Source organism: Macaca fascicularis, chromosome 3 (assembly GCF_037993035.2).
Source record: "Macaca fascicularis isolate 582-1 chromosome 3, T2T-MFA8v1.1".
Lineage (NCBI taxonomy): Eukaryota > Metazoa > Chordata > Mammalia > Primates > Cercopithecidae > Macaca > Macaca fascicularis.
The window spans coordinates 155,325,265-155,397,353 of NC_088377.1; the positions used below are offsets into that span (position 1 = coordinate 155,325,265).

A 72,089-nucleotide genomic window follows, 5' to 3' on the forward strand; every position below is an offset into this window, starting at 1 on the left:
CAAAAACAAGCAATGGGAAAAGGATTCCCTATTTAATGAATGGTGTTGGGAAAACTGGCTAAACATATGCAGGAAACTGAAACTGGATCTCTTTCTTATACCTTACACAAAATTTAACTCAAAATGGATTAAATACTTAAATGTAAGACCTACAACCATAAAAACCCTAGAAGAAAACCTAGGCAATACCCTTCAGGACATAGGTATGGGCAAAGACTTCAAGACTAAAACACCAAAAGTAATGTCAACAAAAGCCAAAGTTGACAAATGGGATCTAATTAAACTAAAGAGCTTCTGCACAGCAAAAGAAAATATCATCAGAGTGAACAGGCAACCTACAGAATAGGAGAAAATTTCTGCAATCTATCCATCTGACAAAGGGCTAATATCCAGAATCTACAAAGAACTTAAAGAAATTTACAAAAAGAAAACAACCCCATCAAAAAGTGGGCAAAGGATATGAACAGACACTTCTCAAAAGAAGACATTTATGTGGCCAACAAATATATGAAAAAAAGCTTGTTATCACTGATCATTAGAGAAATGCAAATCAAAACCACAATGAGCTACCATCTCATGTCAGAGTGGTGATCATTAAAAAGTCAGGAAACAACAGATGCTGGAGAGAATGTGGAGAAATAAGAATGCTTTTACACTGTTGGTGGGAGTGTAAATAAGTTCAACCATTGTAGAAGACAGTGTGGGGATTCCTCAAGGATCTAGAACCAGAAATACCGTTTGACCTAGCAATCCCATTACTGGGTATATACCCAAAGGGTTATAAATCATTCTGCTATAAAGACACATGCACATATAGGTATATCGCGACACTATTCACAATAGCAAAGACTTGGAATCAACCCAAATGGCCATCAATGATAGATTGGATAAAGAAAATGTGGCAAATATATACCATGGAATACTATGCAGCCATAAAAAAGGATGAGTTCATGTCCTTTGCAGGGACATGGGTGAAGCTGGAAACCATCATTCTCAGCAAACTGTCACAAGGACAGAAAAGTAAACACCACATGTTCTCACTCATAAGTGAGAGCTGAACAATGAGAACACATGGACACAGGAAGGGGAACATCACACACTAGGACCTGTCAGAGAGTGTGGGACTAGGGGAGGGATACCATTAGGAGAAATACCTAATGTAGATGATGGGTTGATGGGTGCAGCAAACCACCATGGCACATGTATACCTATGTAACAAACTGGCATATTCTCCACATGTATCCCAGAACTTGAAGTATTATTTAAAACATTTAAAAAAGGAATTAGGAAATAGAAGTTAAAAATGTAAAGATACATTTTACGTGTGTGTGTGTATGCTTTTGAGACATAATTCTCTCAAAACCAATCCAATGCAACTAAAATGTCAAGTATATTTTGTAGCGTTATGTGGACTTTTTTTTAAAAGAGAAAAGATTAAAAATAACTGAGCTATACATTCAGCTCAAGAAAGCAAGGAAAATAAAACAGAAATAAATGGATTAGAAACAAAACAAACTAGCACAATTGCAAGATTTTGGCAGGTTGCATAAAAGAACATATAAAAGTCAATAGCATTCTTACCCTATTGGCATAATTATCAAAATAAAGAACTAATAGCTACTGGATCTAATAAAAGAGTTCAACAAAATAGTTAAGTGACACATAAATCAATGACTTTCTGTCAAAAATTTCTCAAATGAAGATATAATAGGAAAAATTATTTATTTATAATAGCAACAAAATCCATAAGGTACTTTGGAATAAATCTAATAGTAAATGTTTAATGTATTCATTGATAAAGTTGTAAATCATGATTGAATAAAAGACATTAATAAATTAAATATGCTATTCTCATGGATGAAGACAATATTTTAAAAATATTATTTCTCCTCAAATTGATGTTTCTATTCAGCAAAATTTCAACTTGAGTTTTCAATCACATTTTTCATGAAACTTGATAAGCTATTCCTATAATTCATATGGAAGAGCAAATAGCCATAAGTTAGAGAATTTTAAAGAACAAGTTAGAGCAACGACCCCTATCTGATATCAAGATCCAATATCTAAACTTGGAGTTTCTCTGTTCTGGAAGTTTAGAACTCAGACCCGGAAAATTCTAACCAGTAAGCTTTTGGATGTATATAATTAGGATGCAAAGTCACTGTTGGGAAATTCTATTTTAAGGACCATATATCTTAAAGAGTAAGTGGAGGGAGAAAATCCACTAACAAAAACAGAAAAATGAAGGGGACACAGAAAACAGGAAAAAAAAAGATGAGAGAACATGAAAGTCCAAAAGAGAGTACATTTCTGGTGGCTTTTTATTTCCTTGTTGCTGTTCCTAGTGATCCCTATTTTCACCTCTAACCCAGAAGTTGCCTTATTTGTGATACCTTCCATTTTTTGCTTAAAGCTACCTTCAAGGGTCTTATTTTCAACCAACAAGCAAGTTTGATTGTTATCAAATTACACTTGGCCTTAGAAATTAAAATGATGTCCAGCTTTATAAAATACCATAGGCTCTATGCCTTCATCTACCTGAAAGGAAGAAGCAGAGGCAAAATTAATATAAGTAATTTATTTGGGCCAAGCTTACAGGTTGCAACCTAGGAGTGTAGATTGATTTAACATGCCCTGAATAGACACTCCAATTAGCAACATCAGTAGGTTTTTCAAAGAAAAGGATCAGGCAGTCCCTAAGTTGTTTATAAATAATTTACATTAAATTAGCATAAGTTATACACTGTTCTTTGTATTGAAAATTCCAGGAACATGAAGATAATGGATGAGGCAGCTAGTCAGGAACAAAATTCCTTTATACCAGTGGTCCACAACTTTTTGGCACCAAGGACTGGTTTCGTGGAAGACAATTTTACCACAGACCTGGGTAGTGGGGGTCTGTAGGGGTGGCTGATTTGGAGATGAAACTGTTCCACCTCAGATCATCAGGAAGTAGTTAGATTCTCATACGGAGAAGTCATCCTAGATCCCTCACATATGTAGTTCACAGTAGGGTTTGTGCTCCTATGAGAATCTAATGCCACCACTGATCTGACAGGAGATAGATCTTAGGTCATTATGGGAGTCATGGGGAGCAGCTGTAAATCCAGATGAAGCTTCACTTGCTCACCCACCTCTTACCACCTGCTGTGCAGCCCGGTTCCTAACAGACTACAGACCAGACTACAGTACTGATCCACGAAATCCCATCCTCGTGTCTCTTTGGGCTTGCATAACTCACAGAGCTCAAGCTACTCTAAGCTATTTTTCTTTTCTGACCCTCAGTGATAGAACAGCTTTATAGATGCAGCCAATTGACCCATTAATTTTTTTTAATTGAGCAAAGAGACGATATAAAAAGAGCAGTTTTCAAGAACCATTCCTCTGTGTCTTATGTGGGTAAGGTTATGCTGCTAGAAGAAGCATAGCTAAAAGCTTTTGAAGCAACTATGCCAGTCTTTTGCTAGCATATCAGTATGAACTTATTCCGTGGTCTTACATAATGATAGTACTTCTTTGGATATGTTTCCAATACACACATTCCTTAAGCAGAGTGAAGGAAAAGAGATCCACTGCTATTCAGTCTCAGCATAGCATCACCTGCATGAACTATGGCCAAAAGTTAAAGTTACTGCAAAGGCCAAAATTAAACAAAGTGACATTGGTTCTGCCTTAAAATATCTTTGACTCTTATTGGATATCTTGGGTCATTTGTTTGCATTTTCATTTATTTTTGCTGTTTTAATAGTGTTGTTTTACCCTATGGTTGTTAAATCCTGGTAACAGGATACAGTACTTCCCCCAAAATTTTTGTTCCTCTTACTGATGAGGAGCAGAATGCATATTCATAATACAGCTTCTAGCACCATAAACCATTATAGTTTTGAGTATCACACAGTGGCCTCCACAACTTTTGCAAAAGTTTCTTCCATCTTGTGCCATGCTGGCTATCTTGGATGATGGAATTATCATGTCCCAAACCGTCTGAGTAGGCCTACAGTATCTGGTTTCACAATGGTATAATTACCTTATGTCAGTAATGTAAATGATTTCTTTCTAATGGATTTTGGCTACCACATTCTTTTTAACATGTCCCTACCATTTTTTTTCCTTTTTTTTTTTTTTTTTTTTTTTTGGACGTTGTCCTCAGCATTACTGAATATGTAAAAATATTATTCTACTTTACCTAAGCTGATGAGAGGCTGTTATACATGAATTGCAATCTATGATCCCAAGGACAAGAATTCTGTCTTTAGGTAATAGAAGGCTGTTGCATTGAAAGCTGCCCCTTTTATTCATGTGACACAGAGTACTTCACACCTATTGGCTAGGTTATTTTCATAGATTTATTAGGCTGACCTTACAATTTATCATCCAAACCATGTTACTTATGAAAGTTAAAGGGGTGCTACTATTAATTACACCAGAACATTAGGCGTAAGTAAGCACTACAACAATTACATCAAGATGTATCCTCATCCCAGTTATTATGTTAAGTAAAAGTTAGATATAATAATGCGTTTGGAGGGTATTTTGTGTGTATGATTTCCTTGATCCCTAAAATTACAGTGTTAAAAAGATGGCACATCTCTGAAATGTGTAAAGCAAAGTGCTTATAGAACCAAACAATCCTTACTTTGTGCCACTTCTGCTCTTAAATCTTATCTGTATTACTGAACTGGTGACAGATATTGCCATTATTGGTTTATGTCTCTACCTCCATTGCTGTGCTCAAGTCAGGTAAGAGGTAGGACTAATATATTTTTTGTGGCCTAGAAGGAGCCCAATGAGTATTTTTTGAATTGAACCCATTTGAATAAAAATGAATGGAAAAGAATAGAATGATTTAGGAAGTTTCCATTTTCAGGAGCATTAATAAAGAAAGAATTATCTGTGCAAAAGATACAGTGTGTTATGTGTAGTGTACTTGTAGTAAATACAGTACCACAGAGCACACTGACATAAAAGTGTGCAATTAAAAGAATAGCTCAGTGTATCTGAATTGAAGGTACAACATGGTGAAATAGTTAAGAGGATCAACTCTGGAGAAAAACTACTGAGGATCTGAACCTAGACTTTACTGCTGACTACTATGTAACTTTGCAAAAATTAATCTATGCATCTGTTTCTACCTATAAAATGAGAAAATTTTCTCATGCAATTGTGAAAAATAAAATGTGTTATCTTCCATAAGGAACTTTAAATACTACCCAATTTATTAAAAATACTCAATAATTGGCTATAAATTTGTTATTGTTGATATTATTAAAGATGGAAACCTCACATGCACAGATCAGTAGGATATATATGTAGAAGTTATACTCAAAGATTCAGAGTACAACCTGATACGTCGTTTATTCATATAATAAACATCAACTGTTGTATTTAAATTAAATAACAATTTAAAGATGCGAATAGGACTAAATAGGCCAAAGAATTCACATGGGAAGAGCCAATCTGACTTAAATTATAATTTACAGGCTTACCCAACATGCTAAAGGCTATACCCTCTTCTTCAATTTTCTGGAAGAGTTTCAGAAGAATTGGTATTCATTTTTCTTTAAATGTTTAATAGAATTCAGCAGAGAAGCTATCAGGTCCTGGGCTTTTCTTTGAGAGGAGATTTTTTATTACTGATTTAATCTTATTACTTATAATTAGTCTGTTCAAGTTTTCTATTTATTTTTGTCTTAGTAGATTGTATGTGTCTAGGAATTTATTTATTTTTCCTAATTTTCCAATTTGTTGACTTACAGTTGTATATAATAGTCTCTAATGATCCGTTTTATTTCTGTGTTATCAGTGGTAATGTCCCCTTTCCATTTTTATTTTATTTACTCTGTTGTGTTTTTCTTTTTCTCCTTGTTAGTCTAGTCAGTTGTTCATTAGTTCTCAAAATTTTATAGAAAATTGGGCCAGGTACAGTGGCTCATGTCTTTAATCCCAGTCCTTTAACAGGCCGAGTCAGGAGGATTACTTGAGCCCCATAGTTTGAAAGCAACCTGGGCAACATAGCAAGACCTTGTCTCTAATAAAAATAAAAATAAATTAGCCAGGCATGCCTGGCATGTACCTGTAGTCCTAGCTACCCAGGAGACTGAAGCAGAATAGCTTGAGGCCAGGAGTTTGAGATGGCAGTGAGCTATGAACATGCCATTGCACTCCAGCCTGGGCAATGCAGTGAGACAGCCATAGAGAAGAGAAGAGAGAAGAGAGGAAAGAGGAGAGAGAAGAGTGAGTGAGAAAGGGAGAAGGGGAGAAGAAAGGGAGAGAGGGAGAGAAAGAGAAAAAGAGAGGGAGAGAAAGAAAGAGAAAGGGAAGAAGGAAGGAAAGAAGGAAGGAAGGAAAGAACGAAGGAAAGAAAGGAAAGGAAAGGAAAGGAAAGGAAAGGAAAGGAAAGGAAAGGAAAGGAAAGGAAAGGAAAGGAAAGGAAAGGAAAGGAAAGGAAAGGAAAGGAAAGGAAAGGAAAGGAAAGGAAAGGGAAGGGAAGGAAAGGAAAGGGGAAGGAAAGGGAAGGGAAGGGAAGGGAAGGGAAGGGAAGGGAAGGAAAGGGAAGGAAAGGGAAGGGAAGGGAAGGGAGAAATTTTAAGAAAGTAATTCTTACAAATTCATTCTAATGAGGCTAGTGTTACCCTATACCAAAACCAGACAAGGATACACACACAAAAATAGAAACCTACAGGCAAATATGCTTGATAAATATAGATTTTTAAAAATCCTCAACAAAATTCTAGCAAACTAAATGCAGTAACACACTAAAAAATATCATTAACCATGATGAGGTAGAATTTATCCCAAGGATGTATGGATGTTTCAGCATACAAAAATCAATAAATATTATATTTTATATTAATATAATAAACAACAAAATAATATAATTATCCCAATATATACAGAAAAAGCATCTGATAAAATTTAATGTCCCTTCATAAATAAGACTCTCAATGAACTAGGTATAGAAGGAACATACCTCAACATAATAAAGGCCATATATGACAAACCCACAGCTAACATCATACTTAACAGGAAAAAGTTATAAGCTTTTCCTCTAAGAATTGGAATAAGACAGCAATGTCTACTTTCACCACTCTTATTCAACGTAGTACTGAAAGTCTTGGCTAGAACAATCAAGCAAGAGAAAATAATAAATGGCATCCAAACTGGAAAGGAGGAAGTCAATTTGTTCCTGTTCGAAGATGATATGATCTTATATATATATATTTTAAACCCTAAAAACTGTACCAAAAAACCCTTAGAACTGATAAACATATTGGGTAAAAATACAGGCTACAAAATCTACATACAAAAATGAATAGCATTTCTCTACACCAACAACTAGCAAAAAAAAGAAATTAAGAAAACAATTATATTCATAATATCCACAAAATATACCTACGAATTGATTTAACCAAAGAGGTGAAAGATCCCTATAAGAAAAACTATAAAACACTGATGAAAAAAATTGAAAAAAAAAACACAAATGGAAAGACATCGTATGTTCATGGATTCAAATAATTAATATTGTGAAAATAACCATACTGACAAAAGCATTCTATAGATTCAGTTCAATCTCTGTCACAATTCTAATGAAATTCTTTATAAAAATAGAAAAAAGCAACCCTAAAATTCATAGGAAACCACAAAAGACCCCTAAATAGCCAAAGCAATACTCAGGAAAAAGAACAAAACTGGAGGCATCACACTACCTGAATTTAAAGTATACTACGTTGTACCAAAATAGCTTGGTAGTGGCATAAAAACTGACACATAGACCAATGGAACAAAATAGAGAAACTAGAAACAGCCACTGATCTTTGACAGAGGCAACAAAAACATTCTTTGGGAAATACAGTCTCTTTAATAAATAGTGGTGGGAAAACTGAATTTCCATATGCAAAAGAATAAAACTAGACCTCTCTCATCATATTAAAAAATCAACTCAAAATGAATTAAAAACATAAATGGTTTAAGACCCCAAATTTTGAAACTACTAGAGGACAACAGAGGGGAAATATTTCAGGACATTCATCTAGGCAAAGATTTTTATGGAGAAGGCCTTAATAGCTCAGGCAACAAAAGCAAAAACAGACAAATGAGATTATATCAAACTAAACAGCTTTTATACAGCAAAGTAAACAATGAACAGAGTAAACAATCAGTAGAAAAATATTTTCAAGTATTAATCCAACAAGGAATTAATAGCCAGAATATACAAGAAACTGAAACAACTCAGTCAATAAACAAGTACCTTGATTAAAAATCAGCGAATGAGCTGAATAAACATTTCTCAAAAGAAGAATATAAATGGCCAATAGGTATATTTTTAAAAAGTGCTCACCATCACTTATCATCAGGGAAATACAAATCAAAACCACAATAAAATATCACCTCATTCCAATTAGCATGGCTATCAACAAAAAGACAAAATACAACAAATGTTGGCAAGAATGTGGAGAAAGAAGGACCCTGATACACTCTGGTGGGAATGTAAATTAGTAAAGCCATTTTGGAAAGCTATATGGAGTTTCATCAAAAACTACAAGCAGAACTACCATATGATCCAGCACTCCCAGTACTGGCTATTTATGAAAAATAAAGGAAATCAGTATGTCAAAAAGATCTCTGAACTGAACCATGAACTGAAGCATGTTTATTGCAGTACTATTCACAATAGTCCTAGATATGAATCAAGTTAAAATTTCATCAATAAATGAATGGAAAAATGTGGTATATATATACAATGGAATACTAAGCCATAAAAAAGAATGAAATCCTGTTATTTGTAGTGTTATGGATGAGTTTGGAGAAAATGATGTTAAGTGAAATAATCCAGACACAGAAAGACAAATATCATATAGTCTCACTCATATGTGGAAGTTTAAAAAGTTGAGTTTATAGAAGTAGAGGGTACTAGAATAGTGGTTACTAGGAGTTTGAACAGATGGGATAGATAGAAATTGTCAGAGACTGGCTAATGGGACACAAAATTACATCTAGATAGGAGGAATAAATTCTATCATTCTATAGTACTTAGGGGGAGTAGAACAGAATTTACTACAATTTATTGTTTATTTTCAAATAGAAGAGTGGATTTGGAATATTCTCAACACAAAGGAACGATAAATGTTTAAGGTGATGAATATGCTAATTGCCCTGATTTTATCATTACACACTGTAAAAATGTATAAAAATATCACTGTAATCATAAATATGTACAATTATGTCAATTAAAAATAATAAAAGAAAAAGATTATGAAAATATGAAAAACATAATCTATCTTTACTTTCTATTTTCTTTTCCAACTTTCAAGGAGTAGAAATGTATTTAAAATATTTTCACATATTTATGAAGATAGGAAATAATCTTTTTATTCCCTTCTTTAGGTAGGACTCCACCATTTCACTTAAAAACAAAGAAATTGTATTTGCATCATGAAAAGAGGACAATTGGATTTTCCAAATATTTATTAATTGGGAATCAATTTAATATGTAGAAAAATATAATCTTTTTAGTGTGTATGTATAAAATGATTTAAATGTATATTTCTATAAACACTTTATGCTAAAAATGTTTACAAATTCTAACATAAAAGCTTCCTACATAAAATTACTAAAAGTAGGTTATGGGTTAAGTGTTTACAAAGAGAATTTCTAAACTCAATGATTTTTAAGCACCATCTCTCTGCTGTTTGATATTAATTTTATAGAGTTTGTCTTTAAGGAAATTTTAAGTCTGCTTCCACTCAGAACCAAGTCAATCATATACAGGATTATTGAATTCTACCATATAATAGACATTTTTCTGACTTTTGTTTGAACCTTCAGATACGAGTTGCCAATAGTCTTAAGCTGTTACATGACATGCTACCACATTTCTAGGCTACGTTTCTTTCCTTTGAACTCTGCCTCAAAATTAGGCATGTCTTTGTATTAACATTTTAATTTCATATCTGAGTCTGATACTGTGAATCGCATCAAAAATGAACCACCACACATTACATGCATCACTACACGAAGTATTAGTAGATTGTGTTCACTGCCATTTGTGTGTATGCTGGTGGGTGGGTGCTCATATATTAATCAAGAAAATGCTTTCTTTTTTAAAAAACTCCACTGATTATTTTTTCTGGCTGTTCTGTTTACCCTAAAAGTTGACATGCAGAACAGGTGCAAAACTGTAACATCAGCCATTTTCAAAGGGCATGGCAGCAGTTAAGAAGATTGAGTTTCTTACACTTTATGTCTTGTGATGTTTGTTGGTTTTTAAGCTACTGAGCTACTTTATCTGAAAACATGTCTTGTTCTATTTTCACCTTAGCCAGTGAATTCAAGTTTGCGTTATTGTTCCTTTAACATATAATTGGTATTTTATTCTCCATGAAATAAAGGGAATGATTCGTGTGCTAGAAAAAAATTATAAATATAATAAATCAACTTAATTCTTAACAGAAATGGAGAGAGAACGATGTTTCTTTCCTCCCTACCTCCCAAATCCATTGTACCATTCTGTCCTTTTTTACTCCATGTCTCTGCCTTTTTCAGCCTTGTGTTTGGTAGTTTACTAAAGCATTCTAGTTTTGATTTGGTTAAATTTATTCCTTTGTAATCAGACCTCGGAGTATCCTGTCCGCATTTCAATAAAGACCTCACAGCAATTCAATTCTATACACAAGTATTGACTGAATATTCCTACAAACTAGACCTTGCAGTATGATAGAAAACCTTGTCCCTGTCTTGAATAAGCAGACAGTCCAGTTAGAATAATGAGTCAAATCCCTAGTGCATGCAAGAAAGTTAGTCAGAGATATGAAAATGGAGAGATCCTACTGACTCAAATTGCAGGATACTTCTAAAAGGCAGGGTGTTGAATTTCCATAGCAAAGTGTGCAGAACTGGATAGGAAGAGAGAAGTAGAGATAGCTGAAAGCGTCCTTTAGGCAGGGAGGCATACAAGAGCAGTCATGGAGGAACAGATTCCTGTGGCGTGTTCTGGGGATGATGTCACTGACTAAGGTAGAGACAGGGAGCAGTGGGAAATAAGGTTGAATGGTTTCCGTAGGGGTGTGAGTAGGAAGATGCATCAATTCTAACCAAGACCAGTAGTTTAATTAGGCATTGAAATCTGCTGCAAATCATATGTTGGAGGCATCATAGCTAAATTAAGGTAATTTTTCTATAATCTATTGTTTTACCCATGCCTCTTTTTATTATCATTAACACAAAGAACTGAGTATGTTAGGAAAAAGGGAGTTCATCACATTTTCACATTTGTTTCATATTTGAAAAATGAAAGTAATATGAATGCATTTAACAAATATAGAAGTGACACAAAAAAGTTATGCTTTTTAAAGAGTTGTTTGTTTAATAAGGTTTTAACAGCTAAAATAAAGACATTTCTTATAAAACATGATCATTCAAACCTAGTGAAAATTTAATTTGTTGTTTTAAATAGGTTTTGGTAAAGTGATGGAAACATGTTGGATTAATGGCAAAATCTATATTTAAAAGATGAAAAGTGAATTATGTTGCCATGATTTTTATCATAATTTCCAAAAACAGAAAAAAAAATAAGCAAATGAATTTAACCAAATAAATACCAGTAATTTTTTACTGTTCTCTTCATATAAGAGTACAGAGATAGAGGTGCTTGAAGAGTTTGGCTTCTCATTTCAGATCTTGCTGTGGAATCAGAGTCAATCCTATTTCTCAGTTCTACAGGAACTGACTGAGACACATTCAAATAACTGAATAAGATCTTATTGCATAATTCAATTTCTATATTCTCAGTAAAAATTTGAAAGTGAGAGATCACAAGAACAGAAATCAGTAGATAAATCTTCTTGTATCTATTCTAGTTCTTCTGCTAGTTTATTGTTTTGCATTGCTTTTTTGGTTCATTTATATACAAAGAATGAGTCTAATGAAGATAAAGAGCTGGTGTTACAAAATAATACTCATGACTAGAGAAAAACATTAAGTATTATAAATGCTATTTGGGAAAAATATTTTCCGAAATTTGGCATGGATATTTTTATTTTCCATTTAACCAGCAGACTGGTTTGAGATAACACGTTAAAGATGGGCCTGCTTAATAAAATTATATATATTATTTGAAATAATTCACTATCGAAATACTGGAGCTCAGCAGGATACCATGGCTGCATTAACCCAATGTTCTTTTATGTTGAAGGGTGACTGTCATCTCATGGGCTTATTTTCTTTTACCTTGAGAAATCTGTTGTGATATTGATGGCCTATACCGATGTGATTTTTTAAAAAGATAATTGTTTTTGCTACCCATACTTACTTGACTTGCAAATATTCAGAATTTTGTTTCTAAAAGTCAGGAGCCCAGCAAAATGAAAGATGAGGTGATGTTTCTTACCCAACATATGAAGCAGATGTGTGATGCACCTCTCTAAATCTCCTGCCATGCCCTCATTTGGGCCTTAACTGGTACTTGGAGAGACACAGTGCAGGCAGCTATGCTTATAAAGATTACTCTTGCCATATGTTTCACAGGCAGATCTCCATTAACCAGGGGCTGCTAGTACTCCGAGATCCACTTTTCTTGCTCGGCATAGTGATGTGACCAAAACAGGTTGCAATAATCCATCTCTTCAGATATCAATAGTTTCATAGATTCTTATTTTATTTCAAGGTCATAAGTAATGTTTGGAGATGCAGTTGAATCATGAATTATTTCTTCATTGAATTCAGAGAAATACACAATTAAGTATTTCGAATCTTTTAAAATTTGTTTTGTCATATTAAAAATGTATAGGAGATTTGGTAAGTTAATATTACCAAAAGTTAAATAAAAGACATAAAAGAAGTTATGTTGTCTTTTAAGATAATAATTCTAGTTAAGACACCTGTGTTCATAATATAGTGTTCTCTGCAAAAATGAGATATGGCATGTTGACTAAAACCCTTAAAGGTAGAATTCAAAAACTGAGCCATTAAGAACTAAGGAAATCCTAACCTTAACTTCATTGCAAATTAGACCTGTCAACAAAATTATCAGGATAGCAATTTTAGAGATTATTTCTAGGTACTGATTACAGTACTTCTCTTGTAGTGAATGAAATTCTGCCCTCTCAATCAAATATTTGCCCTAAGTTCTACTTCAGGATGTTTGTATTTGGTCAACTAAAAAGATGAAGTCAAGCATTCATTTTCAATGGGACTTGAGAGTAGTATGCAATTAGAGGATTTGGAAATAGTTATGTACCTAATAAAAATTAAGGAAATCATTTACTACCAGATGAAAGACAGTATAAATGTTTCATTCTTATTTTGTCTTCCCATAAATGCATATGTCTTAGCTCTATGGGATGACATATGCAAGTTTTACTCATTGACTTTCCCCTTTCAGGTAAATAAACAGATTGCTTTTTCTATCTGAAAATCAGTGTTACATGTGTTATGAAAGAAGTTCCTATGAAAAAAGAACCAACCAAAGAGGCCTCCTCTGGGTGATTTTCTTCCATAATTTCAGTAACGACAAAAGTGTCACACTACATACCTATGCCTAGAACTAGCTATGCAGCATATCAAAGAAGTGCTATGCCACAGAACAGAGCACAGAATTTTGCATATAGTAGTCATTCCATAAATAGTTAAAATAAACTATGCAAATCTTTGCATTGCCTCTACTTGACTAAAATGAGTTTCATTATCATACAGACTTAACCATAGGTAATAACAGCAAAGTCACTGCTATACTGGATATTCATTTCTTCTTCAATAGATTTCCACTTTACCTATTTGCCTATTTAAAATTTTGAGTTATCTAACAACCTGATAATCATATAATAAATATCACCAAAGATTGTTTTCTAAATGCACTTTGGGGGATAATTCATTGTCTTATAATGAGAAAATATCAAAACTTTGTTTGAAGACAAAAATACTACCATGTGGAACAAATAGTCCACTTGGAATTTTTATTGTCATTTAATGCCTTATGCTTTATAGGTGCAAATTCATTCTGAAGCAATGCTTGTGGAACTTTTAATATACAGTTTCAATTCTGAATAGTTGACATTGAAATAGTTCAGCTGTATTACAGTCTTCCCTCACAGGAGAAAAGCATTGCTTAAAGACAGGCCACCCACAAAATTTTGCAGAATTGAAAGATAATCTCCCAATTGTTTCAGTCTTATCAGATTTTGCTTATGAACGCCCTAACTTTGTAGCTATAAAGAAGGTATAAGATACATATGTGTGTGTGTGTACATGCACATCCAGTGTCACACTCAAGTGAACAGAATATGTTTAAGTTTACATTTCAATGTATATGGGTGTTTTCTTAAAAATATGAAAGGTTGAAATACTGGATCAATGAATCCTGATAAATGATACAGTGTGAAATACAAATTTCATGTTCAAAACTAAAAGATCAAAAAAGTCTTCTGCCATTGTCCATGTTTTATCTGTTTTTTAAACCGTAGGGGAAACTATATACTCTCAGGGAAAAAAATGAAGCTTTATTGCGAGAGAAATGAATGTAAGAAATAGCACTTTAAGTAGCGAAGAGATGTGAAGCATTGCAACTTCATAGCCTGCTAAGGAGCAACAGCTGTACCTAATTTCAACTTGACTTGCTTCAGATCTCATATTCATATAGGTATTTAATGATCCAAACATAATGGTCCTATATAGAATAATTACTTATATGAAGGAGCAAACGTATTCGCGTTCCTTTTTAAATGATCCTTCAAGAGAAAAACTGCACTGGATCTTTGAACAATGAATAGTCCCATTCACCAGTCCAAATGTTTGGGGTTAAATAGCTTATCTTTTGAGAGAGAATAGTAGTGCTGGGGTTACTTCTTCTTGACAGACTCTTTTTGTCTACCCTCTTCCCAGGACAGCCAGGACAATGACAAAAGGTAGAATGCCAAGCCAATCATTAAGTCATAGTGGTAGATAGTTACAAGAAATATCAGAAACAAAAGGAAATAAGGTATTTTAGACTTGGTATATTTTGAAAACAAAGATTCGTTGCTTTGAGCTTGACTTTCCTCAGCAGGAAGACTAGTAGAAGCAGAGCTCTCAGATTCTTTTTCACTTGAAGAGCATAGTGATTGCCCGGAGCTTACTAATCCTTTATTTTCATGCCTTGCTTCTTCCATATTCTCAAGAGGTTCGCTGATTAAAATCATTGGCCCTAGAGATTTTTCCACACTACACTCTTCTGATTGGAAAGTCTGGCCTATGCATCTTTCTTTTCTACTACCTGACGTCACTATTCCTGAACTTTTGGAAACCTCTTCAGGTTTAGACTCAGGATAAGGGTGCTTCTCAATATCCTGGATTTCTCTTGTTGAATTACAAATACTTTCTGATTTCGTAGAAATAGGTTGGCTAGCCATGGTAGTAATTGCATTCTCTATAGCAATTGCCTGCTCATTAGTTGACACCAAAATTTCAGTATGTTTGGAAAAAGGAGAGCTATTCCAAGGAGCTCTATTGGTGTCTGAGTTAAAAGCAGAATGCACAGTGGCATCCAAGTCTGTTTTCTTTGATAATTCTTGAACTTGCCTATGATCTCTGTTTTCTGAAAATATCATTTTGTCTGTTGGTAACATTCCCAACTGTAAATCCAGTTTTGAAGTTGCTTTTTGATATTCTGTAATGACCCGTGAGGATTCTTCCACGGATGTTATATTTTCAGTGCCACATTTCTCCTTGTCATGTGTCTTTCTAGGATTGTACGTAGACATGGTTTCTTCCTTCTCCATTTCATCTACATGTACATTACAAATACCTAAATGTGATTCCTTTTCAAAATCATTGTCATAGATTACACCTACTGTATCTCGTTGACAAAGGGTATAATGTGAATAATCATTTCTCCCTTCATGTGGATCAAATGCTGTTTCCTTTACCTCGATGGGCCTGTCACTTCGTGCTGTCTCTTGAGGTAGCTTAGCAATTACTGCTTTTTCTCTAGCAGACATGCTTTCTGGAGTACTTTCTGATGTTGTCTTAATTATATAGGCTGTACCTGCTTCTGCTTTCTCAGTAATACCATGATCAGCTAGAGAAGACAGTTCACAGCACATTGTTTCTTGGCAGGTAAACAATTCTTCCGTAGTAGCTTTCAAACTCCTCGTATTATCTCTTTTTTCGCACGTGTCTTCACAATCTGTTTGTTCTTTGATATGCTCTGTTAGATCTTTGATATGCTCTGTTATGTTTGTCTTATTCTCTCTTGCTTTTCCCTGACTTTCCAGAACATTCCAACTTTGTTTATGCCGTGTACTATTATCCTTATCTTCAGAATCAATCCCACCTGATTTTTCTTCAACTTGAAACAGATAATCATTCTTCAAAACATTTCCAGTTCTTGGTGAACAAACTTGACCAGTTATCCCTTCTGAAGCACTGCCTTCATTGGTCAAATGATGATGCTCTGGGGTTAACACAGCTTCTTCCCAACTTGCATTTGTCCTTGGTGAATGAGACATGTCTGCTGTGATTGCCCAGGTGGGGATTGTGGTATCTTCGCTCAGCAGAGCAGTCAGGTCTCTGTTACTAGCTCCAATCCCTTCCACACTTATTTTAGGGTTGTCCATCTTCCTTTCTTGGTCATGTAAGATTGTTTGGAAATTTTTTCTTTGTTTTTCATTAACACCTAAATATATGCTTTGTTCTTCATCATCCTTACCTTTGCCATAATCTTCCTTAGAAGATCCTTCTTCTGTTGATTTGTCGAGATGTGCAGATATATCTGAATGGAAATCTCTTCTTAAACACCCCCAATCTTTTGTTTCAATTTTTTTAGCTCCTCCTTCATGCTTTTTATTAAGGTTTCCTGTCATTAGTTGATCTGAAGAGGGGCAAGGTATTTGCATTGTGCCATTGCCACGGGCTGGATTAGCATTATCATCCAGGACTTCTTTGCTGCCAGTGTGTAATTGCACTAGTTCATCACTACTAGTATCTCCCAATGATGGCCTGATTTCTCCCATATTTGAAGTAATTTCCTCTAAAGGTTGATGTGTACAGTCATTTCCTGAGGAATATTTTTCATTGCAGTAAAAATCTCCCTTTATGGAGCTTTCTGCCGATGAACTTGGAGACAGAGACCTTTGGAACAAGTCAGTGCACATTTCACCATGGATTTGCTTCTTCTCTAAACCCTCTGCTTTATTTGGAAAATTGACTGGATCTGTTGAAAATGTATTCCTTTCATCTCTGGAAGCAGTACTTCTGTTTCTTATTAAGTGTTGATTTATCTTATGGGATAAAAACAACAAAGAAATAATGACCATAAGATCATTTTGAATATGCAGTGAATTAGATAGGTTTTATTAACTCGGCTTGTAATTATCTGGTAGATTTCTTTGACTGATTTCATTTGTGGATTTCATATAAACTCTGGAAGCCAGATGTTTTGGGGAGATCCTTGTAGGCTATGACTGGGGAATGAGATTAGTAAGAAAGGGGGCCCAAATTAGTCATTCTCCTTCCCAGCTTCCAAATATCACATTGTATTATTCAACTATTCTTGCTTGTCATTGCACTTTCTCCTCACTTAGGCTATACACATTGATAGCTCCATGCTAATCAATTAGAGAGCAGCTTCCTGGGTGCCCCTTGCTGCATTTACACTTGCTGTAGGTGCCCCCATTACAGTTTCTCTTATTAATATGTTTTCTGCAAAGCCTCTGCAAACTATTAATAGCAAAACGTCACTCAAAGAAAAGTGAGGGAGTTAATGTCTCTGCAAATTCTGTTTTAATGACCCTCTGCCAACTGGTACTCAAATGTATTTGAGCTCTTCAGTGATGCCAACTGTCAGGATTTAACAGTGAGATGCCTGTTTTTTTTTTCTCCTCCTCATAACTGACATTTGCATGATCTCAATAATTATATGCAAATCTTACGTTTTCCCCTTCTTCTCACATAAGGCTCATGTTACTTGTCAACTGCACAGCTGTCTTGTAAGCCAATGCCTGTGGGTTCCGCAGATTTGGTTGTATTTCCATCTATTATAGAGCTTCATTGTTTTATGCATTAACGTCAGCATGGAGCAAATTAGCATCTAAATTACAGCTCCCTGTTCATTTATTGGATGTACAATCTCAGTAACTTCTAAACAAACTTTTATATTTGAGCCTGCTCATTGTAATGAGATGTATTGGTGAAGTATGTGATTTTTCAGGACCCTTTCATTATATTCTGTGGTTTGAAAAAAATGGCGATGTTAACTTTCAGCTGGTGAGAATTCTCACAATGGGTGACAACTTTGTAGTTTCTTAAAGTTGGAGCAAAGTAAATTGCATACTTTAGTGATGCAGCTCCCATATCACTATAGAAAAGGTGGAATATGTGGGGAAATAGATGAGCTCTATTTCTTTCCTGTTTCAGCACTGACACTTGAAGAGGCAAATGTCATTTTAATCTTAGGTGATTATGAATCCATGTATTCCAATGATATGAGGTCCATCCAAATACAGTAAAGGGTAAATTGCATTATGTGACTCATTTACTCCTATTTCTTCCTTTGTGATAAAAGTGCTATCTAAACCATCCCCCTAAAAAATTCCAAATAGATTGAATGCTCACCAAGTATGAAATTTATAACAAATTTAATACTAAATTGTATAGTACTGAATTTGTTTCCTGTTTTAAAATTATGGCACAGGCTATTTTCTTTTTACTTGGTAATTTAATACTCTACAATGATATAGAACTTGGAGATTCTCACAAGGATGGAATTTTTAAAAATGCTGTTACATGTGAGAATCATAGACTTATAGAGTTGGACAGGACACTAACAGTCCTCTAGTCCAGCCCTCTCATTTTATAGACGAATTTGTGCTAAGTATACACTTGTCACAAAGATTAGAAATGCACATCAGGATAGTGCTACCTCTCCTGTAATTCCTACAAACTATTACTCAGAGCCGCTGGTAAATAGATAAGAAATGAATGTCATTAATTTACCACTGCAGAGACCAGAAGCAACATACAGAAATCAAAGTGCCTTGTTGATCAAACTAGAGATGCAAGGACAGAATAGGCTGTGCTTTCACATTTGCAAATTATATTAGTTGAAGCTATTGAAAGACAGGCATTGCAGCATCTTTGAAGCAGAAATGGATTCATCTTCTCTAATACCGTGGCAACCAGAACACTTACCATCAACTCTAATTCTTTTTCATTATGTTCATCATGTTCCCTGTTTACATCTTTTACATTTTGATTACTGGCTTCCAAATCTTCCTTGTCCTCATGAGAACAAACGATTGCCGGGATAGAGGTATCTGAAAAGTTAATATAATTGTGCCTATGTAAGATTGTTTTAATTGTAGACTTTAACAAAAGGGACAAATTTGGTTTTAAAATTAATGAAGAATATTACCTGTATTCTTTGGATTCTCAAAGTTATTTTCTTCTGATGTTACTGATGATTCTTCTTTACTGTTAAATTTAAAAGAAAATGTTATATGTTTTTCTGGGACTGCATCTTCTAAGTATTTTTATTCAGGGGGAAATTCAATCAGTAACAAGCCAAATAAACATTATATAACTTTCTTATTTTCCTATATTACTTGGCATTTTTTTTTTAATAAAAATGATCTTTTTGGAATGACGTAATACTAAGTATTGGTTGTAGAAAAATTTAAAAATAATTCAAACATGCCATATTTCTAAACAGAGTATGTTTCTCATATTAAAACTTATATAACCAAAGTAAAAATACATGTAAATGTAGATTATTCTATCTTCAATGGATTTCATCTTTTCAAATGAGAATGTTTTTCTCATGGCTTAATGATAACATTTTATGAACTGAAAGTCCATTTGTGGTCACAGAAATTGCTAACATTTCAATTAATTTTTTGTGTTCCAGTTTACTCAAAATTCTTCCAGTTGGACTAACATTAACTCTCTGTCCAGAAAAGCAAAAAAGAAAAAAAAAAAAAAAAAAAACCCACCAAAAGTAAAAGTAAGAAAGAAACAAGTGAAAAAAACTGAAAGGCAGCTAAACTTATACTCAGTTAAAAGACTTTATATATGTACTGCCACAGGCCAATTTTATAAGCAAGACTTTGGATCATTTATATGCAAGCATACACTTTCCTTCTTTAAAATGATTTGGGTTACATTTCCTTTTCTAGCACACCCTGCATACTGATTATAAAAGACAAAACCTTTTTCTTTCAAATGTAATCTATTTGTAGTTGTATTTGTGGAGTCATTAGAATTTAGATTTGTCCATGAAACTCAGTAGGAAAAATGTTGGTAAAAAAAAGCCCACTTTGTGTATAGTTGTCACAAGTCAATTTATAAGAAATATTTGGCCCAGTATACACATTTTCTTGTACTGTCTCAACTGAATTTCCTTATGGTGACTGTTCTCAACCACTTTTCTGTAACAAAAGAAATCTGGAAAGTTGGCAATGGCTGATGAATTTGTGTAATAAGAGTCTAGCCTTCATTGCATGAGCAGTTCTGATCCAAATCCCAGGAAGGCCAATTTTATATTCACAAATCATGAGAAATTGAAAATTCTTCCATCCTGACCATGCAAGAAGATAATTCAGTTTTATATATTTTTATGATTCATAATTTTACTTTACTAAAAACATTCAGTATCTTTAGTGGGCCCACTTATAGAACATAATGCTTCCATATAAATATAATCTTATTAGAAAAATATACTGTTTGCATAATTGATACTGACTTAATTTATAAACCCATATTGCTTAATGAGGTCAAAAACTATGCCAAAGTTTATTTTTATGAAATCCAACAGCAGGCTGACACATCTTTCCTTCTCCATGTATATAATGTTTATGTGCTTAAAAATATATAAACCATTAAATAGCATTTATTTATTCCTTCTTCATCTCTCTTCCCATAAAAATACTGAAAGTATTATTTGTAGAAGAAAAATAGTCAAGGATTGTTGGTTTTACCTAATCAAAATGCTATCTATCACTTCTCTAATTCAATTCTCTAAAACAGTTTAATTCTTAAAAAAATGATCGAGTCAAAAGGACAGGAGCCTGCTTTAACTTATTTGGTGATAAAATAAGTATTCAAGTATGTATTCTTATGTTAGTGTCTTAAAATGCAAATATAGAAATACAGGAGAAAAACTTCAAATTCAGGGACAAGTACAAAGAAAAGTAGAAATAAATGCAATTTAAATATCATATCGAATATTTATAAACAAAAACAGAAAATGTGTAACATTTCTATGGGGAAAGTAATACAATTATATCAAAGAGTGTTAAAGAAGATCCTCAAAAATTTGATCAACATACCATGTTCATAGATAGAAAATATTATGAAGATGTCAATTCTCTCACAAATTGATCTACAAATTTTATACTAATCAAAACATCAAAACATTTTTTATAGAATTTGAAAATATTATTCTAAAAAGAAAAATAAAGGGCAAGTGATAGCTAAAATGTTTCTGAGAAATAGCAGGGAGGAGGAATTTTATCAGATTAAGTATTTTTAATGAAGATTTATTTATTAAGGTAGTGTTATATTGGTAGAGTAAGACAAACTAATAAGACAACATTGAGAGCTTAGAACCTTGGTATATGACAAATGGTATATCCAGAACCTTGGTAAATGACAAACATACTATGTCAGACAATAGGAAATATGGTACTTTTCAGTAAGTTGAGACAGAGAAAATGGCTACCAGTTGGATTTAGATCTTAAATGTCAAAAACCTTGAAATTCTTAGTTGAAAATATATGTGAATATCTTCTGGACCTAACAGTAGGAAATATTTTCTTAAGAAAGAAGAAAAAAAAAAGATTTAAAAAATTGGTCAGTTTAACTGTAGTAAAATTTAAAATGTTTATTAAGAGACTATGCAGTAAAAATTAAGTTACAAAGTTGGAGAAGATGCTTTCATTACACAAAATCAACAAAAATAAGCATCAAGAATACATAATGAACTCCTACAAATCAACAAGAAAGCACAAACAATTCACTGTGTGTAGGGGGGCAAGGGTGCAGACATATCAGAGAAGAGGAAACACATGGTCAATAAGTACATAATGGGACGGTCAGCATTGTTAGAGAATAAATGAAATCAAGACTGCAAAGAGTTATAATTTTATGCTCATTTAATTCATTAAAAATTAAAAATATGTTAATACCAAGAGTTGAAGATGACTGAAGCTGTAGGCTTTTTAAAATTTTTTTTTGAGACAACATTTTCCTCCGTCATCCAGACTAGAGTCCAGTGACGCAATCTTAGCTCACTACAACTTCACCTCCCAGGTTCTTGTGCCTCAGCCTCCCAAGTAGCTGGGATTACAGGCACAGGCACGTGACACCACATCCTAATTTGTATTTTAGTAGAGATGAGATTTCACCATGTTGCCCAGGCTAGCCTTGAACTACTAAGCTCAGGCAATCCACCTGCCTCAGCCTCCCAAAGTGCTAGGATTACAGGCATGAGCCACCACACCTGACCCCCCAGGCTTTCTTATACATTGCTTATGGGAGAATAAATAGGTACAACCACTTTGAAAAACAATTTGACTGACATTATCTTCAAAATTCAACATTTATATAAATGATGACCACTACTTCCACTCCCAGGTGTATACCCAAGAGAAACTCTTGCATATATTACCTGAGATATCTAAAGGAATGCTCATGGTGTCATTGTTAGCTGTATAAGTCTTGAACCAACCCAAATCAACAGAATAGATACAAAACTATTAATATCACAAAAAGGAGTATGATACAGCACTCAAAATTAACACACCACAGAGACAAACAATATGGATAAATCTTAGCAATATAATTTTAAATGAACGATTCCATTCCAAAGTACAGCAGAGAACTTTTTTTTTTTTTTTTTTTTTTGGAGACGGAGTCTCGCTCTGTCACGGCCTAGGCTGGAGTGCAGTGGCCGGATCTCAGCTCATTGCAAGCTCCGCCTCCCGGGTTCACGCCATTCTCCGGCCTCAGCCTCCCGAGTAGCTGGGACTACAGGCGCCCGCCACCTCGCCTGGCTAGTTTTTTGCATTTTTTAGTAGAGACGGGGTTTCACCGTGTTATCCAGGATGGTCTTGATCTCCTGACCTCGTGATCCACCCGTCTCGGCCTCCCAAAGTGCTGGGATTACAGACTTGAGCCACCGCGCCCGGCCAGGACATTCTTTTTATTAAGCTAAAAGCTACCTATATATGTAAATAAAATTACTTGTCCCTTGCTGTATACAGTTATAATATAAATTATACAGTTATAGCTATATATGCCTATATATAATATTTAATATATTTATATAAATTACAGAGTTATATATAGTTAAATATAACTTTATAATATATATGGCAAGGGACAAGTAATTTTATTTACATATGTGTAGTTTTAGCTTAATAAGAATGTCCTCTGTTATAATACTTTGGAACTGTTCATTTAATATTATATTGATAAGATTTATCCATACTGTTGTATGTCTCTATGGTTTGTTATATATTATAAATTATATTTATATAGCAAGTGATAAGTAATTTTATAATAAACAATTACACTAAAAATAACTTGATTTTTATGATATTATGGCTATATCAGGTGGTGATATGGTTTGACTGTGTCCCCACCCAAATCTCATCTTGAATTGTAACTCCCACAATTCCCATGTGTCTTGGGAAGAACCCAGAGAGAGGTGACTGAATTAAGGCGGTGGGTCTTTTCTGCACCATTCTCATGATAGTAAATGAGTCTCATGAGATCTGATGTTTTTAAAAACAGGAATTTCCCTGCACAAGCTCTCTCTTTGCCCACTGCCACCTATGTAAGATGTGACTTGCTCCTCCTTGCCTTCTGCCATGATTGTGAGGTCTCACCAGTCGTGTGGAACTGTGAATCCATTAAACCTCTTTCTTTTGTAAATTATAGTATGAAAACAGACTAATACAGGTGGGTCAAATTAGGGGGAAGGAATCAGGAAATGAGAATTCAGTCACTGTTTTGGGTGGTTGTTTTGCAGGTGCTTATTAATAATTTGAAATATCTAAATAGTTCAATTCTAGTTTCAAATAATTTATGAGGATAGATGGATTACTCTCTGGCCCACATTAGAGGATGTCTATTAATAAAATGCCACTCTGAAATTCAAAGTGCTAGTCATATGACTAATTACATCTAAAGAGTTGAATTCAAGAGCTTTAGAACATTTGAGAAAAAAGACAAAGAACTTGATGGTTGATGATGATAGGGCCCAGAACCATGAAAATTGTGACATGAAGAAAGTATACTTTTGAATATCTCTCATTTCCCCTTTATGTTCCTTGAGTTCTTTTTGGTAAAGGAGAGTTTCGTATTTTTCTGTATTCACAGTGGCTAACAGTGCCTGAAACATAATAGTGACATAATAAATGCTGTTGAGTCAATAACTGCACAGCATCCTTTCCATCCTCGCTTCTCCTCTTTACCTTTTGCCAACATTACTGTGACAGTGTGCTTCTCTTATTTCCTCGTCTAATTTCAGAAAATAATCTAATATTTTAAAATATGTACATTTTTATCTTCTAAGACTTAAAGTATTACCCCTCAGAGTTCAGGACAATGTTTTCAATTATGGAGTCAATAATGAGTCAAGATTTAAACATAATTTTAAAATTATTATAATTTTAGAAATTAAAAAGTAAAAAATTAATTAATGGAACAATACTTTGTTTCCACTCTACCTTAAATTATATAATATAGTCATCTATATTATTTAATCATGGTCTCTATTTTTCTAATAGATATTTTAAAATAATCCACGTGTCATGAATTATAACAAACACTGAGAAATTGAAAATAAATATGCCCTAGTTTCTTATCTCAAGGAATCTATAATGTGAAGATGGAAATAGACATATCAACAGGTAATTATAATTACTATAAGTGATAAGTACTATAATAAACAATGGTATATGATATTCTCTTAGAAATAAGGAGAAAGGACAGAAGTTATCAGGAGACTGTTAGAGGAATCAGGAAGTTTATCTCAAAGTTACTAACATTCTGATTTAGGTTTTAGGGATGACTAGAAGTTTCCCAATTAGAGAAGAATACAGTCATTGTAGGCAGAGGGAACAACAGGTGGCCAAAGACAAGACTAAAAAAGCACAAAAGGGCCAGGTGTGGTGGCTCACACCTGTAATCACAGCACTTTGGGAGGACGAGGAGGGCGGATTATGAGGGTCAGGAGTTTGAGACCAGCCTGGTCAACATAATGAAACCTCATCTCTACTAAAGACACAAAAAATTAGCCCAGGCGTGGTGGTGGGTACCTGTAATCCCAACTACTTGGGAGGCTGAGGCAGGAGAATGCCAGGAGGTGGAGCTTGGAGCTTGTTGTGAGCTGAGATCACGCCACTGCACTCCACACTCCAGCCTGGGAGACAGAGCGAGACTCCATCTCAAAAAAAAAAAAAAAAAAAAAAAAAAAAAAAGCACAAAAGAAAAAGTCACATCTAGAAACAATGAGATATTCAAAGGGCTGGACTCTGTTTGGGGAAAGAATGCCAAGGGGTAGAATGAGAGTTAGTTCAAGCCAGATTGTAAAGGGCTTAGCATAGCAGGCAAAATGAGGTTGAATTACTTAGGTACTTTTTAACCAGTGGCATGGGGGGTTAGGGCTAAACAGGAGAGAGACGTGGTCACATTTACATTTACCAACCTATTTCTGGAGGTAATGTACAGGAGAAACTGGATGGGATGAGCCACAATGGAGCAGAAAGACTAATCAGAGGCTCCTGAAACATTTTCAGGCACAAAATAAGGGCGAAGGGTACTATTAATGAAGAAAGAGAAAAAGAACCAAATGTGAGTTTTAATTTTTGATGTAGCATTAATATGATTTGATCAATATGCTGTACATAGATGTTTTTTAAAGCCCTTTTCTACCCAACCTTGGTCGCATTCATCAGAATTAGAAATCTACATTGTTGCCCCTTCTAAGACCTAGGCCAAGACGGTTAACTGAGGGATCCTGCACTACAGGTCAGCAAGGTCTTGAATTAGTCTGCAGATTGGTTTTGATGTTTTATGTGCTGGGTGACTTGCTTCCCAGGAGTTCATGTGGACACCTTTTTCAGGGTTCCTCCCTAATCTCTGGTACACATGTCTAGATGGTAAACCAGCAAGTTATTTCTAGGTTTTTGATTTTTATTCCAGTCGTTCACTGAGGAAAATAAAATGTTTTCTCATTCACACTAGTCACCTGGGTGACTAACATTCTAAGGAGTTCTTACCAACCTTTAGAATGCCCCCTTGGGCATTCTACTGGAGGAATTTCTAAGGAACTAGAAATCAAGTTCACAGAGGAACTTTAAATTTTAATCTCGGGCTTGGGAGCAAGATGGCCGAATAGGAACAGCTCCAGTCTCCAACTCCCAGCGCGAGCGACACAGAAGACCCGTGATTTCTGCATTTTCAACTGAGGTACTGGGTTCATCTCACTGGGGAGTGCCGGAGGATCAGTGCTGGTCAGCTGCTGCAGCCCGACCAGCGAGAGCTGAAGCAGGGCGAGGCATTGCCTCACCTGGGAAGCGCAAGGGGGAAGGGAATCCCTTTTCCTAGCCAGGGGAACTGAGACACACAACACCTGGAAAATCGGGTAACTCCCACCCCAATACTGCGCTTTAAGCAAACAGGCACACCAGGAGATCATATCCCACACCTGGCCGGGAGGGTCCCACACACACGGAGCCTTCCTCATTGCTAGCACCGCAGTCTGTGATCTACCGGCAAGGCAGCAGCGAGGCTGGGGGAGGGGCGCCCGCCATTGCTGAGGCTTAAGTAGGTAAACAAAGCTGCTGGGAAGCTCAAACTGGGTGGAGCTCACAGCAGCTCAAGGAAACCTGCCTGTCTCTGTAGACTCCACCTCTGGGGACAGGGCACAGTAAACTAAACAAACGCAGCAGACACCTCTGCAGACGCAAACGACTCTGTCTGACAGCTTTGAAGAGAGCAGTGGATCTCCCAACACGGAGGTTGAGATCTGAGAAGGGACAGACTCCCTGCTCAAGTGGGTCCCTGACCCCTGAGTAGCCTAACTGGGAGACATCCCCCACTAGGGGCAGTCTGACACCCCACACCTCACAGGGTGGAGTACACCCCTGAGAGGAAGCTTCCAAAGCAAGAATCAGACAGATACACTCGCTGTTCAGAAATATTCTATCTTCTGCAGCCTCTGCTGCTGATACCCAGGCAAACAGGGTCTGGAGTGGACCTCAAGCAATCTCCAACAGACCTACAGCTGAGGGTCCTGACTGTTAGAAGGAAAACTATCAAACAGGAAGGACACCTACACCAAAACCCCATCAGTACATCACCATCATCAAAGACCAGAGGCAGATAAAACCACAAAGATGGGGAAAAAGCAGGGCAGAAAAGCTGGAAATTCCAAAAATAAGAGCGCATCTCCCCCGGCAAAGGAGCGCAGCTCATCGCCAGCAACGGATCAAAGCTGGACGGAGAATGACTTTGACGAGATGAGAGAAGAAGGCTTCAGTCCATCAAATTTCTCAGAGCTAAAGGAGGAATTACATACCCAGCGCAAAGAAACTAAAAATCTTGAAAAAAAAGTGGAAGAATTGATGGCTAGAGTAATTAATGCAGAGAAGGTCCTAAATGAAATGAAAGAGATGAAAACCATGACACGAGAAATACGTGACAAATGCACAAGCTTCAGTAACCGACTCACTCGATCAACTGGAAGAAAGAGTATCTGCGATTGAGGATCAAATGAATGAAATGAAGCGAGAAGAGAAACCAAAAGAACAAAGAAGAAAAAGAAATGAACAAAGCCTGCAAGAAGTATGGGATTATGTAAAAAGACCAAATCTACATCTGATTGGGGTGCCTGAAAGTGAGGGGGAAGATGGAACCAAGTTGGAAAACACTCTTCAGGATATCATCCAGGAGAACTTCCCCAACCTAGTAGGGCAGGCCAACATTCAAATCCAGGAAATACAGAGAACGCCACAAAGATACTCCTCGAGAAGAGCAACTCCAAGACACATAATTGCCAGATTCACCAAAGTTGAAATGAAGGAAAAAATCTTAAGGGCAGCCAGAGAGAAAGGTCGGGTTACCCACAAAGGGAAGCCCATCAGACTAACAGCAGATCTCTCGGCAGAAACTCTCCAAGCCAGAAGAGAGTGGGGGCCAATATTCAACATTCTTAAAGAAAAGAATTTTAAACCCAGAATTTCATATCCAGCCAAACTAAGTTTCATAAGTGAAGGAGAAATAAAATCCTTTACAGATAAGCAAATGCTTAGAGATTTTGTCACCACTAGGCCTGCCTTACAAGAGACCCTGAAGGAAGCACTCAACATGGAAAGGAACAACCGGTACCAGCCATTGCAAAAACATGCCAAAATGTAAAGACCATCGAGGCTAGGAAGAAACTGCATCAACTAACGAGCAAAATAACCAGTTAATATCATAATGGCAGGATCAAGTTCACACATAACAATCTTAACCTTAAATGTAAATGGACTAAATGCTCCAATTAAATTTTAATCTCAGTTGTTTAGAAGCCCTGTTACCTTGTCTCTCCCCTCTCTCATAAATACGAAAGATCTCAAATACATCAACAGTTCCTAGATTTGCCTTTCATGTCAGAAACTTCAGGCCCTACCTCTGTAAAATCTAAATTAATATAGACCTGCATATGGAGGTAAAGTTGGGGCACAGAGAATGATGGTGCTAAAAATTTCCTAAAATGATTTTGATGTGAGGCCAGATTTGCAAACTCCTCGTGTAGACAACAATATATCTCCCTGCCCCACTGGATTTAGCTATGCAGACTGTTCCTTCCTAGATGATAGGCAGGTGGGAGAGTCATTCCTGTAGTTGCAATTCCTGGCCCCAAATCCAGTTCACCTGCTTCTTACTAGTTTCATATGAGTTTAAAGCATGGTTTGCTACTATTTACATAACTCTTAAGATAATCAAGAAATAAAGGATTGTGCAGAAGCTTCTAATTTGGAGATCTAAAAGGATGGAACCACCATCATTTGATGTGGAGATTTAAAAGGAAAAGCATGGGTGAAAGAAAGAGGATAAGTTTTATTGAAGGATATGTGCTAAACTTGTAAAACTCTTCAACCAACTGGGAAGTAAAAACTAGTGTTTGTTGAATGAAAAATGCCCAGATTGACATTTTTCCTTTTTCCCTTACAGTATCATTGCACACAGGCTTGCACTGTCTTTATAAGTTAAGGTAAATTTTCCCTCACTTCAAAGAAGTGAGACATCATATTGAAATTTTATGTGATGACTTCTAATAGACATTAAATATGTGCTGAACATAACAAATTAATGTTTTCCAGGCAATAGTTACACTTGTAACATGTAGTAGCAATTTTAAATGTATAGCAATCTGTATTTATTCATTCAATCCATCATCATTTAACAGATATTTAGTGGGTGCCCACCAATTACGAAATGTTGCACTGGATTGTCACAAAAAGCAAGACGTCCCTGCCCTCAGAAGGCTCACAAGCCAATGGGGAGAGTGGACAAGTACATAAAGCAGCAGCTCCAGGGTACGACAACTGTGAGCTCCGTGACGAACAGAGTGGGGTAGGAATACCTTCTAGAAGGACATGGCCCATAAGCTGAAACCTAAATAAGAAGCCTTAGCTAGAGAAAAGAAGAGAAGCAATTCCAAGCTTAAGGCATTATATTCAAAAACCTTATAAGTAAAAAAAAAAATTATTCTCAACTTGTTAAGTAATCCAAGACACAATTTAGTAAAAATGAAAGACTAAAGGCCCAGGGCACCAACCAATTGGTAGTCAACTAGCTTAAGAGACACAAATTTGAACCCAAACAGTGCCTCTCAAAATGTGGTTCACAGACCTCCTATGTGAAAATGACCTGGTACTTACTACAAATGCTGCTTCGGGGCCAGAAATCGGATCTACTGAATCAGCATCTCTGAGTGGGCAGTGGGAATCTGCATTTTAACTGGAACCTCAGAGTTAGCTGAGGTGCACTAGTGCTTGTCTAACTACACATATTGAAAAAGAATATCTGCAGGCAAACACTCAGACTCCAGGAATGTGGTATACAAAGTGCCTCTTTATGTCTCAAACTTTTCCAGCAAGTTACCCACAATTATGCTACAGCTATAGCTCTGTGCACAAAAGAATAAATGTTTGTGTATCTCATATGTACCCAGAAAAGAAGAAACACATTGAAGAATAGACCAATCATCTTCTGTGACTTACAGAATAAAATAATGAAACATCATTGGGGTAGAAATTGATGGACATTTTCAACCTATCTAATAAGAAAAAAAAAAATTGTGTTTCTAAGTCAGCTATTAATCATTCAAAAATGTGAGTTCTACAGACTTTTTACCTCTGAGCCCCATGCAACTTACAGAAAGTTTATTTTATTTTTTACGCCAAATTCCTCTCAGATTTGTAAGAGACCTCACACTTGGATTGTCTCATCCCATCATTTTATAGGGAAAAGAAAACTAAAGGCCAGTTAAACAATATGGCAGAAGTCATACTAACCAACTAGTGGCAAATCCATAACTAGCTCTAAGTTTCTTAGTCATTATGTTAGTGTTCTTTCCATAAAGGGTCAATCTGTGGTGAAAAAAAAAAAACAAAAAAAAACCTGCATGCAAATCTCAGTCTTTCCGGTTACTTAACACTTACTAAGTCAATTACTCACCATGTGACTTCAGTCAAGATACTTAATCAACCTCTCTGCGTCTAATTTTTCTCCAAAATCTTGCCTACTCCTAACACAGAGTAATTATTTAGCATAGTTTCCAACACATGAAAGTGTTTACTAAATTATTATTTTTATTAGGAAATGTAGTAAATGGCACACTGATCATTAATTCTAATTATCACAAAAACAAATTTATATGCTGCTTCTTTTACGCTGAGTTATCTATACTTTTAATGCTTACCATATTCTCTCATATATTTAATATGCAAGGTACTTCTAAGAGTAAAATGTGCAGTCCTTGATAGCATACTTGCTCAGCCATTTAAATATACCCTTATTATTAGAAGAGCACTCTTCAAAAAAAACTCATTAGATCTTCGGTGACCGTAACCTTTTGTTTAAAAGTATCCTCTCCAAATATAATGTACACTGGCATGATAATTTGCACCTTCTTTCATTACCCAATTGATTTATTCAGTACCAGGATTTAGGCACCATGTTAATATTACTGCAGCTTCTGGATATGTTCCACTTTTGCTTTTGGAGTTACAATTAATTTTAACACTGTCAAAATGTAGTCGTTTTTAGTATAATAATATAGTTTTTCCAAAGGTCCTATGATGTCGTTGTGCTAAAACCCCATATGTCTCTTAAAAAATGAGCAAAGCCTCTTAAAGATCTATGCCACAAAGTCTAAGTCTGATGTGATGGAATTACCCAACCAGTTAAGGTGAATGGCAGGATTAGGTTGCAAGCAGCAAAGCCTAATTCTGCTCCAAGAGGAATCAAAATGTTGGCATGAAAAGGGATCATTTCCAAAGTGAATCATGAATATTTTATTTGTGTCTCCCTAATACTCAGCCTGAAAGTGCTCAGAATTTTCTAAACAGGACCAAACTTGGAATTCTTGGGCATCACCTCTCTCTTTATGATAAACAACTAAAAACTAAATGTGAAACTACTCAAGTTCAGACCAGCCCTCTTCATTCAAAGCTTGTGATCTCATTTTTTTTCTTTCATACTCCTTCACCCCCATGAAAGAGAGGAAAATAAATGACCTTTAAAATCAGAAATAATATGAGCCTCCTTTGAGATTTTTAAAAAGTCATTCAAGAACAGTATATCATCATTGGCACTAAGTGGACACATACAGAAATGTTTGTATGGAATAGGTTTTCCAAGGATAAATAATTATATAGTGTATTGTGGACTGTTTCTTTTCATAATATTATGTTGCAGCTTCTCTAAAAATTGACTTTCTAGAATTCTGCCATTTCATAGCCACTCATATATTGAAGAAAGGAAGAAAGTAAAGGCTTATACTTAACAATAGGCAAAATTCATAATACATTACCCAACTACTACAGCTTAATATATTTTCCTTTGGTGTTACAGTACTGGCTAGTCTTCTCTTGATCAGGAATAAAACCAAAAGCAGAAGAGAAACATTTGGTTAAAAGAGAGATCAGTGTCTAACTGTGAAGAGAAGTGCCTGAGGAAAAACAAATTTAAGGAACTATGCAGAAGGAATTAAGGATGAAAAGATGCATTAGGTTCAGTTTCTTCATAATGCCAGAAATGAAAACAAAATGAATACAGTCTGGCATGATTAACAGGCATTGAAAAAACCCAAAAAATAATCTCAAGAAAAAAAGTGAGAATTTTAAAAATGTCTTTATATTCTTCTATGCTGAATCTGGAAACTAATAACTGACACAGTAAGGTACATCGTTTTGTTTTGGTTTTGACCGAAACGTTGTTTTTTGGTGGGCATCACATTTCTTATCTGTAAAGTGAAAGCTCTGGATTAGCTTAGAAGACCACAAATAGAATACACTCATGCTGACCTTTCTAACACTCATGGCAAGCACTGATAACAGATAAAGGAACTTCCTTGCTGTGGCCATACTGAGCCCCACTACTTTTCTTTTACACGGCAAGGCAGCCACTACCCATCAACCCCTTCATTGCTCAAAATGGAACCAATTTGCCTTCTCAGCTTTAATATTAAATAACATGCCTTGCAGTTTAAGAGCTCTACATCTGTATAACTAATAGGAGTATTCTGAGTATCATTTAGAGGTGTTTAATTGGAAAAATTCCTAATATTTTTCAAAAACAAAAATGCTGGTAGAATCAATTCTCCAATAAGAAATGGAGAAATGCTGAACAACAAAAGTTGTTCAATCTTTGAACTAACAGTCTATGAAGAAGGGAATCAAACTTACATTCCTGCAACAGAATTACCTACAGAATCCATGGAAAGGCATTCAAGTACTTTTTGAAGCCTATTCATATGCCATGTTATGGAAAATATGTTATGGTATAACTTTTCATCTGAGACTTTATATATTGCTTGTATTCACTTTCTTGACAATCTAAAATTGCAATATAGCCAAGGATAAATTGTCAATTAAATCATATGATCTGTATTATCAGTTTAAATTTAATACCACAGAAATCTCACGTGCAGAGTTTGTGAGCTAATCTTATATTATTTCTACTACATGTAATGGAATGGTGTATTTCCATGATATTTTGTTTATGGAAAAGAAAACCTTTACAAAAGTAAAACATTGCCAATATCTATAATTGATTAAGAAAAACAATACATTGAATATACCTATTACATAAGCTAATTTATTACTTTTAAAATGTGACTATAAACCATGTAAAACCACAAGCCCATTGGGGAAACTGTACTGAACTGCTCAAGCATTCAAGTAACTTAGAACATACCAGTATGTTTGTGACCAGATTGTTTCATTGAATTATCTTCCTCTTTGCATAAAACTGAATTGTTGCATTTCTAAAAATCTTCTCTATTTCAATATCTAAGTTAGAACATTGTCCAGTACCTCGGAGCTTGATCTTGAGAACATACTGAAAACAAAAGGTACTTTGCCTTATTGATACAGGAAATTTCAACAGCAGACAGAAAAGCGACGGAAAAACAATCTTATTGGAGAATTCTTTGCTAAGTCTCTCTTCAAAAGTTTCTTCATTTTTTAACTCTTCAGTTCCTACCAAGGATAACGGGTCTAAATCTGCTTTGTCGTGACAAAGAGGTAGGTGGCGGTGTTTTTTCTAGCTTACCCCAAAGGAAGTAGGGAAAAAAGACATTTTAGACTTAATTCTCTGATTGGATTGGGCACCATGTGCAATTCTGTAGCTGTGTACTCTCCAAAGGGGCACTCAATTTTCAGGATCTAATGCATAACTAAGTAGAATCTGGGAGGTCCAAGTGCGAACCAAAAAGCATTTAGGTTGCTTTGGAATGAGATCTAATTACAAGCAGAATTCATATGTCATAAGTAAAAGAAGACTTACAGATAAACCTGGCCCAAAGAACTCCATTACAATCTGCCAATCATATTCAATTGAGAGAAAAATCAAATGTTTTTCAGTGATGGATGCCAGAACAACTGAATATACTTCAGAGAGATACCATTTAAAAAAATTTCAAACTTATTGGCCTAAAGTCCTTATTTTACCTGCGTTCTTAAATGAAGCAATAGTCACCCTTGGAACAGGTGGGTAGCAAGAAAGTAGCGATTGTCTAGCTGAGAGTCTTGCCACCTCAGAAGTCTTATCTCCACAATTTCCTCACAACATATGCTGACAGCTTTATAACGCCTACAGCCTTCAAAAATAGTGTGTTGTCATGTGTATTTTTTTCCTAGGGATACTAAATTTCAGGCGTTATTTTCTTCATAATGTTGTTAATTTTTTGTGATTGTATAAAAAATCATTATTAGAGTCATGACCACTGAGTCAACTAATCCAGTTCAACAAAACCTGTTTCTTCCATGGAATCTACAGTAAACTTCACCTAAGTCACTTGATTTGTTAAATATTGAGCTCTAACCTTCAGACTCTACTGCATTTGAATTAACATATTATTTTGAAAACAGTTGTTAAGAAAAGGTGATCTTAAATGTAAACCAATATTCTCAGTATATGTTTGGAAGGGTTTGGAGAAGGAACGAATACAGGAGGGGATGAGACTTCTGAACTTTGAAATCAAATCATTCAGAAGTGACAGCGCTCAAGAGAGGAATATCTTACCCAGTAGGGTGGCAGGTGTGAGCTCACAGCATCAAACTGCAGTGTGTGTGTGTGACCTGAGCATGTGTGACCTCTAATGTTCCCCAAGATGAGATGTTTTCATGTGGTTTGTTTGTTATTTTTTAAGGAGAAAAAAGTACCAAACTTCAACTTTTTTCCTAGCTTCTATCTCATTCCTGGCTCTTGACAAAGAATTTCAAATGTGTGTCAATAGCCCTCCCATTATCTGGAGAGTAAATCAGGTGAAATGATGCATAACTCAATAAAAATACTGGAAAAGCAATGCTTCAATATGTTTTATGGTAAATCATAGATTTTTACATTTGTTTAAAAAAATCAGAAATCTTAAATAATTAGGACTAACAAAATTAAAGCATGCCAAAGCAAGTTAGAATGTTAAGATACTGCATTGTTGTGATACTTTTATTTAAATGTTAACTTTAAAAGATATGAAGTCATTTTTTAGACCCTGGACATGTTTCTGGATTGCTATGCAGTCAAATATATGTCTAGTATTTCCTCTATGTTTTTGTTTATATTATCAGTTACTGCTTTATAGTTTTTATAAGTGGTTAGATGCCTCTATGATATGAAATCTTTTGGAATGTATACCTATTTTCAAGCAATTCCATTTTACAAACATATTTTCAAATTAGTTATTCTATTTATGTTAATCGTGCCATAAATTTATGTATCAGGAAAAATAGAAATACAGTAAATTGGATGAGTTTGCATTAAAATCCAAACAAGAACCCTATTATTACACCGGATTTGTATTTCACAGCATTTGAAAAGTTTTCTAGGCAGATTCAGTAAGTCTTAAAGCATTGTTTCTAAATTTAATGCTTTGGTGAACTTATGTCACACATTAAAGTCATCTTAATGCACCTTTTTGTCAATTCTTCACAATAGTATTACAAAAAAGAGAAGAGAGGATATATTTATAAAGCAAATGAAAAAGAACTCAATGGAAGCCTATTACACTACCTGTTGATGAGCATATAAGAGTCATTAATATGCGGATCATTGACATGATAGGCCATAATGACTCCTCCAGGGACTATCAGTCTATTGTGTCAGAGACTAGTTGGGGATTCATTAACGTGCAGATGCGTGACTTCTTAATATGCAAATTATGAATGCAAAGCATTGAGGCATACCTCACAAATGTCCACATTTTGTGTTACACATTTTCTTTGTCAACCCCTCACCCACACCTTTTGTGAACTATTTTGTTTCTTCCATCCTCTGTCACAGATTTCTTCACAAAAGAGCCTATACTGATATGGAATCTACCACTTCACATTCAGAGAACTCCTCCTCTTCAGCTCATGTTTTATTTTGTTTTTGTTGTTGTTAATGTTTTTTACTTAAGGCTGGTTTATACATACATACCACTTGCTTGCACCATTTTGAGTAAACCAGTCGAATTCAGAAAAATATAAAATCTGCTTTTATATTTTTCTCCAATGTGAAATTGGTTTTTGGCTAATGACACATCAAAGTGAAGAAAGCACTTGTTTTTAAAAATGAAACGATGAAACGTGAGTAGCATAATTAGCAGTTGAGTAATTTGGACTGAAGGTGGGTGGAGAAAACGTAGTGGAATGGAATACCGAAAAAGAGCAGAGAAAGGCACAAGAGAGGATACCAGAAAAAAGAATGCAATTAAATCAAGTAAGAGTATTTGATACCAATGTAACACAGTAAATGAGGAAATGGATGTAAACCACTCAATGTCTGGCATGCAGCAAGCAAGCAGGAAGCATCTGCTATTATTATTATATTGGCATTTTGTATTTATGCAAAAAAAGTGAATAGACACATTCCCTTTTGAAAAAATATGAAGAAAAAAACATATGGAGTAAAAGTTGTTCAGTCTTTGAACTAACAGTCTATGAAAAAGGGAATCAAACTTACATTCCTGCAACAGAATTACCTACAGAATCCATGGAAAGGTATTCAAGTACTTTTTGAAGCCTATTCATATGCCGTGTTACGGAAAATATGTTATGGTATAACTTTTCATCTGAGACTTTTTATATTGCTTTTATTCACCTTCTTGACACTTTATTATTCTAACCTGATCTAAAATACAATACAATCTTTCATTACTATTTTTCTTCTAAATTTCAGGAGATACAGATCCTTAGTTCTTTACTTGTAAACTCCATATATCCTAAACACTACAGTGGGTCTACAGAAGTCTATTTTTATTGATTATAAAATAATTATATCTCCATATAAATTAATTTGTATAATTTTTAAGTTAGCTTTAAGGTCCTCACTGTCTTGAGGAGATCCTACATAGATTTTATTTGATTAAAACCCTTTAAACATGAGGTAATATGTTTTAGAATAAATTATGCTTATTAACATGCTTATTACAAGCAGCTAATTATACTTCTTATTCTGGCTAATGTTAATTTCAATATTAAATGCCAGAAAACATCAAATAGTTACTGGAGTTCCAAGCTGCAGTGAGCTATGATCCCACCACTGCAATCCAGCCTGGGCAGCAGAGTGAGGCCCTGTCTCTTAAAGGAAAAAAAAATTATGAAAATGATATAGGAAACTTAGAAACTTACAGTAGAGACATCATCTTATATTCACTGGAGCCACCCACTGGAGGGGATGAAGGAGGTCAGGATGAGCTTATAAGTGCCAAGATACCTTGCCCCATTGAAGGCTTTTGGGTCCCTGATTAAATGAGTAGAACTTATTACCAGAAAATCCTAAGAAGATAAAGTGAGAAGGGTTCACTAGGATGACTACCGTTGAAGATTAGTATAAGAGAAATATGGCGTTCTGGAAAGGTCAAGCTCAGAACCAGATAAAAGGGGAAAGGCAAACAGCAGGTGACTGAGGAAATGGACCACACACTGGGATTGCTAAAGGAGTGAAGTGCAAGAGCCAAACTCTGCGGAGATGCAGTTATGTTGACAAGGATGGAGATCTCTGTCACACTTTTAACTTTTTTTTTTTTTTTTTTTGAGACGGAGTCTTGCTCTGTCACCCAGGCTGGAGTGCAGTGGCGCAATATCCACTCACTGCAAGCTCCGCTTCCCGGGTTCACACCGTTCTCCTGCCTCAGCCTCCCGTGTAGCTGGGACTACAGGCGCCCGCCACCGCGCCTGGCTCATTTTTTTTTTTAATGTATTTTTAGTAGAGACGGGGTTTCACCGTGTTAGCCAGGATGGTCTCGATCTCCTGACCTCGTGATCTGCCCGTCTCGGCCTCCCAAAGTGTCACGCTTTTAACAAAGCAGCACAGGACATTAGTCAACACTTGGAAAGACACTGCTACCCAGTGGGTTTAAAGGACTCAATCCACCTATTGAATATGATACCAATTCAGAATAATATTGGATAAAGTTCAACATGTGTTCATTCAACAAGTATTTAATTTGCATTGGGCTAGAAGTTAAACTACTAGCTCAGGCTGACATTGAACAAATTCTGCCTTCATAAAGCTTACAGTCTAATGAAGGATAACCCAAAACAGCACTTTAAAATCACAGCTGTAAGCTTCCTGACTGGGGTAGCATGGAGTTCTATAGAAGAAAATAATAAGAGAATGAAGTCAAACTCAGAACAGAGGTGGCCAGGGAAGGCCTCCTGGCAGAGGGAGCATTTTGTTTGAGTCCTGAGGGCTTAGTATGACTATTGAGATGAAGAAGACAGCGCAGAAGAATATTCCAGGCAGATGGAATATAATGGGGCATGGCAGTGACAGAGATATGTGTCCAACAAAAACAGGTAAAAGATGAGTGCAATTAGATCTTAGTGACAAAGATAATGATAAAAATTTTCTCTTTAACCAAACTCTAGCCAGGCTCTTCAGGCCCATGTTCTTAACTAGGCCTCAAACCTGGCCTACACAAACTACAGCCTCTCAACACAAATGGTTTTGTCCTCCTCCTTTCCCCACAATAAAAGACTTAAGCAAATACTAACATCTTTTCTAAAGCTCAAGGCCATATTTCTAGGATGACCCTAGTCATATTTAAAGTGCCTGTTTGAGAAAGCTCACGGCTGCCAAAAGAGTTTATTGTTTGTTCCAGCCAACACCTGAAGATAGGGCCCTGACCACCATTTCTTAGAGCTTTTACTAAAAAGGGCTTACAAGTGCAAATCCCTTCTCTCTGTGTTAAGATGTATACGTATGTCCTACAATTCAGTATTGTCTTTTTCCAGGGCCTGAAAGCCATTTCACTAAAATGTAATCATCAAGAAGGATAGGGTCTCTATTTCCCAGTCTGTGGAAGGATAGAATCCTAACTAGAATTTCCAGCTAACAGACTGGCTAGCCTAATCAGCATTTATAAAGACCAGTCCTTTGCAATTTTTCGGTTTTCCGACTCTATTAAGAGTCAGAAACTCACTCAGATCCTATTTGCCCCTTCTCTACTCCTTCATTCTCCCTTAAAAATACCCAGTCACCTCTGTACCAACTCAAGCGGAGTTCAGTTCATGATGGACCCACTTCCTTATTGCAATAGTGTATTACTGATTAAAATCTGTCCTTACCACTTCATTCAATGTCTTTAAAAAGAAAAATGAATTCTTCCTAAAAGTTTACTTCATTCTAAATGAAAATTAACTCTGCCACGCTGTGTGATGTACCTTTTTTCCCCAAAGACATGTTCCCTTTTCTTCCAAGTCATCACTGAAGCAGCAAAGTATATTTAATAAATAATATATAAAGCTTATCCTTTGTATCTGAATGTCCCACATCCTTAATGTTATTATTAATACTTAAAAATACTTCATGCCACATTTTCTAAAGTGTTATTTTATTTGGATTTACTTATTTTTATTTGTTTAAATAGCATTATTATTTTGGGATAGTGTGACTAGTTATAAGATTTTCATTATTTTTTAAATTATAACTCAAAACACCAGTATTTATGTCCTTGGTTTACATCAGTCATTCTCAACCTTTGTGCACACTGGAATAGTCTGGAGATCTTTTCAAAATACCAAGCCTGCAACCACCCCAGACCAATTAACTTACAGTCTTTGTAGTTGGATCTGGGTGTGGGCGCCTTATTTTTTCCCTTTGCTATGTGCAGCTAGTTTTGAAAAGCAACGGTTTACACTTCTATCTTACACTGGCTTTTACTATATGAAGGTATGGTTAATGTGAAATTAAGTCCTTTAGTAAAAATATTCTGTTAAGGTTTTCTAGAGGAGTGAGGAAGAAAGGGGTATGCATAATCAAACATGCTAACATTAATATAAATTGTATATGGATTGCACTTCTGCTACTAAGTCTGTAAAACAATTAATTTTCATTCATCATGAGGATTACCTCTCCATACTTCAGTGAATTTAAATTTACTTTTTTAACTGAAAGGAAGCCTCGATGTTGTTTTGGGTAGGAAACATTAATCATTTCTATGTTAACAACTTCTGCTTATTACAAAATTGATCATGTTTATGAAGACTTAGACTTGGGCTAGCAAAATGTTTTCCAGTTGTTGTACTATGTAGTGAGTTGCCCAATTACTATAAATGCAAGTACCATAAAGTGTATCTCATAAAATAAACAATCAGAGTCTTGAGGTGAAAATAATAAAGCGACAGTTATTGAAGAAGGTAGAACTGCAATATAATGGTTTAAATGCAAGTTCATGGATAATGCTGATAGTTTAATGTGTTTATAGTTCATTATGTGTAAGAGAATATTTCATATAAAAATACCATAACCACATATATTCTGGTCTTTTCTTTCTTCCTAACATGGTATATACGTGAAGGTACTTGCAAGATTACACTTGCCATCTTTCAGAATCATCACTTTCCAATGGTTTGCTTGATTTATACATATATTATATATGTCAATATACATAAAATATTGATAGATATCCTACATATATAGTATGTATATACTATATTATATATGACATATATCAAAAATGTATATTTGCGTGTATATAGCATTTTATGTTTATATAGTGATTTTTTATATATATACAGTGCTATACATGATATATGCAAGTATGTATAATGATATATATACTTGTATGTACACTTATATAAGTATATTAAGTATATACTTATACAGTATATACATATATAATTATATATGTATATATACTCTTAATTTTATAAAAAAAATTTTCTTCTTATAAGTACTAAATTACATAAACGTATCTAACTTGCATGGTACTAGAAATTAATATTCAAGTTAATCAAGACTTTTTGAAACAAAAATGATAGTTACAATGATTAAGAGATTCCAGTGGAGATGTACAGGGCGCATCTGATTTTTAAAAACTATGAAACCAATAAATACACTCATCATTAAAACCATAATTAACATAATTCATTACTTAACTATTCAGAAGTCTTTTTGGGTTTTACTAGGCCTCAGAGTTATCAATGAGAAAACGATTTGCCATTAATAGTTTTTCAAAGGTTTTTGTTAGTCACATGGGGACTAATACTTAGACTAATACACCATTCCTGACCTCAAAGAACTTGGGAAGAAGGTCACACGTACTAGTTCTTAAGTGCAGAAATAGGCAACATTTGACATGTACCAGATGAATGATGTAGGCGTTAAATGCCAGGCCTAGAGAAAGGAAGGATCTGGATAATTAGAGACATTAGGAAAGCCTCAAGTAAGAGGGAAAATCAAACTGGTTCTTGTGGTGGAAATGGAAGAGTAAGAGACAAGGAAAAAAATGTTTTCAAAGCAAGCAACTGGCTTGAATAGAAACTGTGAACACAAGTGGAAGTAGTGTCTACATAATGGAAAGCTCTAAAAACATATCTTTGGTTGCATTCATGTTTACCTGTAAATCAGAATCTTGTATTATTAATAGGATTGTTAAACGCCATAATGTATTGTTTTATAACTACTGCTCATCAATAGTATCAGAAACCAGGAAAGCCCTATTACAGTCACTACACTGTATTCATAAACTTGGAGGAGCTTTCTAAATATTTACATTTCAACATATTGAGGGTCCACTACTTTATTGAGATTTAATATTCTGTACTGTTCACAAATGGTTACCTAATGAGGCAGCATTAGTAGAGAAGGGTAAGGTGGTTTTGATATCAAAAGTGGCTGTAATCCTAGTTTCATCAAGGGTTACCTGAAAAGTCTGACTTTCAGTTTCTTCATCTATAACTACTTCGTGGGATTAAAGGAATACATTTCTGGAATTTAACCAAAAAATCAAAATATTTGTTCCCATCACCCCGCCTATGTTATGGCCAGCAGGATGTAGTTTCATAATTGTTTTTAAAAAATGGTGTAAATGTAATAAATGACCTTTGAAAGTAGCCTACGAATTGACTGAAGTGATTTACAATAAAATAATATTTGGATTTCTCACAAAGGAATAAAACTTATTAAAATAAAAAAATTATGAATGATAAAATATGTTATGGTTTGAAAAAAATAGACTGTACCTGGAGACTGCCTAGAAATGCCAACATTGTAAACATGCTGACTAAACTGATATAGAGGGCAGTGTGGCAAAGGTTCTATTTTTTCCAGACACAAAAATATCTGGTAAGTCCTTTGCTAGGTGTTAATTTCTTTGCCTATAAATTGCATCAGATGTAATAGTGACAAACAGCAACTTTTTATTTAGGAAAAGTTGTGCTCTAGAAGTAGCTATTTCATGGGAAAATGTTGCTAGAAATACTGGTAAATTAAAGAAAGTAAAAAAAGTAATCAGGGGTGAAAGCAAGTTTCATAATATGGGCACACAGTAGCACTAGGGGTCCTGTTGAACTGAATGGGTTTCATGAGATTTGCAAGCAAATGCCTTGAATGTTCATATAATTGCCAATGTCTAAAAACTTAACTCAGTTTACCAAAGTTAACTTGGAATGAAATGTTACCAATATAGAAAATATAAAATACTAGCTAACATATGAACTCTTTGGAGAATGTCTTTTTTATATGGATTATACACACACATAAGAAAGATCAGGTTAAGTGAAAAGCTCACGTGTGCATGCGCATGTGTTTGTGTGAATATTTTTTCCACAGAAAAAAAGTGGCGCATCAAGGGTGAGTTGACCATAACTGGGCAGTATTACACTGCTCCCCATGTTTAATTTCCTAAATAAATTATCAGGTGGAATGACTGTACCAAAATTCTGTATATATTCACTGACTAGAACAAATAGCTTTTAGTTAAAATTATACATACACACACAGTCAAGAAATTTAGCATATATTCAAATAATTTCTGCTTGTAGACTCAATATTAACCTTTTTAAAACAAAGGGATACAATGTAAACCAATTTAAATTTCAGTGGGTCTAAACTGCATTTTATTTTTATAAATTTATTCAACATTTCTTTTCCAGACACACTGGTAGATGTTATTGTAACATTATTCACAATAGCAAAGTCATGTAATGAACCTAAGTGTCCACTGATGGTGGATTAAAGAAAAAGTACATATACACTATAGAATACTATGCATCCATTAAAAAGAATGAAATTGTGTCCTTTGCAACAACATGGATCCAACTGGAGGCCATTATCCTAAGTGAATTAACATAGAAATAGAAACTCAAATATTGCATGTTCTCATTTATAAGTGAGAGATATATAATGGGTACATATGGCCATACAGATGGAAACAATAGACACAAGGGACTATAGAAGTGTGAAGGGAAAGAGGGAAGCAAGGTTTGAGAAACCACCTCATGGTTACTACATTTACGATGAGTAATGGAAGTACAAACCCCAGCCTTATGCAATAAACTCATGTAACAAACCTGCACATGGATTCTTTGAGTCTAAAATAAAATAAAAATGTAAAAAAGAAATTAATAAAGGCTAAAAAGTTATGGTCAGCATCTTATTTATACAGTTACATTCTGGAATGAAATGTTATTTTAAAATTAGGTATCTAGAAAATAGTGTAACTTTAATTCTAAATTTCTCATTATTTGTCCACAGTTTTCAAAAATTCTAATATAGCTATCTTTTTAGGTAAGGTAGAATAAACGAAGCGATCTTCTGAAGTCCTTTTAACTTTCTAATTTTGTAAAATAAAGTTTCCTTTCCTTCTCTGATTCCCAGAGGAAATATTGTAATAATAGTCCCTCTAACACCGAGAATTCAAACATAAAGAAGGCAGGGTTTGGAGAACGCCTTAGACTATTGTTGACCAACTGGGTTATTGCTGATCCATCAGTGTTGGCAGTGTATGGTCCTGGTAATAATGATATCATTCACCCCTTATGAGAATTCAGTTGATGATGGAGTTTTTCTTCTCTGGCGTATGCATTAAAACACTACAAACTTGTTTTCTAGTTAACTAATTCAGATCTCAAGGGAAAAAGTTATTGAGGTTATTTGACATGGAAAATAGAAATCTTTGAGAGAAACAATATAATTTTGCTTAATTTTAATGTATAAGGATAGGAATTCCAACATTTAATTCAACTGAAAGAGTAAATAAATGACTAAAGACAGAACAATATAAGTGGCTACATTAAAGACATGGAACTTTCTGATAGAACACATTAGTGAAGAACATAATCTTCCCAAGAGATATGTATTAGTTTGTTCTCACACTGCTAATAAAGAGATACCTGAGACTAGGTAACTTATAAAGGAAAGAGGTTTAATGGACTTACAGTTCCTCATGACTGGGAAGGCCTCACAATCATGGTGGAAGATACAGGAGAAGCAAAGGCATGTCTTACATAACGGCAGGCAAGAGAGCTTGTGCAGCTGAATTCTCATTTATAAAACCTTCAGATCTCATGAGATTTATTCACTACCACGAGAACAGTATGGGGAAAGCTGCCCCCATGATTCAATTATCTCCACCTGGTTCCACCCTTGACACGTGGGGATTATTACAATTAAAGGTACGGTTTAGCTGAGGACACAGCCAAACCATATCAAGATGATTAAGAAGAAACTATATAACCATTTAATCTGGGTGTTTTCTGAATACTGTTAAAAGCAAAGGATAGAATTAGATGGTCTTTTCTACAAAAGGATTCAACAAAAACTGTTCAGAAATCAAGTACTGTATTAACATTGGAAACTAATTATAACTATATTTACACTAAATACTAAATACAATAAACACAATAATCTTATGCACCTACTTAAGATTATATGTGAACAATATAATCTATTTTCTGCTGCACCTAAACGTGACTTTTCAAAACTTCCATTTTTCAATTGGTAAGTACTTACAAGATTTAAGTTGTTTTAATATATTATAAAATTATTTATAAATATGAATCTTCAAAAGGTGAGGTTGATAGAATATATTTTGTATTTCAAATATAGTTTATGAAACTGAAATTTATCTTAGCAATTCTATGTGATTTGTAATTGTGTTAACACATCCACAGTAATTTTTAAAAATGAAAATCAGCTGGAGGTTATTCATACAGATTTAGAGTCAATAGGTTAGGTTTGTACCAGGGCTTAATTCTCTAAATACCATGGATGGTATTCTGATGGTGTCAATAGGCTAAGAAATGTTCTCACATAATTAGGAAAAGCATTTTCACTATTCAGTATAATTTACAAATATCAGTGGGGAGGGTATTTTAATCCTTTTTACTACTGCAAATTTCAAAAGGTGTAAATAAAAATCAAAACCATGACTACACATAGGACACCAATTACCTTACAATATTAAAATTCAATTTATAGTTGTGACAAATAGCACTGATGTACAACACAGACCATTTTCAGAGTAACTTGTTGTGTGAGGGAATTTTAGAATTTCCTAAGAGACCAATTGTTTAATGTACAATTGGTCTCTGTCCCTGAGCAATGCAGCATAAGAGTTAAATTTAGCAACTTATTTGTTTTCATCTTTTTATCATAAAATCTTTAAACAGCAGGATGGCATGATTAAGGCTTGAAAACCAGTTGTTATTTTTATTTAATAGATAAAGACACTACCATGCTATTTAACCTAGCAAAGTTACTGAAGCAGCAGAATAGATATCTGAAAAGATTTGAGAGATATACTCTGAAAAGAGATATATTCCTTTTCATATAGTTGTGGGGTACATACAATGCTTTAAAACAGAGGAATGACTGAAATTTGATGATGTATAATGTATTTGCTTAGAAGAAGAGAATTATATAAACTTCAATTTCATCTTCTATTCATAGGCATAAAGTGATAATAAGGTGAATTGTGTGCAATAAACTCAGTTATTTAGTCCAAAAGAACCATCTTCAGAAGAGCTATCTTAAGAAAAAAACATGTCCTCAGTCTCCAATTTATGAACAGGTGATGTTCCAAAGTTTTCTTTGTGACCCAGAAGATGCTATAATTTGGAAATCATTTTCCCATAGAAGCAACGCCATAAATATTAGTCTCCCTGGCTAGTCCCCCAAGACTTATGGAACCATAACATGATTAATTTTGAAACTATTTGTTTTAGCCTGGGTCCTGGTAGCAGGAATGATAATGAGGGAAAACAGCATTTCTCCGTTAATCTTGAGCACAGTACTAGCCAAGTACTACACAGGATTGGAAACTGTGGAATTTATCACAGGAATGTCATTAATACTACCGTTTTGAGTATCTACAAAATGTCAGCAACTGGAATAGATGCTTGTATGTGTTAGCTAATGTATTCCTCATAGCAACTCTGCCAAGTAGAAATTATTATCACTATTTTACACTTGAATAAAATAGATACAAAATATAATTTTCCAAGTACAAGTAGATAGTAATTAGTTAGAATTAAAACCCCAAGGCCTTGCCTTACTTTAAAGCCCTTGCTGTTTCCATTGTGCTTCAATGTTTTTGGAATTCACAACCCTCCATACACACATGTACTTCAGACCCCATGAGTCTCATACTACTACGGAACCCGTATCACAACATACTTAAATCTGCCATGTACTCTGTAGTGCTCTCTGCTCTAAAATCAGGCATTTCCATTTTCTCAATCCAAACTCAAAGTGCCTCTGTGCAACTGACCTCAATGGGTATAAGATTGAGAGAGCTCCTGCCACCCTCAAGGGGTCTGCATTTAAGAAGGAAAATCTCATACACGCGTGTGCACGTGTACATACATAGATAAACATACAACACACACACACATACACACAAACACACATATATGTAAATTTTAGGCAAGGTTACAAAGTGAGGTGTCAGACTAGGGAGGATTTTTTGAGTTTGATAGGGCCCAGGGCAATCAGATCCACTTCAGATATCTTCCCTTGAGGTCTTTAACCCTGAGTTATTCCTGTTGAGGGGTTGGGGTAAAAACTTGGAATAGGGATGAGAGTCACAGTTAGCAGAACTGGAGGAAGGTGAAAAACTAAGTTGGCCCACTTCATAACGGTGCCATCTTCCTTTTTCTTCCTTTTTTATTTTCTATTTTTTTTTTTTGCCAGGAGGATTTTTGGCTCAGAAATAGTGGGCCCTGCTTTATTTTTACAGGCTGCAGATGGGCTTCAGGTGGGGAGGATAGGCTCCCAGAAATCCCAGAGGATCCATTTGAGGCATGGCATTCATAGCGACTCCTTTCAGCCAGAGCGTGAGAGACACCCTGAAGGAGGATACCCTTTTGTTCCTCTTCTCTCAGAAAAGTTTCAAAACCACCCTAGGGAAAGTCTAGGATGGGATATGTACTTCCACAAAACCAGGAAGCCATGAAACCTTGGTGGACCTCCAAGGAAATGCGAAGCCAGTTGGCGCCTTGCTGTCAACCAGCTGGTTGCTTCCAAACACCCTCCTGATGGGCCCTGCACAGCTGTGTTTTATGTTTCCACGTGGCCTTGCCAGAGGTCCCTCCCTTAAACAGACCCAGCTTCCACAATTAGTGTGGACTCAAAACGAGTTGGTTATGGCATACATGAGGTCCCAAAGGCCTCGTGGGGCTATTTACACCTCTTTGGACTATTTCCAGGACCCCAGATTATACTGTATGTGTAAATTAAGGAAGTCTCACAATCCAACAGCTCTGACTGAAACACATAACGTAGCCATATCTTATGCCCCATTTCCCAATGCTTTCCTTGGCCTCACTTTCACAATTTTACCACCCTGAAAGATAAACCCTCTGTATTCTTAAAATTATGTTTTAGAAAGGATTTCTCTCTTTCCTATTCCTGAACGTACCTGGTTCTTTTTCTACAGTACAAAAATTAAGGACTAATCAATTTTCTCCTTTGGCCTTAAAGTCATTTAGAACTTTATTTGCATTCACCTGGCCAAGTTATAAATACCATCAAACACCTATATCATGCAGTTTCTTTACTTAAAATAATAAATTGGTTTCACTTAATAAAATACAAAACCAGATGAAGTCAACCGGTGTACCCAGCCATTAGGAACATACATTTAGCAGGCAGTGGGGAAAAAAAGCCAAGATGCTGAGAAGGGAGACCACCCCCAAGGCCAGTAAGTACACAATGTCAGCTCTAGGTCATGTATTCTAGAAAACCTCAAGTGGAAATAATTCTTATTTCATTTTTTATCTATGGCTTCTATTGTATACCCAGATAATCTGAACTTGGTTTTGCTGTTTTCTCCCTCCCCTTCATTTCTCTCTGCTTTTCAAGGCCTTTTCCCTTGGGGCCTCTACTTGTCTTCACAGGCAGCTGTCTCCAGCCACATTTTTCAGTTAGATACTGCTGCCTAACAACTCAGAACCTGACATACAGTTCTTTAGTAAACATTTGCTGAATACGTTTTGGAGCCTGAAACAAGGAAACCTATGATGTATGGAGAAATAATGCAAGTTCAAGAGTCAGGAAATTAGCTGAACAAGATTTAATAATAATAGGGACAATTATGATGTTGGGCTTTTGACAATACCCTTTTGTGTGTCTAACATGCTATATGAAAAGTTTTAAGTATATAAAGTTATTTTAATCAATGTGATGCTAGACATCATGACCCTTATTTGACAGGTGAATAAATAGGCTTTGAGCTGTGAAGTAATATGCCCACAGCCACATAGCTACTAAGTGTAAACTTTACTGAAATTAATATGCATGTCTGTTCAATCCTAAACGAATGCCTTTTTATCCCTTTTGGTCTGGTTCTTCATTTTTTCTTCTCTTAAATGTGGAAATTTTAACATTCACTAAGTTCTCTTTTGGCTTTAAGATAATTCATATATAAGTTGACACATATCTAAAGAAAATTTACAGTTCAGTTAGTTTGCCTTGTTGATTAAAATCTCACAAGAGACAAAGGAATGGCTCTCCAAAGCTGAAAATTTAGAAGCCCTGAAAGGAAAGAGGAAAAAAACTTTGGTGCAGCTTGAGCCTTACAGTTTTTCAGACACAACCAAAAATGAAGTTACCATTGTCTTTTTACAGCAGTCAACATTTACTGATAACTTATTATGTGCCAGACGCTGTGCTAAAAGTTTATATGTATTACTTCACCAAAATCTCAACCCCTATGAGATAGAGTTATGGTTATTCTCAATTAACATATCAGAAAAACAAGCTTAACTCGCCCAAGTTCACATTGCTAGCATGCAGGAGAGCTTGGACTCAAACTCAGGTATCTTCAACTCTGAAGCCTAAAATCTTAACTTTGAGGTTATATTGTTTTGTATGCTATTTTAGCTCATTTGTCTATGTACATTTAATGTGATTTATATCAATGTCATCTTTATCATTGATTTTAAAATAAAATCCGTCAGATATATCAGAAATCTGCTTAGCTTGCTAGGATATGTGGTGATGCTTAACAAGTATCTCATGATGCATGCCTGTCAGTGCAATTAAATATCTTTGGGTCACTCTCAATCACATGCCTATGAGTTACAAGCTCTACCTCCCCCTCTCTCTACAAATTTCTTTCTGTCCAAAGTGTATAGACTATCAGGCATCAAAAGAAAATAGACAACCCACACCAATGTGGAGATTTGCAAACTCTAACATGAGAAAAATCTCCGCAGAGAAAACATAATGCCTGGGTGGGTGATTGACTTAACAGAAATCCTACCTAAATGTATTCCCACATTCATTCATTCCATACTTATTAGAAGGGATTATTGACACTTTGAGAAGATACAATCTCAGGGACCCTGATAGCAAATTAACTTTTGTATTAAGAAGAATTGAAGTTAGCTGTTATTCTCTACACTAGGGCAGCCTGATTTTCATTTTAACTATAACTGATATTACACACTGTTACTAATCTATTTGCAGGTATAAAGAAAAAAAATCATACATATATGTATATATGTTCTGTTTTTACTTTCTGAAAGAAATAACCTCCAAATTAAGCTACATAGGAAATGTAGAAATGCTCAAAAATGACCCATTTAGATTCTGTAACTATTTGGAGAGAGGAGGAGATTTTAGTAGCTATAATTTTTTGATCAAATAAGTATTAGTTCATTTTTATTTTAACCAAGTACACATTTTGTAAAATAACACCAATAAGGTGTGTTATTTTTCTCTAACCAAACTCTTCACAATAAAATCCAACTGCAATATTCATTTAGAAATTTGATAATGCTCTCTTGTGTGAGTTTTAGGAATATTTGAAACCCCATTGCATATAAATTATATCATGGAAAAGCTGTATAAATATTCTATTATGGCACATGCTGTTCTAAGGATCTGTCAGGATTTCCTTTATACACTCCATTTTGAGTGGTATATAAATCAGATGTAAAAATTCATGTTGGACTGAAACTCAGCACAAAAAGCCTCCTCCAGAGGCAAATGCTTTTTTCAAAATGTGGTTTGAATTATGTTGGTCATTTTTAAGTTACAGAAGTGCAGAAAATGTATTTGTGGTTTTGAGGGAGAGAGATTTTTTCCATTTTTATAACTCATTAGGAAACTTTACAGGCCTTCAGACCATTTTGTGGTTTAGTTCTTCTCAGGTTTTTCCCCAAAGCAATATTAAAACTTGAATGGTGTCCGCTGTGAATCCAGTGATTACTGCTCTGAATACAAATGTATGTGTGGACACATATATTTCTACGTATCTTCAACTAGGAAAAGTTCCAAAAACATCACGCCCAAGGGAGAAGATGAGGCCTATCAGCTGGCGACTCTTTGTCTTGGTATCAGTCAAGTTCGGCCTGTCAAAGAAATCAAAGGAATCCCCTAGCCAAACCACAGTTCAGTAGGTATTGCTTGTAATCTTAAAACTGCATCTTTAAATTGCAGAAAAATCCACTATGTTCAACACTGCCTCTTTTATGAGCTTTTAGACAATAATGCTGCACCTTTTCTAAATTTTGTTTTCTCTAACATATACAGCAAGTTGCAGTGTGTTTAACAGATATTCACTGATGATTAGCTTATTTTTAAAGTATTTAATAGGTATATATTTATGCATATAAATTAGTTTGCCAAATAATGTTGAACTTATTTTGTTTGTGTAGCTAATGTGTTAGAGTAATTTCATAAACATCTAAATTATTATTTTAGCCTATGTAGAGATTATTATTAAACTGTCTCTCCTAACAGCATCAGTCAAAATCAAAGAAAGTTTAATTTAGACCAAGAAAGTTGGCCTAATTCACAAAGTTGATTAAGTCAATATTTCAAATGACTTTAAAGGAAAATGAAAATAAACATAACGTATATGTTTGAATTGCTTCCACCTATACTGCATTTAGTTTATTAATACATTGGAACAATGCATTTAGTAGTTATTATTTATCCTTTAAAGCATAATTTTTTAAAAAATTTCCCAATATCATATCTTATGCTTTGTATTAAATTCCCCTTAGAGAATTAAATCTGGGTGTCTTGATTCCAAATACAGTTCCCTTTCCTGTTTCCTATATTACACTATTTCCAGTACAGTTACCAAAATCCTTGGGTTTAGGGACGGTTAGGATGGAGCACTCAGAGGATGATCAAACATTTGCCTGTGGCTGGAGCAATGTAGACTTTCCCTCTGGGATACTGAGGAAAGAAGGGGTATCACTTCTCATGAACGTTTTATCTACTTACCTAGTGTCACAGAAATTAGCCAGCTATGTACTATCGAGACAGCTGAATGCCAGTTTTTCTTATTTTTCACATTAACAAGAGAGCAAGGTTACTAATGAGGGGTCACATCCCAAATCTCTAATCTATATAGCTGAATATCCCTATTTATATTTGGGTCATTTCTTTGTTCTGCTCCATTGACTTTTACTAAATTATACTAATTTGTGTTCCATAATGTTATCCTTGGTTATAATTAATGAAATTGTGTGTGTAACTCATATATGACTCATGTACTTATGTCTTTCTGTTAATCATTAAGGTCATTTCTTTTATAATGTAAATTAACATGTATCACTTCAAACATCCCTGTGTAACTCAAACCATTATTAAGAAGTTATTTGCAGCTTTTGGGAGAAGTTTACAAATTGAAATATAGTTTTATGTTAATCAAAACTGTTTCAAAGTAAAACATAGACATTTAAAAACCACTGAAAATAAATGCACTTTAAATATCAAAGTAAATAATTTTGTATGTGAATAATCTAGATTTTAAGGTTTGAACAGGAATAATTTATAACTCATTAGGCAAGTAATATACACAGTGCACTTCTCTCCCAACCTATTGTGTTATAGCCATATCTTTTTATTATACTTTAAGTTCTAGGGTACATGTGCACAATGTGCAGGTTTGTTACATATGTATACATGTGCCATGTTGGTGTGCTGCACCCATCAACTCATCAGCACCCTTCAACTCATCATTTACACCAGGTATAACTCCCAATGCCATCCCGCCCCGCTCCCGCCTCCCCACAATAGGCCCTGGTCTGTGATGTTCCCCTTCCCATATTTTTTTCTCACATTTGTAGAAAGGATAACCCACTGCTATCATTTGAATAGCTTTGACCTTGTTAAACCCTGGCACCATTGCTTTTTACATAGCAAGCAGTATATTTTTAAAGAGTGACTTTCTTACAACACATGAAATAAAGAATAACATAAAAACTTTAAGATTATGAATAAAGTATGTAAGATATATCCTCACCTTGATTTTACCTTTAAGCAGCCTTTTATTTGTCTGTTAGGAACTTCTTTCCATGGTTTTACAGGCTCTGGCTCTTGTTCTTTCTTTTGACAAATGAATGTATAATTTGTGCCATTATTATTTGACCAAAATGTACCAACAGAAGTTTCATAACGTATACAAAACTCAACTTTACTGCCATCTTTTTGATAAGGAGGAACCAATGAAATCTTAAAGGAGAACTGGTCAGTTTCACCATCACATGAATTAGGAACATATTCTGCTAAAATGTCATAATGTGTCTGCCAGTCATCTAAAGACATTCGTACATATACTAACTTCTCAAAAGAAACATTCAAAACTCGAATAATACCCTTGATACTTGTAGACCCAGGAAGAGACTCAGTTGACTCCAGTATTGCTTTCTGTTCTTGGAGTTGTTGCATAAGATCTTCTTTTGAAGAAGGCAGGTCAAACAGTGGGGCTAAAACATATTCTTCTGTGTGGAAAATGTCCGTCCCTAAGTCAAAAGTGGTTGAAGCACTCGGTAATTCCCAGCAATCAAATTCTTTAACAGACACGAGATTGAATCCAAAGGAATCAGCAAATGAAACTCTTCTAGTACCTGAAGATGGGGTATCCAGGTATATGTCTTCAGAAGAATCAGAACCTCGTCTACTCGGTTGAGGGGAGAAACCAGGTTTGAAAGTAACTTCTTCATCTTCACAAAGAGAGTCAGATAAATTAGGAACTTCTAAAAAATTATCTTTGCTAATCTGACTAGGTACTTCAGAAGGCTCCATTGGGCTCTCTGATATCAAATAAGAGAGAACTGTTCCACTAGTAGAGGCTGACATTTGAGACACTGAGGCTTAAAATAAGTATAATGTTACAGTTGACATTGCAAAAAGAAGTCAGCTCTATAAATAGGTCCAATGGCGTGTCAACTATGCTAGCCTGCAAACTATGCTAGCCTGCCTCTAAAGGCCTTGAATATGATAGCATCCATGCTACTCCTGCCAGTATGTTTCAGATTTAACTCACAGTTTTTAAAGTTGCATTTGTTTATAAGCTAAGTTCCAAAGAGGTATTTTTAAATCATGTTGTGCTGTATTGGAAATCCTGGAACTGTAAGATAAAAATATTATTTTAATTAGTTGATGTTAAAAATGGAAATACTTGAGATTATATGCAGTATTGTATCCTGATTTTTTCCACTTCCTTCATAAGCGTTTCTCCACACCATCAAAACCTTTTATGTAGTTTCTTCATCCTATGTATACAGTAAAACTTACGTATACTTTCCTTTATATTTAAACATTGAGATTGCTTTCACTTCTTGCCATTGTAAAAACTGTTGTGATAAACGTCTTTCTGCATAAAAGAAATGGAAATGTGGATTTTCAAAAATAAAATAAAAGTAATATCACAGTACTGAATATGTAGTTTGAACTACATTAATTCATGGAGCAGGTAAGTGCAAACAGAGGAAGATAAGAACATTTTTAGAACTAGAGAGATCCAGAGCCTACTAATAATGATACCTATCATTTTCAGGGATTTATAAATGTATAGTTTTTATTACAAAAGGGTTAAATAAAGGTGCTGAAAGTTCTGAGGAAGGAAACATGATTCAGATGGGGAAGGTATCATTTTAAATAAAGTATGAAGGGTAGGTGGAATTTAGACATGCAAGGTTAGAGCAAGGTAGATTGTCCAAGTAGAATAAATAGCCCAAGCAAAAACCTAGAACAAAGAAGTAATCAAATTCATTATTTTGAACATTAGTACATTCATTTTAATTAAGCCATGGGAAAATACAGACAAGATATGTGTTATTGATTTGCAAATATAAGTGGGCTAAGGTAAGCCTGACCCAGGACTTATACATTTATGTAGAATAAAACATTCTTTTGCAAATGGCCATTTTATGCCCTCAAAGCACAAGTTGATACCATCACACCTTGAAATTTGATATGAGTTTTAAAGTATGAACAGCCTGCTTAAACTGTCACTTTTTTTTATGTCATAAAACCCAAGTTGGGGGATGATAATTTTTGTAAAAACTATAAAAATTTTAACTGCACACGATTTGACCCAGAAATGCCCCCAGCTAAAAATTTGCTCTATCAGCATAGGAAAATATACAAAGATAAATACAGATCTATGTTCATAACAGAATTGTGTGTTTAACAATCCCTACAAATCTGTTAAATGTCCCTCTTAAAAGAGCATTGGATAAATAGCATTACACCCGTACAATAGAATGTTTTAGAAGGATAAAGTAGCACTTTATGTGCTAATATGGAAAGATAGGCAAGATAAATGGCTAAGTGAAAAAAAATGTGTACAGATATGTGCATAGAAAATTCCTGGAAAGATACAAAAGACAATGTTAGCAGTATTTACTTCTATCCACAAAACTTACAGATGGCAGCGGAATGGGGGCTCTATTCATTTTACTTTATAGTCTGCTGTACTGTTTGAAATGTTACACGTGAGCATGGTTTTCTTTCCAAATATCTATTAATTAAACTGAAAAAATAAATAAAGTGTGAAAGGTGACTGACTAGGTTTTCTTTTTGAAAAGAGCCCAATAGCATAATTTCTTTCAAATGAAAACCTCATTAATGTGGTATAACTTATTAGGTAATTTCAATTGCATAAGTAGTGGATGGAGAAATTATTTTCTAAAATTATAAGTGACTATAGAGTCTTGAAGGATAAAGCAATGAAATTATTTGAGCTTTATCTCATTCACATAGCTAGAATGGGTAGTGATCACATGGATTGCTTAAGAATGGGTAATGGCTGTGGAAATGTCTGTGCCTTGCAGATTTGATGACCACAAGTAGCTGTATTTCAAGGTACCCAAAATATATTGCTATGTAGTCAAGGAAATCAGTAACAAAATGCTTTATGGAAATTAGTAAAATAGTTCATATAGCCATGTAAATAATGGGATAATGAAAATTTAAGATATAATAATGTACTGAAATATTTTAACTATCCAGGATTTAGTTAGCAAAGGAGTGGAAATGAAGACCCCTGGGTCCATTTCTTGGCTCTGCTGCTTACTAGTTGAATGACCTTCTGAATATTACTCAAATGTTCTAACCCACAGTTGCCTTAATTGTCAAAGTGCACTGTTAAAAATTAAACAAGATGCTTGTTAAATGTGTCTACTACAAAACCTATAGTAATAGCACAAGTCACTATTTTAATTCTGATATATGTTTGTAAAAGGTTGATTTCTAAGATATATCAATAGATAGATGGATAGGTATGTAATCTAGCTATAGAGAATACATATATATCATTAATAAGTGATTTGTAATTTGTTTTATTTTTGTCTTTTTCAAAGGCTACAGTGTGTAACACTTAGCTTTATAAGACATAATATAGCTAGACATTAGAAAATGGTCCTGTTATTTGATCTAAACTTTTCCCTTGTTAATGTGTCTCTTTACACAGAGCACTACCTTAATTTGTAGTAATCACTGCCTTTCTTTTGGAATTTATAACCTTCACATAATTGTAGACAGTTGACATGTTCCCCCTTAGTCACCACTTAGCTAAAGCAGAGTGATTTCATCTTTTTAATCTCTTCTCACATGTCAATCCTCCAGTGCTTTTTATCATTTTGTTACTCCTCTATGAACTCCTTCCAGCTTGCCTATATTTTTCTGTTAATGAGCTGCCCCCAGATGAATGCAATATTACAGATCAAGTGTCTCTGGAGCATGAAAAGAAATACTAACAGCCTCAGCCTTGTGACTTGGTGTTTGCATTCAGTTAAAATTCACATTTCCTTGCTTTATTTCCATATCACAGATTAGACCAACATCCCATTTTCTCATATCCACTACTACCTCAATTTCAACACAATTTATCACACTCTTCTTCAGCCACTAAGGTATACTGTTTTTAGAAGAGTTACAGCTTTTTCTTTCTGCTTTGTTGTTGTTGTTGTTGTTGTTGTTACAAACTAAAGCTCAAGTCTCCATGCATTTCACAATTTTTGGTATTAATCAAATATTCTCAAAGGCACCATTAACAAAAAAACAGTATCAGTCAGGAACCCAGCAAATAGGAAATAGATGGCATGCTCAAATAAGATAATTCCAGGAGGGTTTATTTACAAGGGTCTATTTATAAAGTGTAAATGCAGAGAAGCCACAAGAACTAGTGTGACAAACTGGGGTCAGTTGCATCAGAGCTTTTACCATCCCTCAAGGGATAAGGGAAAGGAACACTTACCAGAACTTGAAAGCAAAGAGTGCCATAAAGAGTTTACCAACTGGAGACCTGGTCAAGGGACACAGCCAGTTGAAGACGACTTTGCCAGTGATCCAGGAGCATAAATAAACTGAATTCGTTTTTCTCCTTTTTTATGATGTCCTACCAGAGTTACTTATTGGCCAGAGGGCATGGGAACTATTATAGTTCATTCAGGTCAGTCTCCTGCAGCAGAAAACAGGGAAGAAAATGGTGAAAAGGGTGGCAAGTGGATTTGGAGGAGCAAACAGAAGATATGAGATATGAAATATATGCAAATATAATTATATATAACATATATACATATATAACTTAAAATACATATGTGTGTTCCTCTTTATTTATACATACTCCATCTCAATGCCAACTGAGTTTCTATTACCCGATCTTCTACTGTCACGGGTTCAAGAAAAAAAAGGTAAAATATCTAAGGTCTGTCAGCTCTGATCCGGTGAGAATTACAAATAAGACAGATTGAGTTTATTCACAAATGGGTAGGAAAGAATTTATCTATTTTGAAATTAATTATGACTTTGCATTTGTTTCCCATGTTAGCATAGGTTTTTGCAACCTAAAGAAACGTTTTGTCAAGAGATAGTCTGGAACTGGAGGTTTTTTTTGTTGTTTTTTGTTTTTTTTTCTTTTTTTTGAGACGGAGTCTCCCTTTGTCGCCCAGGCTGGAGTGCAGTGGCCGCATCTCAGCTCACTGCAAGCTCCGCCTCCCGGGTTTACGCCATTCTCCTGCCTCAGCCTCCGGAGTAGCTGGGACTACAGGCACCCGCCACCTCGCCCGGCTAGTTTTTTGTATTTTTAGTAGAGACGGGGTTTCACCGTGTTAGCCAGGATGGTCTCGATCTCCTGACCTCATGATCCACCCGTCTCGGCCTCCCAAACTGGAACTGGAGTTTTTTAAACCAGAGAGAGATGTCAAAAGTCACTAGGAGAGATGTTCAAATAAGATTTTCTAAGAGGATGTTGCTTCACAGGTAATTCTGATATATAGACTTGGTTAAGATGCATGCTCTCCGGCCAGGTGCAATGGCTCATGCTAATAATCCCAGCACTTTGGGAAGCCAAGGCGGGCGGATCACAAGGTCAAGAGATTGAGACCATCCTGGCCAACATGGTGAAACCCTGTCTCTACTAAAAATAGAAAAATTAGCTGGGCATGGTGGCATGCACCTGTAGTCCCAGCTACTCAGGAGGCTGAGGCAGAATAGCTTGAACCCAGGAGGCGAAGGTTGCGGTGAGCTGAGATGGCGCCATTGCCCTCCAGCCTGAAGACAGAGTGGAGACTAGGTCTCAAAAAAAAAAAAAAAAAAAAGAAAAAGAAAAAAAAAGGCATGATCTCCTAGTCTGTCTGCCATAGTCAGGGGCTTAAGTTCTACTTATGAAAACGGTTGTAGCTATTATCCCTCTACATATGTACTATGTGCTATTTTTAGTGTGGGAGGGGTGCTATAAAATGCTTTTAGAAAAAAAAGCAAGAATTGGGTAGAGCTTTAATGTCACTTAGCAATCATCTAGGCTAGTCTCTTCATATTCACATAAGAAATATAAATTCAGAATAATGAAGGACTCCATTATCTAATGACGGAGAGCTGACTTGAACTCAGCTCTCTTGAACTCAGCTCTCTCTTGCCCTCAGTCCAATATTGTTCATATTATTCCATACATATGCCAACTTCTAGTTTCAGAATTCATAATTAACAAATTAATCATTCTTTGAAAATAGTCATTAAAATTAATCTCTTCTAGATTTCATTTATTTTTTTTAAATCAATTAACTTTTGTGAACTTTCCTTTTTCCATTTGATGAAAGATCTCCAGGGGTGTCCAGACAATTTTTCTTTGTGACAAGCTCTCTCAACCTTTTCCAGCTTATGCCCCCTTTAATAAATTTAATATCTTATACTGTTCTCTCTCTCCCTCAGAGACACTGCTATATTTCTATTTGGGAATTACTGATCTAAGTTATAAAAATGAATTATGTAATTTCTTAGAACTAAAATTAATATTTAGTATTTTAAAAGACTACTAGTGAAAGGATATCACTTCAAACATAGTTTGAGACACAGATTTGTTCTTCAGATGTCAGTCACTGAAAAGTTTTCTTTGAAAATGTTCATATCTACCAATAGGGCATGCACAGTTAAGTCAGAACAGAATGGAAACTTTGCAAGATATAGGTAATTTCTTTTTTGAGACATGGTCTTGTTCTGTTGCCCAGGCTGGAGTGCAGTGGTGTGACCATGGCTCACTGTAGCCTCGACATCCTGGGCTCAAGAAATTCTCCTGTCTTAGCCTCCCTAGAAGCTGGGACTACAAGAACATGCCAGCACACCCGGCTATTTTTTTTTTTTTTTTTTTTTTTTTTTGGAGAGATGGGGATCTCACTATGTTGCCCAGGCTGGTCACTACATTTGTAAAGGGTTGTGTCATTTATTTCTTGAATAGTTGAATGATTCAATATAGATAATTGATCATGTTATAGCAGAAGAGTTTAGCCACCAAAGGCAGCATTCAGGTTGTTTAGCTTAATTTATGAAAGATAAACTAGTATAATACTCAAGCACCAAGGGCTTATTTTATATGGATTGTATAATGTGCTTTAAATTTTGACCAAAATAAAGACATAAATATATAGTCAGAAATCTAGATCTCTAAGATGTTTAGCAAGCACACATCAGAGATAACCTCTTCATTTTGCACTTAAGAAAACTGAAATTTCAGTGGTCAAGTGGATTCTTCCTTGACATGTGTGTGATTCCAGCATTAACCCTAGAAGGAAAATATATTATAAGCTTAAAGGCAGATATCATCTAATAATATCTTAGGAAATTTTTAATTGACCCATAAAATTTATGTTCATAGTATATGCATTTTCATATTTAAAAATATAGCTAAGCGCACTGTATTAGAAGTAAGTAGGCCTAAGTTCTAGAGCCATGCTTATTGTTAAGAAACTGTGACCTTGGAAATCATTTAAGTTCTTTGTGTAAATGTCTGAATATTACTGAAAATCTCTTCAAAACTGTGAAATCTGCAGAGACATGAACCTTTTATCGTGAAAGTTGTCTTTTACAGACTATATTAAGAAAATGTGGCACATATACACCGTGGAATACTATGCAGCCATAAAAAAGGTTGAGTTCATGTCCTTTGTAGGGACATGAATGCAGCTGGAAACCATCTTCGCAAACTATCGCAAGAACAGAAAACCAAACACTGCATGTTCTCACTCATAGGTGGGAACTGAACAATGAGAACACTTAGACACAGGAAGGGGAACATTACACACCGGAGCCTGACGTGGGGTGGGGGAAGTAGGGAGGGACAGCATTAGGAGATATACCTAATGTAAATGACGAGTTAATGGGTGCGGCACACCACCATGGCACATGTATACATATGTAACAAACCTACACGTTGTGCACATGTACCTTAGAACTTAAAGTATAATAGATTTTTTTTTTTAAAAAAAAAAAAAAGAAAGTTGTCATTTAATTGTGAAGCAAACATACATTGACTTCTACTCTGTGTCAGGCACTGTGTTAGATCCTAAGTTTACAAAGTAAGTTATAAAATATGGAATCTGTTCTCAATACCCTAGCATCTAATGGAGAGAGGGAACAACAGAAATTCTCCATCATTATGGATCTCACTTCCTTGCATTAATAGCTTTAGTTATTGATTGGGAAATCATAAACTTGGCTTTAGGGGTTCTGCCCACAGTCTCCTCTTTATTATGTTAGAATTGGACTCTTGTATCATAGACAGATTTTTACAATTTTTTATTAGCAGCCAGGGACCATCCATCACTATTCCAAAGAAGTCTGGACTTCAAAACCTGCAAATAATGACTTTTGTGACTATTTACTTTGTTGATTTTGTTAACCATTCAGTGGCAGGGACTCAAGTGCTTGCATGCTAATTGAAAACTCTCTGCTAATTTGTTTATCCCACACTTTCACTCTAGTTAGATGCATCAGCCAAGAAATACCAAGGAGTCCATACCAGAGTCAAATATCCCCTGGTATGATACAGATAGCCTAGAATCATTACTTTGTGTAATTAGGGGGAAAAGCAAAATTTAAAGTTCTATTTATGTTAATATGAATTATCTAAAGATTAATTTTAATTTAAACTTAAAATTATTATTTCTAATAGTTACATTTAGACAATGTATATTTTGACTCATGTTTTGGATGCATATGTCTTTTAATTTATCTTAAGTTCACAGGTACATGTGCAGGTTTGTTATATATACATGTAAACTCATGTCCTAGGGATTTGTTGTACAGATTTTAGTCACCCAGGTATTAAGCCTAGCACTCACTAGTTATTTTTCCTGATCTTCTCCCTCCTCCGAAACCCCGCCCTCTGGTAGGCCCCAGTGTGTGCTGTTCCCCTCTATGTGTCCATGTGTTCTCGTCATTTAGCTCCCACTTATAAGGGAGTACGTGCAGTATTTGGTTTTCTGTTCCTGAATTAGTTTGCTAAGGATAATGGCCTCCAGCTCTATCCACGTTCCTGCAAAGGACATGATCTCATTCTCTCCTATGGCTACATAGTATTCCATCATGTATATGTACCACATTTTCTTTATCCAGTCTACCATTGATGGCCACTTATGCTGATCCTATGTCTTTGCTATTGTGAACAGTGCCGCAATAAACATACGTGTGCATGTATCATTGTAATAGAACAATTTATATTCCTTTGGGTAAGTACCCAGTAATGGTATTGCTGGGTTGAATGGTGTTGCTGTTTCTGGGTCTTTGAGGAATTGCCACACTGTTTTCCACAATAGTTGAACTAATTTATACTCCCACCAACAGTGTGTAAGCATTTCCTTTGCTCCATAGCCTTGCCAGCATCTTCTATTTTTTACTTTTTAATAATAGTCATTCTGACTGGTGTGAGATGCTGTCTTATTGTGGGTTTGATATTTATTTCTCTAACAATCAGTGATATTAAGCTTTTGTTCATATTCTTCTTGGCCACATGTTATGTCTTCTTTTGAAAAGCGTCTGTTCAGGTCCTTTGCCCACTTTTTAATGGGGTTGTTTGCTTTTATTCTGTACATTTGTTTAAGTTCTTTATTAGACCTTTGTCAGATGCATAGTTTGAAAATATTTTCTCCCATTCTGTAGATTGTCTGTTTACTCTGTTATAGTTTCTTTTGCTATACAGAAGCTCTTTAGTTTAATTGGATCCTATTTGTCAACTGTTGCTTTTGTTGCAATTACTTTTGGTGTCTTTGTCATGAAATCTTTGTCTAGAGTGGACACCAAAAGTAATTGCAACAAAAGCAACAATTGACAGATCGAACCTAATTAAACAAGAGCTTCTGCACAGCAAAAGAAACTGTCAACAGAGTAACCTACAGAATGGGAGAAAATATTTGCAAACTATACATCTGAGAAAGATCTAACATTCAGCATCTATAAGGAACTTAAACAAATGTACAGAGTGTTTCTATGTTGAGAATGGTATTTCCCAGGTTGTCTTCCATGGTTTTTATAGTTTAGGGTTTTATATTTAAGTCTTTAATCCATCTTGAGTTAATTGTTTTATATGGTGTAAGGAAGGGGGTCCAGTTTCAAACTTCCACATATGGCTAGCCAGCACCATTTATTGAGTAGATAGTCCTTTTCCCATTGCTCATTTTGTCTGCTTTGTCAAATATCAGATAGTTGTAGGTGTACAGCCTTATTTCTGGCTTCTCTCTTCTGTTCCATTGGTGTATGTGTCTGTTTTTGTACCAGTACCATGCTGTTTTGGTCACTGTAACCCTATACTAGAGTTTGACCCTATACTAGAGTTTCAGGTAGCATGGTGCCTTCAGCTTTGTTCTTTTCACTTAGGATTTCCTTGGTTATTTGAGCTTTGTTTTGTTTGCACATGAATTTTAAAATAGTTTTTTTCTCATTCTGTGAATAATGTAATTGGTAGGTTGATAGAAGTATCACTGAATCTGTAAATTGTTTTGGGCAGTACAGACATTTTTACAATATTGATTCTTCCTGTCCTTTAGCATGGAATGTTTTTCTGTTTGTTTGTATCATCTCTGATTTCTTTGAGCAGTGGTTTTTAGTTCTCATTATAGGGACCTTTGACCTCTCTGGTTAGCTGTATTCTTAGGTACTTGATTCTTTTTGTGGCCATTGTTAATGGGATCGCATTTCTGATTTGGCTCTCGGCATGACTGTTGTTGGTGTATAGGAATACTAGTAATCATTGTTTCTTGATTTCATATCCTGAAACTTTGCTAAAGTTGTTTATCAGCTGAAGGAGCTTTTCAGCCAAGACTATGGGGTTTTCTAGATATGGAGTTATGTTATCTGCAAACAGTGATAGTTTGACTTTTTCTCTTCCTATTTGGATGCCTTTTATTTCTCTTCCTTGCCTGATTGCCCTGGCCAGGACTTCTAATACTACGTTGAATAGGAGTGACAAGAGAGGGCATCCTTGCCTTGTGCCAGTTTTCAAGAAGAATGCTTCCAGCTTATGCCCATTCAGTATGACGTTGGCTATGGGTTTGTCATAGATAGTTCTTATTATTTTGAGGTATATTCCTTCAATACCTATGTTATTGATAATTTTTAACATGAAAGGATGTTAAATTTTATTGAAAGTCTTTTCTGCATCTATTGAGATAATCATGTGTTTTTTACTTTAGTTCTGTTTAGATCACATTTATTGATTTGTATATGTTGAACCAACTTTGTATCTCAGGAATAAAACCTACTGAATCACGGTGGATAAGATTTTTGGTGTGTTTCTGGATTTGCTTTGCCGGTATTTTTTGAAAAGTTTTGCAACAATGTTTATCAAGGATATTGTCCTGAAGTTTTCTTTTATTGTTGTATCTCTGCCAGATTGTGGTATCAGGATAATGCTGACTTCATAGAATGAGTTAGCAGGGAGTCCTTCCTCTTCAATTGTTTGGGATAGTTTCAGCAGGAATGGTACCATTTCTTCTTTGTACATCTGGTAGAATTCAGCTGTGAAACCATCTTGATATGGTTTGGCTATTTCCCCAACCAAATCTCAACTTGAATTGCATCTCCCAGAATTCCCACTTGTTGTGGGATGGACCCAGAGGGAGGTAAATTGAATCATGGGGACCAGTCTTTCCAGTGTTATTCTCATGATAGTGAATAAGTCTCACGAGATCTGATGGGTTTATCAGGGGTTTCCGTTTTTGTTTCTTCCTCATTTTTCTCTTGCTACCTCCATGTAAGAAGTGCCTTTCATCTCCTACCATGATTCTGAGACCTCCCCATCCATGTGGAACTGTAAGTCCAATTAAACCTATTTTTCTTCCCAGTCTCAGGTATGTCTTTATCAGCAGTGTGAAAAGGGACTAATATAGTAAATTGGTACCAGTTGAGTGGGGCATCGCTAAAATATGTGCCAAAATGTGGAAGTGACTTTGGAACTGGTTGGAACAGTTTGGGGGGCTCAGAAGAAGACAGGAAAATGTGGGAAAGTTCAGAACTTCCTTGAGACTTGTTGAATGGCTTTGCCCAAAGTGCTGATAGCAATACAAACAATAAGGTCCAGGCTGAGTTGGTCTCAGATGAAGATGAGAAACTTGTTGTGAACTGGAGCAAAAGTGACTCTTGCTATGTTTTAGTGAAAAGTCTGGCAGCATATTGCCCCTGCCCTAGAGAGGGGTGGAACTTTGAACTTGAGAGAGATGATTTAGGTATCCAGCAGAAGAAATTTCTAAGCAGCAAAGCATTCAAGAGGTGACTTGGGCGCTGTTAAAGGCATTCAGTTTTATAAGGGAAGCGGAGAATAAAAGTTTGGAAAATTTGCAGCCTGACTATACATCAGGAAAGAGAAACCCATTTTCTGGGGAGACATTCAAGGCAGCTGCAGAAATTTGCATAAGTAGCAAGGAGCCTAATGTTAATCCCCAAGACTATGGGGAAAATGTCTCCAGGCCATGTCAGAGACCCTCACAGCACCCCTTCCCATCACAGCCCCGGAGGCCCAGGAGAAAGAAGTGGTTTGTTGGGCTGGGCCCAGGGTCCCCGTGCTGTGTGCAGCCTAGGGACTTGGTGCTCTGTGTCCCAGCCACTCCAGCCATGGATGAAAGGGGCCAACATAAAGCCTGGGCTGCAGCTTCAGAGGGTAGAAGCCCCAAGCCTTGGCAGCTTCTATGTGGTGTTGAACCTGTAGGTACACAGAAGTCAATCATTGAGGTTTGGGAACCTTTGCCTAGATCTCAGAAGATGTATGGAAATACCTGGATGCCCAGGCAAAAGTTTGCTGCAGGGGCAGGGCCCTCATGGAGACCTCCTGCTAGGGCAGTGTGGAAGGGAAATGTAGGTTTGGAGATCCCACACAGTGTCCCCACTGGGACACTGCCTAGTGGCGCTGTGAGAAGAGGGTTACCGTCCTCCAGACCCCAGAATGATAGATCCACTGACAGCTTGCGCTGCGCACCTGGAAAAGCCACAGACACTCAACACCAGCCTGTGAAAGCAGCCTGGAGGAGGACTGTAAAATGCAAAGCAACAGCAGCAGAGCTGCCCAGTACCATGGGAACCCACCTCTTGCATCAGCGTGACCTGGATGTAAGACCTGAAGTCAAAGGAGAGCATTTTGGAGCTTTAAAATTTGATGGCCACACTGGATTTCAGACTTGCATGGGCTCTGTAACTCCTTTGTTTTGATCAATTTCTCCCATTTGGAATGGCAGTATTTACCCAATACCTGTATCCCTATTGTGTCTAGGAACTAACTAGCTTGCTTTTGATTTTATGGGCTCATAGGCAAAAGGGACTTGCTTTGTCTCATATGAGACTTTGGACTGTGGACTTTTGGATTAATGCTGAAATTACTTAAGACTTTGGGGGATGGTTGGGAAGGCATGATTGGTTTGAAATGTGAAGACATGAGATTTGGAGGGCCCAGGGGCAGAATGATATGGTTTGGCAGTCTCCCCACCCAAATCTCAACTTGAATTGTATCTCCCAGAATTCCCACGTGTTGTGGGATGGACCCAGGAGAAGATTATTGAATCATGGGGGCCAGTCTTACTATTATTCTCGTGATAGTAAATAAGTCTCACGAGATCTAATGGGTATATCAGGGGTTTCTGCTTTTGGTTCTTCCTCATTTTTCTCATGCTGCTGCCATGTAAGAAGTGCCTTTCACCTCCTTCCATGATTCTGAGACCTCCTCAGCCATGCGAAGCTGTAAGTCCAATTAAACCTCTTTTTCTTCTCAGTGTTGTATATGTCTTTATCATCAGCATGAAAACTGACTAATACACATCTGGACATGGACTTTTTTTGGTTGGCAGGCTATGTATTACTGATTTAATTTTAGAGCTCATTATTGGTCCATTCAGGGATTCAATTTCTTCCTGATTCAGTCTTGGGAGGGTGCATGTGTCCAGGAATTTATCAATTTCCTCTGTTTTCTAGTTTGTGGGCATAGAGGTGTTCACAATATTCTCTAATGGTTATTTGTATTTCTGTGCGGTCAGTGGTAATATCCACTTCGTCGTTTCTGTTCTGTTTCTTTGTATCCTCTCTCTTTTCTTCTTTATTTTTCCAGATAGTGGTCTATTTTATTATTTTGTTCAAAAATCCAACAGGATTTGTTGATCTTTCTAACGGTTTTTCATGTCTCAATCTCCTTCAGTTCAGCTCTGATTTTGGCCATTTTTTTTTCTTCTGCTAGCTTTGGAGTTAGTTTGCTCTTGGTTCCTGTATTAGTCCATTTTCATGTTGCTGATAAAAACATACCAGAGACTGGGTAATTTATTAAGAAAAAGAGGTTTAATGGACTCACAGCTCCACATGGCTAGTTAGGCCTCACGGTCATGGTGGAAGGTGAAAAGCATCTTAAACAGTGGCAGACAAAAGAGAATGAGAGCCAAGTAAAGGGGAAACCCCTTATAAAACCATCAGATCTAATGAGACTAATCCACTACTATGAGGACAGTAGTAGTGAATCACCTTCATTATTCAATTATCTCCCATGGGGTCCCTCCCATGACGTGTGAGAACTATGGGAGCTACAATTCAAGATGAGATTTGGGTAGGGACACAGCCAAACCATATCATTCTGCCCCATCCCCTCCCAAATCTCATGTCCTCACATTTCGAAACCAGTCATGCCTTCCCAACACTCCTTTCAAGTCTTAACTCATTTCAATATTAACTCAAAATTCCACAGTCCAAAGTCTCACCTGAGACAAGGAAAGTCCATTCCACCTATGAGCCTGTAAAATCAAAAGTAAGTTAGTTACTCACAAGATACAATGGGGATACAGGCAATGGGTAAATACACCCATTGCAAATGGGAGAAATTGGCCAAAATTTAACAGGCTACAGGCTGAATGCAATTCCAAAATCCAGTGAGGCAGCTAAATCTTAAATCTCTGAAATGATCCTCTTTGACTCCATGTCTCACATCCAGGTCACGTTGATGCAAAAGGTGGATTCCCTTGATCTTGGGCAGCTCTGTCCTTGTGACTTTCCAAGGTATAGCCCTCCCTCCTGGCTGCTTTCACGGGCTAGAGTTGAGTGTTGGTGGCTTTTCCAGGTGCATAGTGCAAGCTGCTTCTGGATCTATCATTCTGGGGTCTGGTGGATAGTAGCCCTCTTCTCACAGCTCCACTAGGCAGTGCCCCAGTGGGGACTCTTTGTGGGGGCTCTGATCCCACATTTCCCTTCTACACTGCTCTAGCAATGATACCCTATGATGGTCCCTCCCCTGCAGCAAACTTCTGCCTGGACATCCAGGCAATTCCATACATCCTCTGAAATCTAGCAAAGGTTCACAAACCTCAATTATTGACTTCTGTGGACCCACAGGCTCAACACCACGTGGAAGATGCCAAAGCTTTAGACTTGCACCCTCTGAAGCCATGGACCAAGCTGTACCTTGGCCCCTTGTAAGCCATGCCTAGAGCAGCTGGGATGCAGGGCACTGAGTTCCTAGGCTGCAAACCACAGGGGGGCACTGCCCTGGTCCATGAAATCATTTTTTTTCTCCTAGGCCTCCAGGCCTATGATGGAAGGTGCTGCCACAAAGGTCTCTGACATGCCCTGGAGACACTTTCTCCATAGTCTTAGTGATTAACATTTGGCTTCCCATTAGTTATGCAAATTTCTGTAGCCAGCTTGAATTTCTCCTCATGAAATGTGTTTTTCTTTTCTATCACATTATCGGGGTGCAAATTTTCTGAACTTTTTTTTTTCAGATGGAGTCTCACTCTGTCACCAGGCTGGCATGCAGTAGCAATCTTTGCTCACTGCAACCTCTGACTCCTGGTTCAAGCGATTCTCCTGCCTCAGGCTCCTGAGTAGCCGGGATTACAGGTGCATGCCACCACACCCAGCTAATTTTTGTGTTTTTAGTAGAGACAGGGTTTCACCATGTTGGCCAGGATAGTCTCGATCTCTTGAACTCGTAATCCGCTCACTTCAGCCTCCCAAAGTGCTGGGATTACAGGCATGCGCCACCGTGCCTGACTCCAAAGTCACCTCTCAAATGCTTTGCTGCTTAAATATTTCTTCCACCAGATAACCTAAATCCTCTCCCCCAAGTTCAAAGTTCCACAAATCCCCAGGGCAAAGGCAAAATGCTGCCAGTCTCTTTGCTAAAACATAGCAAGAGTCACTTTTACTCCAGTTCCCAACAAGTACCTCGTCTTCATCTGAGACCACCTGAACCTGGATTTAATTGTCCATATCATTATCAGCATTTTGATCAAAGCCATTCAATAAGTTTCTAGGAAGTTCCAAACTTTTCCACATTTTCCTGTCTTCTTCTGAGCTCTTCAAAATTTTCCACCCTGTGCCTGTTTCCCAGTTCCAAATCACTTCCACATTTTCAGGTATCTTTACAGCAGCACCCACTCCTGGTACCAATTTACTGTATTAGTCCATTTTCATGTTGTTGATAAAGACATAACTGAGACTGATAGTTTATAAAGAAAAACCATGGCTAGGGAGGCCCCACAATCATGGCAGAAGGCAAAAGTTGTGTCTTACATGCTAGCGGAGAAGACAGAATGCGAGCCAAGTGGAAGGGGAAACCCCTTATAAAACCATCAAATATTGTGAGATTTATTCACTACCACAAGAACAGTATTGGGGAATTTCCCACAGGGTACCTCCTACGACACATGGAAATTATTGGAGCTACAATTCAAGATGAGATTTGGGAGTGGAGACAGCCAAATCAAATCAGTTCTATAGTTATTTTAGTTGTGATTTTAGGTTGTTAAATTGAGATCTTTCTAACATTTTAATGTGGACATTTAGTGCTACAAGTTTCCCTTTTAACGCTGCCTTAGCTGTGTTCCATAGATTCTGGTATGTTGTATGTCCTGTCTCATTAGTTTCAGAGAACTTCTTGATTTCTCTCTTAATCTCATTATGTACTCAAAAGTCATTCAGGGACAGTTTATTGAATCCCACGTAATTGTATGGTTTTGAGTGAATTTCTTAGTCTTGATTTCTACTTTTATTGTGCTGTGGTCCAAGAGAGTGGTTGTTATTTCAGTTCTTTTGCATTTGCTGAGGAGCATTTTGTCTGATTATGTGTTCTATTTTAGAGTATGTTCCCTGTGGTGAGGAGAAGAATGTATATTTTGCTTTTTTGTGGTGGAGAGTTCTGTAGATGTCTATCAGGTTCATTTGAACCAGTGCTGAGTTCAGGTCCTAAATATCTTTGTTAATTTTCTGCCTTGATCTGTTTAGTACTGTCACTGGAATGTTGAAATCTCCCACTATTGTGTGGGAGTCTAAGTCTTTGAAGGTCTCTAAGAACTTGCTTTATAAACGTGGGTGCTCCTGGGTTGTGTCCATATATATTTAGGATAGTTAGTTCTTCTTGTTGAGTTGAACCCTTTACCATTATGTAACAGCCTTCTTTTCTTTAAATCCTTGTTAGTTTAATGTCTATTTTGTCTGAAATTAGGATTGCAACCCATGCTTTTTTCTGTTTACCATTTGCTTGGTAGATTTTTTTTTTCATCCCTTTATTTTGACCCTACAGATGTCACTGCATGTGAGATGGGTTTCTTGACCACAGCATACCAATGGATCTTGGTTCTTCATCCAGCCTGTCACTCCATGTCTTTTAATTAGGGGCATTTAGCACATTTAAATTCAAGGTTAGTATTGATACGTGTGGATTTGATACTGTCATCATGATGTTATTTGGTTATTATGCAGATTGTGTGTTCCTTTAGTGTCACTGGTCTTGTACTTAAGTGTGTTTTTGTAGTGGCTGCTAATGGTTTTTCCTTTCCATATTGAGTGCTTTCTTCAGAACCACTTATAAGGCAGGTCTGGTGGTAACAAATTCCCTCAGCATTGTCTGAAAACAATCTTATTTATCATTTGCTTATGAAGCTTAGTTTGGCTGGAAATTAAGTTATTCATTGGAATTTCTTTTCTTTAAGAATGTTGAATACTGGCCCCCAGTCTCTTCTGCCTTGTAGGGTTTCTGCTGTCAGGTCTTCTGTTAGACTGATGGGCTTCCCTTTGTCAGTAAACTGACCTTTCCCTCTAGTTGCTTTTACCATTTTTTTATTTCATTTTGACCTTAGAGAATCTGATGATTATGTGTCTTGGGGATGGCCTTCTTAAGAGGGGTCTTATTGGGTTTTTCTACACTTCCTTAATTAGAATGTGGGCCTCTCTAGCTAAGTTGGAGAAGTTCTCTTGAATAACATACTGAAATATGTTTTCCAAATTGGTTTTATTCTCCCCATCTCTTTCAGGGACATCAGTGAGTCATAGATTTGGTCTGTTTACGTAATTCCATATTTCTTGGAGGTTTTGTTTGTTCCTTTTTATTCTTTTTTCTCTATTCTTGTCTGGCTATCTTATTTTAGGAAGCCAGTCTTTAAGTTCTGAGATTCTTTTCTCAGCTTTCTCTGTTCTGTTATTAATACTTGCATTATGAAATTCTTGTAATATGTTCTTCAGCTCTATCGGATCAGTTACATTCTTTTTTTGTCAGCTCCTGTATCATTTTTTCATGATTCTTGGCTTCCCTGGATTGTGTTCTGTATTAGTCTGCTCTCACACTGCTATAAAGATACTACATGAGACTGGGTAATTTATAAGGAAAAGAGGTTAATTGACTTACAGTTTCACATGGCTAGGGAGGCCTCAGGAAACTTACAATCACGGCAGAAGGCAAAGCAGAAGCAAAGAACATCTTACATGGCAGCAGGAGAGAGAGAGCACACAGGGGAAACTGACACTTTTAAAACCATCAGATCTCATGAGAACTCCCTCACTATCACAAGAACAGCATAGGGGAAACTTTCTCCATGTTCCAATCACCTCCCACCATGGGAATTACAATTCAAGATGATATTTGAGTGGAGACACAGAGCCAAACCATATCAGGTTTCAACATACTTCTGGATCTCAATGTCTTCATTCCTATCTATATTCTGAATTCTATCTGTCATTTCAGACATCTCAGCCCAGTTCAGAACGCTTGCTAAAGAGGTAGTGTGGTCATTTGGAGGAAAGAATGCAGTCTGCTTTTTGAGTTTTCAGAGTTCTTGTACTGGCTCATTCTTATCTTTGTGGGCTGATGTTCCTTCTATCTTTGAAGTTGCTGTCCTTTGGATTTTTTTTTTTTTTTTCATTTTATCCTATTTGATGATCTTGAGAGTTTGACTGTGATATAAGATGGATTCAGTTGACTGGCTTTGTTTCTGGAAGATTTTAGGGACCAAGACTCAGATCCCATCTCCTGGGCTGCATGCTTTAACTCTGGAGGACTTGTGACAGGCCTGACTTTCTTCTCCATCTCCTCTAGGTTAGGAATCCACTGCACCAGTGGAGTCAAGGTGCTCCTGGACCACTGGCCACTACCCTCTGATGGGTGCCATCCAGCCAAAGTGTTTCATAGGGTGGTGGCAGCAGGATCTGTCCTCATTCACATGTGCCAGCAGCAGCAGTGGTAACACAGCAAGGTACATGCTCATCAGCTGTGGCAGGGTGCTAGCAGGTGCTGGGGTGCCTTCCTCCATGCCTGCATTCACAGTAGCAATGGAGACAGCATGGCTCTGGTGGTCTCCACTGCTAACTTTGCACGTAGT

At 36.0% G+C, this 72,089-nt stretch overlaps 1 protein-coding gene across 2 annotated transcripts; it reads right to left on the bottom strand.

The window, feature by feature from the left end:
* Positions 1-11,339: 11,339 nt before the first annotated feature.
* Positions 11,340-53,518, bottom strand: PPP1R3A (protein phosphatase 1 regulatory subunit 3A). Of its 2 annotated transcripts, none has more exons than XM_005550563.5 (4): positions 52,724-53,518; positions 19,382-19,440; positions 19,159-19,283; positions 11,340-17,249 (listed from the first exon to the last, which is right to left on the bottom strand). In XM_005550563.5, exons 1-4 carry the CDS (start codon positions 53,503-53,505, stop codon positions 14,832-14,834), a joined length of 3,384 nt encoding a protein of 1,127 aa, XP_005550620.3. In that variant the 5' UTR covers positions 53,506-53,518; the 3' UTR covers positions 11,340-14,831. The 2 variants fall into 2 exon arrangements, with proteins under 2 accessions (XP_005550620.3, XP_073892710.1); XM_074036609.1 differs by lacking the exon at positions 52,724-53,518 and adding an exon at positions 25,679-25,792.
* Between the last annotated feature and the right edge of the window lie 18,571 nt (positions 53,519-72,089).

Excerpts from the sequence above, each read along its gene's own strand:
- PPP1R3A (XM_005550563.5), bottom strand. The coding sequence starts at position 53,505 with ATGGAGCCTTCTGAAGTACCTAGTCAGATTAGCAAAGATAATTTTTTA. Across the intron at positions 19,284-19,381 it reads TGAGAATCCAAAGAATACAG|ATACCTCTATCCCGGCAATC; the intron begins GTAATATTCTTC and ends TTAACTTTTCAG. Across the intron at positions 17,250-19,158 it reads AAAAAGAATTAGAGTTGATG|ATAAATCAACACTTAATAAG; the intron begins GTAAGTGTTCTG and ends TTATCCCATAAG.